The following is a 72089-nucleotide window of genomic DNA, read 5'->3' on the forward strand; positions in this document are numbered from 1 at the left end:
AGATGAATGCCCTTTCAGAAGAATTAAATAAAAAGTCAGATAAAACTAGGGCAGAAATTGCTGCCATGGATACAAAGCTGGACTCAGTACTATAGTTGCATATCTGAACAAGTTGTACAAAACTGCAGGAAGAGCAGAGGGGAGAAAGAAGGAAGTTCTACTGCCAAAAGAAAAGTATTCCAAGGACATAGCAGTAGGCATGACCCTGGTTTAATTTAGCTCTTTCTCAGTCAAAGTCACCCTCACACCATTAGCATGAAGATGCTGGTAATGAAGGAAGCTGTGTTGGGGGAGTAGATCAGAATCATTTTTGAGACAATCGATAGTAATTCTTACAATATTTAAATAAGAACAAAAATCAATACATGGTAGAAATATTATTCAAGCTCCCATGCAGCTAAAAGAATGGGAATGACAAAACTGATAAAAATTAAATTCAAACTGTCAGATTTAAAAGATGAAGATAAAAGAGTAAAGGTTTTGCCAGCAAAAGGAGAGAGATAAATTCAAGTAATATATTGTCCTCCTTTAACGCAAGCCCTTCTCAAACAAGAAAAGAGGACAATCTATGCTTACAAAACAAAATCAAACTAGTAAAAAAAAAATCTTTGAATAAAGTGAAATAAATTGCATAACTTTATTATAAAACTTGATGTGTAAGAACTTTTCAGTATAAAACATAACAGTTTTCAAGTTCTGAATAAATTTTTAAAATGACTGAAATGTAATGTAAAAAGGTAGAATAAATTGAATAAAAATACAGAAATAAAAAGTACTATAACTACTATAATGGAAGTTGCATATTGTTTAAATTCATTATTTCATTTATTGAAGTAGCTATTGCATGTATTTGGTTTAGCTATTATGAGATCATTTTTTATAACATCTGGACTGTCACGTATATTCCCCCCAAAACACTAATTCATCAAGAAAATATGCTTGACAGAACTTTAGGAAACTACAGAATGGAAATAAGAAAGGACTATAAGGTGGGTGATTATAGTTAGATGAAATGCTGCTTTAAGCCATAGGGCCGCAGGGAATTCTAGAGAGAATCTCATATATTTTAAATAATGTTTCAGGGAGGCCTATATTTAAAACCGATGATTGAGCTGTGTTTTGATAGATAAATATGTGTTTACCAGGCAGCCAATGGTGGAATGGCATTCCAGAAGATATGTGTTAGCAAATCTTTGAGGTGTGAACAGCATAATGAGTTCAAGAAACTACAAGCGGTATTTCACACCTGGAATATAAATTGAGGCAGCTTTAGTATTAATATGAAGATTTTAATTCACCTATAATTGTAATCATCTCCACTTTCTGAGCCATACCAAATAAATACAAAATCTAAGGAAACATCCTTACTGTGCAAGATCACAAATCCTTTATCACATCTGTCCAATCCATTTACAGTTCTTCACCCTCTAATTAAATAAAACTTTTAGATCTGTGCTGTTCAACATGACAGCTACTAACCACATGTGGCTATTTTAATTCAAATAGAATTAAATTAAAGATTCAGTACCTAAGTTGCACTAGCCACAAGTGCTCGATAGATCAATAGCTACACATACTAGTGTAGCTGCCGTATTGGATAGTTCAGATATGGAGCATTTCTATCATCTCAGAACTTTGTTGGACAATACATCTCTAGAGCACCACTGTTGGAGAGAACAGAGGTAGATGGAGTGAGAAGTAAAGCTAGAAATCTATTCACAAGGGAGATAATGAACGACCCTTCGTGACACACTCAGGCTTTGAAACATTGTCCTCTGGACCATAAGAACACCAAAAATGTTAAAATAAGGAAGCATAGTGAAAAAGTTTGTCTATGAGAAAACTAAAAATGAAGCTGTAATTTATTGAACTTCTATATGTGTTAGCCATTGTGCTAGCCTTGGGACCTAGTCTTTGGCCAACTTATTCTGTGTGATGCTGGCCTTCAAAAATACGTTCAGGCCCATGATAGGGACATACTCTCCTATACCTGTGACATGAAATTTCTCAATTTCTCATCAACAATTTATTCTGTCATCAGAAAAAGAGTGCTTCTGTTGGAAAGATTATCTAAGCTGCCACTGAATTACCTTAAGTGTGTGCCTTTGTTCTGTTATAGGGCATTCTCCATCTACAGCATTCCTCACACTTCATTGTGTTTCTATCCCCTTGCTTTTCACCCTGAGAATGTATTACACATGAGAGCATGAAACATATTCAGACTGTTTAACAGTTGTATGGCATTCTATAATGACTGATACAAAAGAATTATGTTTCTAAATATGAATTATATTTAGTCCCAGTAAATGGTCACAGGTAGATATTATTTTCTCTCTTTTTGTATATTAGGAATCTAAATCTTAAAGAGGTTCAGTAATTTATTTAGGTTCAGTTAGCTAACAGGTTGGAGACTGAAATTTCAAACTACATAGGTCATATTTAACTCTAGTTACATCGTGAAGACTAGATTAGACTATGAGTAAAAATAGTCTTTGGAAAGCTGGAAACAATCAATGTATAGTGATTAGAATCTGACTAAGGTGGTAATATAGAAATAAAGAAGATGGAAGGGTCATAGGAGCATTAAAAAGATAATTTCAACAGAACTTGCTTCATCATTGAGATAAAGAGCTAATAATAGCAGGAAGGGAGAAGTCAAGTATTCTAGAATTCTAGTTACTCAAAAATATATTTCATGAGTATAGTGATTATAGGACAACAAAATATTTGGAGGAAAATTATTGGTATTTGGTATTTAAGGAATTTTTGATACATTTAGATGGAAAAACTTAGTAACAAGAGAGAAAGAAAGGAAAGAAAAAGAGAGAAGGAGAGTTCAGCACATTTTTTAATGAGAAAATACTTAGAAAGCTTTGCGATATAAGCTCATTTTTGACCAAAATAAGTTAGTGATATCTCCTACAGAGAGAGAATATCAAAAAGGTGAGAAAAAGAATGAGAAAAGTGAACAAATGATAAAAAATACCTAAGTATAAATTCCCTTTTGTAAGAGTACATACTTTTAGCTACATCTAAAAATGTTACATTTTTATTCTTTTAAATTTATATTTAATTTTTATATGCTATATTTAACAAATACTTTGTGCATTATTACCTGACTAATTTAAAACATTTATACAAGTAAGAATTAAGAATAAAATGAAATTAAAAAGAAAAGAGAAGTACGTTTTTAAAAATATAATTTCAACACAATAAATATTTTATTTATTTTTTTGTTTCATTCGATTTTCTTAGAGGAACAAAAAGGCAAATTAGTCCAATAATAATACACAAAAAAATCCAAAATTTTTTTTCTATTTCTCTTATGCTTGGCTTTCTTCACCTCTTTGATGTCACTCTACTTATAATTAGAGAAGAACACAGCTTTTTTCACTATCTTTCATTGCTACCACCCACATTTCTAAAAAAAAAATATATATATATATATACTTTTATTTAGAAGCTCATAAATTCATAATACTTAAGACTTTCCCAAGGCAGCCATCACCTAAAGATCCCTCCATTTCTCCAAGTTTGAGGAGTACCCAAAGGGGAGAGAATACATAGATCCAGATGTAAAATGGACAGGGACATAGACATTGATATCTTCTGTCTGGGAGTGCTCTCTCTGCAAGTTCAAGGATGCTTCTTACCTCTGTCTTAGGCCTCTTTGGTTCTTCAATTTGGAGTTAAAAAAAATGTGTACTAAGCAAGACAGAGAATGTAAATTTGAGGTTGTTTCATGTAATGTAGGTCACATTAGATTTTTAGATCTATTTATTTTTGTCCTCCGAGGAAAAGGACATTAAAAACTATTATAAAAGTTATTTAACTGTCATTTATTACATTACTTTATCATGTTACATTGTTTTTATCTGTTAAAAATATGCTAAATTGATTTTATAGAAAAATTTTATAGAAGCTAAATTGTTTTTTATAGAGAAAATATGATTAAAAACCTTAATAAATCTATACCACAGCTATCTATTTATTATTATTTTGACAATGAAGTTTTTTTTTTTTATCTGATGCAGGAAAGCTTTGACACTAGAAAACCTGCAGAGACCAAATATTTTAAGAACAGCAACTTGTCACTTTGAATTTGATATTATGTGGAACAATATCTCAAGTTCCTACTGATGAACAATAAATTGCTAGCAACATATTTCTTAGATTGCTAAAATAGAAAGATAGGAAGACATTGTTTTTAGCTTTTATATTAATGGTTGAAGGTGAGAGAACTGTGAAAAAATTACTCCTTATATTATTATTTTATTATTACATAGAAACACAATGTTAAAATTTATGATGTAGTTTCTTTTTCTTCTGAACAGAAATCTCATTAAAAAATAATATTTATATAACATTGTCTAACCAAAACTGCTTGTGGTCATTTTGACTCATACCTGCAAAAGAGAACTCATTTATTCATTTAAGTGTTTATTTAATGACTATCTTTTGAGTACCTACTACATCCCAGGACCTGTAATAAAAATGAAAATATAGTGTATTTTGTCACCTATTAAATCTGTGATATCTTGAAGCTCATAAGTTAATGGTAGAGATAAACAGAAAACAAAAAATTATGCAATTACATGTAGCATTGAATACTGAAGTAGACATTATAAAAAACAAGAAGAATGAGTCAAATGTGATTGATTTATTAAATGTCTGTTCATGGAAGCAATAAGTAACTGAAACCTGTAAGAGAGATAGGAATTAGCTAAGAAATGTTGGCAGGGTGCTTATTTTCTGATCGAGTCACAGGACATTATAATCATGCTTAAAAGCAATAGAATATTGTTTGGGGATGAAGAGAGTTCACTAAAGAATATTGAGTATTTGGAGGACTTGATATTGTGTATTTTTAAAAGATTATTCTAAGTACAGTACTCTAGAAGAATGGTTTAGCATGGTATCTAGGGTGGGGAGGAGTAGAGAAAGGAATTATTTCAGAGATCATTGAAATAACCCAAACAATACATACAATTTATCACCCTAAAACCAAATAATCCAATTAATAAATGTGCAGAGGCTTGAATAAACTTTTCTCCAGAGAGGACATACAGATGACCAACAGACATGAAAAGATGCTCAACATCACTAATCATCAGGGAAATGCATATTAAAATCACAATGAGAATCCAACTCACACTTGTTAGAATAGATATCATCAATAGATCAACAAATAAGTTTTGGCAAGGATATGGAGAAGAGAGGAGAACACTTATATACTATTGATAGAATTATAAATTAGTGCAGCCACTATGGAAAACAATATAGTGATATCTCAAAAAAATAAAAATAGAGCTGCCATGCAATCCAGCAATTCCACTTCCAGATATTTATCTGAAGAAAACAAAAATAGTAATTCAAAAAGATATATGCACCCCCATGTTTATTACTAGTAATAACCAAGATATGGAAGCAACCTAAATGTCCATCAATAGATGAATGGATAAAAAATGTGATACACACACATACACATACACAATGAAATATTATTCATCAATAAAAAATAATAAAATCATACCATTTGAAATTACATGGGTGGACCTATTGGCTATTATGCTAAGTGAAATAAGTCAGATAAAGACAGACAAATATCACATTATTTCATTTATATATATAATATAAGCTTTTTAAAAAGTGAATAAACAAAACAACAGAAAAAATAAAAAAAACATAGATGTAGAGAACAAGTTGATGGTTGCCAAAGGGGAGGAGAGTAGGGTAAAACGAGGAGATGAGTCTGAACCCAGGTCTGTTTTCAAAGCTGGGACCATGGCTACACCAGTCCTTCCCATGGTGCTGTAGAGAGGTATGTGTTGGCATCACTGTGTAGAGATATGGTAGTATATGGAGAAGCAGGGTGAGCAGTCAGCTGCCCAAAGCAGTCAGCTGCCCAAAGCAGTCAGCTGCCCAAAGGATGATTTAGATAGGTGTTATTCAAGGGCGGGGCACAGGTATAAGGGGACTCCTGGAAGTAACATCACTTCTTTGACAATAGACCCCAATAAAATTAGGAATCCCTGTAACCAGACACTCACTCACTCAAATTCTAGTGACAAGCCTGTAGCCAGCTCATTTGAAGGGACACACTCAAGAGTAAGAAATATTGTCTTACTATATCCCTATTTATTGGGGCTCTTGCTCCAGAAAAACTCACAGCAAAAGCTCTTCCAGCCACCGCAGACATTGGCTCAATCCTCATCCCGAATATATTTGGACATTTTCCAGGAGATCCTTTAAGAGCTCCACATGAGAGGACAGACAGGAGCTGACTGATGTTCATCTTCTCCATCTTCCTGCAGGACGGGAAAGCATCTCACACCACCAGCAGAGTCCAGTGCTGGCTCAGGGGTGAAAATGCATCAGTTGTGAACAGAAATGAGACCTGCATGGTGTGGACTGCACAGGCAGGTAGGCTAGATAAGCTGGTGGAACATCTGGTGCCCACCTCCTAGACAGCAATCCCATCTTTGTCCCCACATTTCTGTATACTTACACAGCTTTTACCACCACCCAACAGTTCCTGGACCTTCTGTTTCAAAGGTATGAATGGATCCTCCCTTATTCTGATGAAGACAGTGAACCTCTGGACCAGTTTGAAAGACTATCTCATTCATCCAGATGACCTGGCCACACCAGTACTCTGAGGATGTTTTCCAGGCCTGGAATTTTACCTGCCAGAAAATGTTGTTGTTCTACATAGAACTCAACAGTCCAGGGTCAGGCTTGGAGTGCCAGGTCCATCTTTTCCTTTCATAGCTAGAGCACCTTGAGACTGAGGCCCCAGCTCCAGAGCTTGCTTTAGAACCACCTTAAGAGTTAGCACCAGCTCCAGTTCTACTTCTGGCAAAAGCATCAGAGCCATGCAAGCTGTAGACACAACTCTCTTTCAAACGCAAGAGCCAGAACAAACATCATCACCAGCTCCAGAGCCAGAGTTAGAGAAGGCTCAAGCCACAGCTTTTGTTAAAGCTCAAGATGTAGAATGAGGACATATGCCACCTACAATTCCAGACCCAGAGCATGCTCAGCAACTGCTCGCATTCAAGCTTAAGAGCCAGAACAAGCACCTATATTATCTTCAGTTTCAGAGCAGCAGCAGGCTCAAACCACTACTCTCGTTCAAAAACAAGACAGAACAAGCACCTACACTACATCCAGCTTAAGAGCGGCAACAAGCTAAAGCCACAATTCTCATTCAAACTCAAGAGTTAGATCAAGAACCTCCACCATGTGTGGCTTCAATACAAGAAAAGGCACAAGCCATAGCTCTCATTCAAGCTTAAGAGATAGAATAAGCAAGTACACCAACTCCAATTCCAGAGTCAGAGCTATAGCTCTATTCAAGAACTAGAACAAGTAACCTGTGTAGGCTTCAATTCCAGATCCAGAGAAGGTTCAAGCTGTGGCTCTCACCCAATCTTCAGAGCTGAAATCAGTATGGAAACCTGTTCTAGCCCTTGCTGCACAGCTCCAGCCAGTTCCTTCAACAGCCTCAGTTGCAGAGCTTAAGTCAACCCCAGCAAGAGCACTACCACCAGCTCTTGAGCTCCTTAGCACTTTGGCACCAGCTCTACCTTCAGAGTGTAATCCCATTCTGGCTCTAGATCTAGATCTAGAGATAACAACGGACCCAGTTCTCACAGCAACCCTGGAGCTAGAGTCAGTTCCTTCCCCAATACCAAGAGCGGGCACTAGGTCAGCAACTTTTCCAGCTCCTGCAATGCCTTCAGTGCCAGATCATTAATTAGCTGCAACTGGTTTGAGCTGCAGCGCCAGAGACTTCTTTCCACCCCCTATAGTCGCATTTTTTGTTATATGTTCATTTTTTTCTTATATGTTCTCAGTGGTTTATTTTGTCATATAAACTTAAATTAAAATTTAACTCTTTGATCATTAAAAAAGGGAGAGAAATAACCCAAACAATAAAAGATTATGGAAGTAGAGATGGTAACAAATATAGGAATCTAATTTATATACTGTTTTGTTTTCATGGTGAGCAAAATTTGACAATGAGAATGTAGGAAGATTAAATTGTCAACACTGGTTTCCAGTTTTCAGAATTGAGAAATTAACTAGTTGAATAGTAACATTCTTAACTAAGATGAAGTATGTAAGAAATATATTTCTTTCGTTCAGTCAAGTTCAAGGTACTTTTGACCACAATTGAGACATTAGCAAGATACCAAGTGGGAATACTCAGTGAGCATTTAGATGTATAAGTCTAGAGGTCAAAGAAAGTGCCTGAGCTCTTGAGTACATATTTTTAAGGCATGTGGATGGCTTTTGAGGTCATGGAAATTAAATTAATAAGATTAAAAATATAAAATTATAAATGAAGAGAGCACAGAGAAACACATCTCGATAAATTTCAAAATTGAAAACACCCAAAAAGGAAGTAGACTTAACAAAGACATGTAAGATAACAGAGAAATATGAAGAACAGAAAATGGAATCGTAGATAGAAGTTCTCTAAGTTGTTCCCAGAAAGAGAGAGGGTCAAATATGTGAAACATCATTGAGAGATAGGGATGATCATATGAATATCATCCTTTTATTTGAGAATACATATATCATGGTTACAATTAACGAGTTTGTTTAGTTGTAGAGTTGAGGCTTTAAATAAAATTGTGGATACTTTCAAGAACATGCAAGATATATAGTATTATCTCCATTTTGCAGTTGAGAATACTGAAGCAAATGGTTACTTGTTTATTGTCAATAATCAATATTTGGTTAAAATAGCATTTGAAGTCAAGTTATTAGAAAAGTCCAGAGTCATAATCATTTCTCTACCTTGCCAGATTCTGTGTCATTATTTATACTTAATTTAGACCTTCAGTTTAGACCTCTGTCTAGGTGACTAAAAATACCGTTCTGATTCCTTTGAGCCTTTGCACGTTCCGTTTCTTTTTAAGATTGTATCCTCTCTTCTCTTTCTTGAGTATTATTAAATATTCAACAAAAGCACCCTCTCTTGAAATTGCTTACTGTAACTGTGACTTTGTCCTCTTCTGTGATTAAAGTGTACCTCCTTCCTTTTCCCATCACACAGCACCACATAGATCCTTCTGTGATTATAGATTGCCTTCCCTACCAGCATATATATATATCTTCTTGTGGTCAGAAACTGTATTTTATTTATATCATATATTTACTATCCTTAGCCCTACCTGACATAAAGTGGAATCAATAAGTGAATGTGTGAATGATGCCCTCAAAATTTGCTTTTAGAATTTTTAGGGTTCATTCAATTCCTTGTCTGCCTTCTCTATATTCATTTGCATATCCTCATTTCAAGCAGAAACTATTAGAAGTTGATATAACCTGGTTTTCTTCCTGTGATTTAAAGTATTAGGAGAAGGAAAACACTTAGAAGACAAAATTGAACATGAAAAATACATGTGGCATTATATTGACATTATTATTAAATTAATATTCCAAGTGTAATTTTGAGAATATAGTGATTTTTATGGTCCTATTCACCTGTTTTATGGTGAGAAATACGAGAGAAGGAAAATAAGGTGGTTTTCTCTGTTTACCAGAAGATACATTTCTTTATTTTTTCTTTCTTTCTTTCATTTTCTTTCTTTTTTGAAGGGAGGGGAGTTTTACTATTTAAATGAACCAACATTGCAAGCAAGAAAGAAAATGATAAATAAAAGTGTATCACCTTTATGATTTTAAGTTTTCTATATACATAATATTTATTAAAATTTGTTTTTACTACGTGGTTTATACAGACTTATATTGGTAATTTAATAATGTCCTTTTTCATCCCTTCCCCACTGTACCCATCCCTTGGAATGTTATTAGTTCTTTTGGATTCATTTAAAAATATGAATCCCTTCTCAGTGCCTTTACTCTGCTCTCACCGTCTCTCTCACTCTCTGCCTCTGAGAAAAGACTACACTCTGGAGTGTTACCCCTTTTCTAGTAAACTTTCCTTTTGATTCCAAAAATCAAGAACAACAACAAAAAATATTAATCTAAAAAATTGCTAAATTCGGATAAACAAGTGGTTAGTTTAGTTTAACAGTTGGCTTCTCTCATTTATTGTTTTACACAATGTATTTATTTATTTATTGTCACATGGGATCTTTCAGTTTTATGTATGTCCATATTTTGCCTCACTATCAAAAAGAGCTATATCTTTTGGGAAAATATGATTTATTTAGTTTTTAAATATATCAACATATGTAATCTTGAAGTCTATATTAAGGATGACACACAGTTCTGAAAATTTATGTTCAGGAATTTATATGCCATATAAAAAAAATATATCTAATATGTATTGGGTCGGGATATCTGAGTTTTGGTCCCAGTTCTAAAGCCAACATGCTAATGCCTTCAGGATAAATCATATGATTTTCATAAAATTCATTTTCTTTTATAATGATGAAATTTTTTTTAAATAATATCTTCAAAACTCTTGCAGCTCTAAAATAGCACCATTGTATGTAGTAGAGAGGAAGTTGCCTTGAATGTGGCCACTACAATTCTCATATTGCAGAATAAGGAATTTCATTGGGTTGCTATTTTATAGTGGTGTATTTTTTCTTACCTAAATGCATATTTAAGGTTTCCAATTAAAGATAACATAATGTTAATTAATCTGAGCTTGGGCAAGTAAAATCAGGTTTAGTTAATGACTTCTATTTTAATGTTTTTCTTTTCTGTCAAGTGTTAAGCATATGATGAATGACCTCTTTTGCACCCAAGTTACATCCACAAGGCAGTGAGAAAAGTTATTTTCCTTTAGATATATTTTAATGCACCATATATTGTATGTCCGTACCCAGGCATCTATACCTCTTATAGTAAAAATCAAGTGACTTAAATGCCCAGTTCTGTAGACATACTGCCAAAAGCATGAAGGTGAAATTGTAAATGTCAAAGTTACTCAGAAAGAATTCATTTTTGTCTTAGAATGGATAATAAATTTTTAAGTCAATTATAGTCTGACCTCTGTCATAGTACAGAATAGGATGTTGGGGTCCTCTAGGGCTTAGGTCTGCCTGTGGCACTTTGCAGGTAGTCTGTATATTTCTTAATTCTAATAAGGTAAAATCAGATAATTATGAAGCAAAGAAGCATAAATAACCACTAGGAAAAATTTAAAAAGTAGGCATGGAAAAATAGATGGAGTTAAGTCTGACTGGAAGAATTAAGTTTATTTGGATATCGTAGAAGCTGTGTGGTGTGTGTGTGTGTGTGTGTGTGTGTGTGCGTGCGCGCAAAATTTTTGAGGCTCATGCTGGAGGCATGACCATAACCCAGGAACATATTATTATTCTTACATGAGAAGTATGCCTAGAACCTGATATAAATTCTATGAAAAATAAGATTATTCAAGGAAAGAAAATTATACCCCTTTCACTTTACTGCATAATTAGACTTCTTCTAAAGGACATAGAACAGAATTTAAGAAGGAATGAAACTAGCACATCATGACATATATATTTATTTATTTGTCGGTCTATTAATTATTTAATTATTTTAGTAATTTATACTGTGATTCCTATAATACTAATTGTTATAGAAAACAAGTTTGGTCATGTGAACTGCTGATTACCATATGTGTTGCTAGCTAGAAAACAATCATTTCTCTGTAAATAAATGGGCTAAAAGAGGCTAAGAAATTTGAGTGATATAAAACCTTAACTTAATTGAACACACATATGAGACACTCTGTTCTCTTCTAGAAGATGCAGAATTTTTTTACTCTTGATTTATCTGGAGATTCCTTCCCTCCAGCCATGAAAGTAATTTTAAACAACTACATTTAAGCTTAATTTTTCTTTCTGAGTAGAGAAAGATGAAACATATAAAAACAATATTTAACCACTTACAATTACAATTACATAAATGTTATTGTAGTAAAAATGAGAAGAAAAACCTTTTCGATTATTATAATCCCAATAGACATAAACAAAACTGTTAAGTGCTAGTATATGTCTTCAAGATGTAAATAAATACAGGTATAATATCATATACAGGTATATTTATACCATTAGTATGAAGCTGTGATCATGTAATACCTACTATTTACTATTTGCGTTTTTCGCTCACTAATTGTTTTTAAACACCTTGTGTGTAGATTATTTTACTTGTCAATTTGACCTAGAGGAAGAGTGCTGGACTAAAGGTTATTTCTGGGTATGTAGGTGGGACTATTTCCAGATGAGATTAGCATTTAAATAGGTACTCAGTAAAGTGTTTTGCCCTCCCCATTGTTAGTAGAGATCTTCCAAACCATTTAGGGCCTGCATAGAACAAAAAGGCAGAAGAAAGAGAAATTGAGGCCTTTGACTCCTTGCTTCTCTGCTTGAGCTATCTTCTCTTGCCCTTGGGCTGAGATTTACACCTTTGGCTCCTTTGTTTCTCAGGTCTTTGGTTTGGGAAGTATACCACCCATTTTCCCACCTTTCCAGTTACAGATGGGGATCATGGGACTTCTCAGCCTCCATTGTCAAGTGAATCATGTGAGTCAATTCCTCATAGTAAATTTTTTTCTTTCCCTCTCTACCATCCTCCCTCCCTCTCTCTCCTACTGGTTTTGTTCTCTAGAGAACCATAACTAATTACAATGTGAAATATTTGCTTTCATAGAATTATTTTTAAAACTTCACAATTTTATTGTATATGTTCTATTTGTGTGTGAATATCCTCACAGTTAATTTTTTGCAAATGGCAAATGTTTATAATAACTTACTTATTTACGATAAATTCCTAACAGTGGATTTTCTGGTACATATTGTCATATTATCCTCCATGATTGCAATAGCATTGTAAAAGAAAATTTATTGAGTTTTACACAAATCCTGTTTCTAAGTTTCAGTTCTAAGATTCAGTATTATTATAGTGCAATATGATTCTCTTTGTTTGGATTTTTTTATTATCTTTCTGTCGAGATAGAAATTATTCCAGAGCTCACCATGAGGCTTGAAAAAACAATTCCTTGGTTCGACTTTGCCATGAACTTTGAATATCCAAAATGTGGGTTTCTCATGCTCTTCTCTGATGATATTTTGAGTTATTTTTTTATTTCTTACTGCTTATTTGTGTGTTTAGGCTCCCACTCACTCCAGTTTTACCAGTCTAAAGTCTGTGTGTCCGGCATTTTGAAACTCATACTGTTAGAGTGTGGAATAAGTAAAAGTTTATTGATTAAGAAGCTACCAACAGAGAAAATGGGAGACTTAATCCTCAAATTCACTTTAAGAAAGTACAGAGTTCAGATTTCTTTTATGTCCAGGGAAGGGAAAATTATAGGGGCTGTTATTTTTTTTAAACTTAAAACCCCAAACAGAATTCCTCTAGTGATTTAGCATGTTTATGTGAAAGACTAAGCAGAAGCTATTAGCCTGAAGGCCATGGAAACAGAGCAGGCTTGAATAAGATGGAGTCAGAGAGGCTGAACAATTCACTCTGTTACTCCAAGAACTGACCAGAGGCTGGGTATTGAGTGTTCCCTGGATCCTCCATCTGCTGGACTTAAATTATGCGTGTGGAGACATTCAGCAAACATTTTAATTACTGTAGGAATGATAGCCTCTGCCCAGAGAGAACTCTAAGGTTTTAAGAAAAATTAGAATAAGAAATGACTTGTTTATTTAAATTACAAAGTTCAAACCAACATCAGGTGGAATACCAACAGAACACATTGTTACCACTGGGGCGATGTGAAATCCGACATCTCCCTAGAGGTATGGTGGGGGTCCTTAGTTCTTTCCCATTGACACAGTAAAGAATTACAGGTCAACAAGATTTAGAAAGGTTAAGATTTATTGAAAGTACATTTTTAGGAGACAGGCCATACTAAGGAAGGCTCCAGTCCTCTGGAATTGGGGAGGTGAGAAGATAAAAGATAAAAGACAAAGAGCACTCCAAGGAGTGAGTTTTCAGCTATAATCTCGCAGAAGTGAGGAAGTCTGTTTATATTTGGGCCGTGATGCGAAGTCCTTGACAATCCATTTATCAGGTCACTTTGACTGACAGCTGCTATATTACCCTTTGCCCACTGAGCATGTGCTTACCTAGAATTCAGTCTGTTATAATTAGATTTATGAACTTCCAGGCATAGACATGATATTATAAAGATGATATAATGAGGCTGAAGTTCGGGACAGTACTTTCTGTGCACACATTTGTGGCTGGTTTAGCCAGTAGCTTTTACAACCCTTGTGTCTTAGGATTTGAGGTAATTTATAACCCTAAAAGGGAGGTATTCCGGGAAGTCCTTAAAGAAGGTCTTCGAAGGAGATTTCTATGGTTATAGAGCTGGACATTTGCTCCTGTCGCTCTTGCCTGACTTATTATCTAACAATTCCTAACAATATGAGAACAGTAAAGGCGATCAAAGGCAGGTCTGCATCATTATAAAATAAATAAACGTCAGTTTATTCACAATCACACAAACATACATATACACACAGAGAGCTGGTGAAATATGCTTTATGCAACTGATCAAAAATAAAATCAAAAAGTTCAAATGCTTATAAGGCAGAAATATTCAATTTTCCTACAGCGTTGGCTTCCTGCTAATGCAACGCTCCCTGGAAGATAAGGACGTTACGTAAGTTTGGTTGGAGAGTATAGGCTGTGCTGGGTAGAAGCCATTAATTAACTTGCATCATCAAAGTGAGCACTACTGTAGATGGCCAATGTGGACATTTTGTACATCTTAATTTTTCCCCAAAGTATTTGTAATATGAATAAGAGATAAATGTCTGCAGGACTATCTGAGAAGAAACATAATAGCAAAAGGCTTTATTACTTATTTTAAATTTAGGTTGTAAAATTTTAGAAATTAAAAGAAAAAAACATACTTGTAATATGTCTGTGCTTGCACTTGATTGCAAAGTAATTTTTAACTTCATTAAGCTTTTCTTGATTAACAATCCTAGAAAGATACGCTTCTTATACAAATTTGATTCTGCATAACTTCTGGTACATAAAAGACTGTTAAGAATTATTTGAAGATTTTTTTAATAGATGATTTCTTAAAATTATTGGCAGATAGTAGGAGGATTTTTTTTCACTTTTATAAATAAAACAGCTCTAAGTAATTTCAAAGTCCAGAGTATTAAATTTATTTATTGTAAATTCTATATCTATGTATAGGTATACATACATATTGATATTTAAATTTAAATAAGTAAAATGAATGACTCAAGGAAAACAGTTTATATCATTCTTCCTAGGTTTATGGAATGTCCTTAAATGGTCTAGAATTAAATAAACCTTTGATTTTTCTCAGTACTTAAATTAGATTACATATTTATTGTACACTAAATACATGATATTGTAATAAACTTAAATGAATAAGAGTAAGTTAATTTAGTTGTCATACAATTACTTCAATGAGAAAAACATTAAATGTGCTTTATCCCCCTAATTAATACATTAAACTTGCAAAGAATTTGAACATTTAACAAGTGTTTAACAAAATCACTATAGTGAGTAGATTGGGTATATCAATTAATTGCCAAAATTAGAATGTTAATTAGTATTTATTTTACTAAAATGGTTGTTATCTATGAGATTGCTAATTGAAATACTTTAAGCTTTTCTAAGTGTATAATTATATCGATAGTCTTACTTTTGGGGAAATTTATATGGTAACAAAATGCATATACTTTATACAATAAAACTCGAGCACTTAGAAATAAATTAATATTCAACTCCTTTAACTTATTAAACTTACTTAAATATACACCATGTGATAATAGAATATGTCTATATTTATTGTTTTTAAGGTAAGATACTTTTATTGGCTCAGCTCTTATAATGTTAAGCGACACTTAAAAAATGTAGTGAAGTTCAAAAGAGATATTTTCTTTCTATGCTTTGTTTCAACTTGGATAGGTTGTCCTACAGTGCTGATCAGCTATTTCAATTATTCTTAACATCTACATTATCACACAAATTGTTCTTCTCAGTAATTGTTAACTGTTTATCACTGTGGAGATAGATGATAGATGCTAGCTGATAGCTGATCGATAGATGATAGATTAGATAGATAGATGATAGATAGATAGATGATAGATAGATAGATAGAGAGATAGATAGATAGATGATAGATTATAGATAGATGATAGATAAATAGGTAGATAGGCAGAAAGACAGACAGACAGACAAGGAGATAGAAATAATGTGCATATATGGTGGATATATGTAATTACTTATTCAAAATACATGAACCAGTTTTAAAGTTTTTACACATTTTAAGAAATTATTAATCTTGTCCCATTTCGCTTGCCTATTCAAAAGGAACTTTTGAACTTGTGAGTCTTTGTTACTCACAGTTCCCCTCTTTTTTTCCTAATTCTATTTTTCAATAAAACTTCTCCTTCAGAGTTTTTTCAGGACTCTATAGGCCTATTTATCCATGAAGACTTCTTTACTTTGGAAAGAAGTCTTAAGTCCTATATAGAGCCAGAAACAAAACGAAACAGACACATATCCTATAGCTACCACCAACAACGATAATAAAAATCAGGTCTGTAGCTGTGGACCATTTAAAAGGCTCCATATTTCTCAGGTACCTGGACTAGATGGATCTCTAGCAAACTTATGTTACTGCCTTTTTTTTTTTTAATCAAAGAAACTAGAAGGTTGAATTTGTAATTATCACATTAACATATTTCTTTAAAAAGTAGAAAAGAGGTAATTCACATATATCAGAGGTTCTGAAATGTACCACTGTGTTCCAGTATCTTACATATTTTTCTTTAGCCTTATATCAGTTCCAGAAGCTGTCGAGCTCCTAAATCCATATTTGGATCTATCGAATTTACCCTCTTTAAAGCTTTCAAAGTCCTCAATCTTCTATTTTTGCATTTGTCAAGGGATTTTAAATATAATAAGTGGGAAAGAGTGTGTTCAGCTTATGCCGTTTTGATTATCATCAGAAGTCCAGGGATGTGTTTTTGAAATTATCAGTGTCATTGGTGGTTTTTTGATATCCAAGACTTTTAACTGTGGCAAATGTAGCTAGTTCACTGATGGAATACTTTGATGTTTAGAAAAATTCCCCAAAGCTCACTTAACAGCTTTTCTTCCTGCCCTTTTAATAATTATGTAAAAATATGATAGCTTTACTAAATGTTTTTCATTCCCAAATATCCAGATTTTTCCCTGGAAGTCAATTCAGATTTTTATAGCTCCTACCTGCTTAAATAAGTATGAGCTGAATTTCTGTTGCTTACATAAAAGAACCCAGATTTAGAGTATCTTAGTAGAAAATCAAAGGAGCTGTGTAGTCAACCAAATTTTAATTTTCATACTGTACTGAGCACCGATTTTCTTTACCCCCTGATTTAGCTGGTTAACTTCAGTTTTGTCATTAGTAAAATAGTGTGATAATGCATAGGACAGTTATGAAGCCCAGACACTAAAGTCTTTGTTATTGTTATGCGAGCTTTGTATAGATTGACTGCTACCTGATGGATTAATTTATAAACACCATCAAAATAGCCAATCGTAGCATATTTGAGGGTACAATTATTGCTCATCAGAACAACAAAATTAGCACAATATTACTTCAGAAGATAAAGAGTGAGTCTGTAAATACATAATAAGTTATACCATTAAATCTGCTTTGATTGCACATGTCACAACCCATTGTTTATGAACTTAGCATTACATAAATATTCAGAGAAAAGATATGAAAGAAAAGGAACCATCTCTGATTTTCTTTTGATTTTGGTCACATAAGAAAACTATATTGGTAAATGAATTTTAGCATTTATTTTTTTAAGAAATCAAGATTTATAAACTTAAGAAACATCGAATAGTGGTCATTATTTATTATTGTTGTTATTATTTAATCGCTTAGCCTCCTACCTGTCACATTATTAAAGTGATGATGATAATGATGATGTCAATAGTAGTAAATGTTTATTGGGGTAATAAAAGTGATATTCAAAGCTCTCATTACAGTGTCTGGCATGGTAGACACTTAATATCAACTAGGCCTAATTATTTTTAATCATCTTTATGATATTGTAATAGTATTGCTCAAAAATAAGCAATTCTTTTTGCAGAATTAATTTAAGTACTTTGCCTATTACATCATCTTTCTATTATTTCATATAATAAGCATTTAGTTTTTCTATGACTTTTTATATAATTTGATGTTTTTAATACACTTTCATTAATTACATCACTTTCAGTGTCAAAATATTTATGATTGGGATAAAAACACATTTAAAAGTTTTCTGATTAAATGCCTTATCTAGAACAGATTACCTTCTATCAATGGGCAGTTAATTGACTTTTGTCTTTCTATCAGATCAACAACACTGATGACCTTTAGGAAAAAAAGAAAAAAGAAAGAAAACTGTCAAGTGTATCCTTGAAGGTCCTTAAACAACACTTTTTTTAAAAAGGTAATTTGTTTTGGTAAAAAGGCAAAGCCACAGTAAAACTCTATAACTAACAAGATTGATTTACTAGATATTTTCCTAATCCTTGAACAAGGTCATTTATGCACTTGTAAGCAGTCATGTCATATTTTTATCCCTTCCTAAGACCTACAAAATGAACAGGTTAGTGTATTGCAAGACCTAAAATTTGTGTATCACCAGACAATTATTACCTAGTAACTTTTAGTAAAGTGAGTAATTGTTTTGTTTGTTTGTTTGTTTGTTTGTTTGTTTGTTTTTACTGCTTATCCAGTAATTATACTGTTGGCAGGATCTTTAAAATGTTTTTTTTTCAGTTCTTTATCTTCTCAAGAAAAATATACTTTTCAAAAGGAAATGATTCACCGGATCTATTTGTCAAAAGCTATTTAGATAATTTTTCTGTTCATAGTTTATTACCCCAATAAACGAGTCATTAATATAAAAAATAATGTGTCCTTTAAATATGAAGATGAATTATTGACTGACCTTCCATAGTTTGCTGATTTCCATCTCTGCTTCTACGGGCTCATGGCATACTTCTTATACCTAATACCAAGGTTTTCCAGCCTACCCGCTAAATTAAACATTAAATGCTTTGTTATAAAGAAGAGTATTTACCTCCTGGAGTTATTTTATTTGTGACTGTGGCCTGTGCTAAGGATGTATCCACAGTATCATGAAAAGGTATAACAAATATAAAAATGTATGGTGAAGGTCTCTGCATTTTAGTTTTGGATCTCTTAAGAAAAAATACTAAAGTTATGTTTTTACAATGTAATTATTTAACATTGTGCTATTCCATAAAATACTCATTAAGAAAAAAACAAATAGTACGTAGAAAATAGCGAGTTATACTGTGCGATAGACTAGACTTAACTTTAAATGTTATTTACCACAATTGCCCGATGCATAGTTGGTGATAGGAGTGGATAGCGGCTGACAAACTGAAAAATATAAGATCTTTACGTTGCCCTTAAAAATGTATAAAAGTTATCCATACGATGTGATACATATATAGGCATTGGGGAAATGAGAGAAGTAATAGTTCTCATTTTTCTAATTTCACTTTTTTCAAATAAAAGTCATCTCATTTTTTTTTTTCTTTTCTAAAGTGTTTTTGCCTTTATTTAACCATTTTAGAATATCAGTGTTTAAGAACCTCGGTGTTGTCCAATGAGGCTGATTTTGTTGTCGCTGATTTTCATTATGGGTAGATTAATTTTTATATCTTTAATGTACTTCAGACAATTGCATCTTAACTATTTTTGGTGACCAAAATACTCATTTTTTACTGCATTGAGCGGCTTTTGGCTGGTTCCTCAATTCTGTTGATAAAATCCCATTAGAGTTTTTCAAGTCTCTTCTTGGATATTTTCTGTCCCAAAGCTGAAATTTGCTACTCTTTTTAGTGGAAAACTATACTTACAGTCCTTGGGGTCCTAGAGATTCTCATTTCTTTTGAGTTGTTATAGCTTTTAAGATTTCTCGGAGGATAGAGCTAAGAATTACATAATTTGTATTAAGAAAATATAAATCATATGTTTGTATTGCTGTAACAATTCAAATTGGATTGTAGTTTACTTCTTAGATTTTATACATCAATCTTTTTTTTTTTATATACCAAAAACCTTGATTTCTAATGGCTTGAACATCATTACTTATTTGCTTCATTCTGATATCTACAAATATGTAATACTTTCATATAATAATACAATATTACCTCTAACAATAAGATTAATACATTCATTTTAAGATTATTTTTGTTTATTGTCCTTTGGATATGCCCAGGTAGAAAATTATAATCTTCAACTCGAGCACACCCTGTCAACCTGGCCATCTTATTCAAAATGTTAGAATGCGCCTTGCTTCCTAATACCCTTTTTATAGAATATATGCATTTCACTGTGTATTCTTTCAATTCATTTTTTCTCTCTTTTTTTTTTTTTATTATGGTGACATTGATTAACAAAATACAATAAGTTTCAAGTGTACAATTCAACAGTAGGTCATATATGTATTGCATTATGTGTTCGCTGCTCAAAGTTAGATTTCTTTCTGTCACCACATATTTGACCCCTTTTACCCCATCTCCCTCCCTCCTCACTCCCACCCTCTGGTAACCACTAGTCCATTGTCTATGACCACAAGTCTCTGTTTGTTTGTCATGTTTGTTTGTTGCTTTTAGATTTATATCCCGCATATCATGTGGAATATAAGTGATATCATGTGGTTTTCAATTATTCTCTCGCTTCTTTCACTTAGCATGATTATCTCAAGATCCATCCATGTTGTCGCAAATGGCAGTATTCGATCTCTTCTTGTAGCTCAGTAATATTCCACTGTGTATATGTACCATGCCTTATTTATCCATTCATCTATTATGGGACACTTCAGTTGCTTCCATGTCCTGGCCACCATGAATAATGCTGCTATGAATATCGGTGTGCATATATCTTTACAAAAAAAATATTTTCAAGTTTTTTGGGTAAATACCCAGTCAAGGGATTGGCCAGGTCATAAGGTATATTAATTATTAGTTTTTTGAGAAACCTCCATACTATTTTCCATAGTGGTTGTACCAGTTTTCAGTGCAGTTCCTTTTTCTCTGCATCTTCTCCAACACTTGTTATTAGTTATCCTGTTGATAACAGCCACTCTAACAGGTGTGAAATGGCATCTTATTGTGGTTTTGATTTGCATTTCCCTAATAGCTAGTGAAATTAAGCATCCTTTCATATGTTTGTTGGCCATTTGTATGTCTTCTTGGAAGAGGTATCTGTTCAGGTCCTCTGCCCACTTTTCAATTGGATAATGTTTTTTTTTTTGTTATTGTTGCTGTTACTGAGTTGTATGAGTTCTTTGTATATTTTGAATATTAGGCTCTAATCAAAGGCGTTGCTTGCAAATATATTTTCCCATTCAGATGATTGTCTCTTTGCCTTGTTGACGTGCAGAAGGTTTTTAGTTTGATATAGTTTCATTCATTTATTTTTGCTTTTACTTCCCTTGTCTTTGAGGTCAAATTCATAAAATTCTCTTTAAGTCTAAGGTCCATGAGTTTAGTTACTGGATTTTCTTCTGTGCAATTTATCATTTCAGGTCTTATATTCAGGTCCTTAATCCTTTTTTGAGTATTTTGGCTGAATATTCAGGAATCTTTTTTTTTTTTTTAAGACCTCTGAACAGAAAAAAAAAAAAAGACAATACACAGAAATATCCATGAATTACATTGACAGTAAAATGGTAGAACTTTAGAACTATGTATCCTCTGAAGAGCATGCAGAATGTCAAGAAGATGATATCTGAGATGTTGCTAGCATTGAGAGGGACAACTCAGAGTCACACTCAGTAAGACTTATTGTCTGAACCATATTTGAACTCAAGAATATTGAGAAAATGTGTTGAATAAATGCAAGTGAGAATATCATAGACCTTTGATAAAAGAGCACATTGAAATATTATGCTGCACATGCTGAATATATCAGTTACTGCAGTGTATTCTATCATAATAAGAGTGAACAGGAAATTATGTAGATACTATTCGGTAGTAAAATGAATAATACTAAAAGAACACTTAATTATTTGATAGAAAAACTTTGAAAATAACTAGTAAAATGGACAAAGAATATGAATGATAGTAACATCTCTTTCCTTACTTGTTGATCCAGCCTAAGGTAATGAACTTGCTTATGAACTTGATGATGGAGGTTATGAGGAATATTATGAGTCAGCAAAGAAGTTGATATTGATATTAAAAGCAAACTTGACATGGTTCAACAGATGCAAGTTGTGTCATTCTCCTTTACTCAAAATGGCAACATAGTTGACATTGAGGCAATTGTATGTATTCTTTTATTTATGAAACCTTATTGAGACCATATCAATAAATATTTTCTATGTAAATGATATAGGTTTATTTTGGAAATACTCTCCATTCTGTGTATTTATCTCATAGGAGAAGCAATGCCTGGTCTCAAAGAATTCAAAGACAAGCAGACTTTTATGTTCAGGGTTAATTGTAAGAGATCGAGTTAAAAATTTATCAGCACAATATTACAAAACCCTCTAGGCAGTCAAGTAAATGATCAAAGAAAAATTGCCAATTATCTAGAGGTTGAATTCCAAAGCCCAGGTGAGGAAAGAGGTTTTTCTAGTCTATGTAAAATATTTTCCCCTTCATAATGTATTGTACAGCAGAACAGATATCACAAAGGAGGTCCTGTGTGACAATGACAGGTCTCTTAAACACATGGCCAATATTAGTTAGCATAGTTACAAATTCCAAAATTTTTTCTATTCTTAATCTGTTATTACAGTGCATGGAACATAGAGTTATGATAGCTTTCAAGGCATGTCTGCTTATTGCTTATGCACTCTTTCAACCAAGAAGCTTCACTGGAGGTCTTTAGAAGAGTCTTGGCTTGCAACAAATCCCTAGATTTCATTGTGAAAGCTCAGCAAAGAGCTTTTACATAGAATAAATTTTGTATGGACGAAACTATCCCTGTACACTGTCCACATTTCTACAACTTTAAAAAGACTTTAAACGTAGGGGAAAAACATTGTTGGTCTTGAAAAGAAACCAGGTTTGAAGAAGTTGATGAACAAGATGTAGACAAGCTTGAAAGTTCATCTCTAAGAAACCAACAAGTACTGAATTTGTGCACTAAGAATATGATGAAAATAAAGCCAATAAGGAGCTGACATTAAAAACATCAATAATTATTTAAAAAATTTTATGAATCTTAATCTATGATTGTGATGCACTGGGTATGGCTGTGAGGCATAAATTCAGTGCCAATAATGACTTGTATTGCTGGCTTGAGTAATAAGACTGGTGATAAGGCAGTCACTGAGTTAAAAATGAAGGATATAACCTTTGCTATGAATATGATTAATTGAGTTTTAGCCATGTTGAATTATATTTCTTCAGATTATCTACATACTATATTTGGTTATATAGTGTTAAAGTTCCAGAAGAGATCAGATATAGAAATACAGTAATATAAACAAAACATTTTACTGATTAACATCTAAAAAATAAAATGTTAGAAAAGACTGAAGTTGTCTTGGGACCTCATAGAAAGAGAAAAAAAGGTCTATTGGACAATATCCACATCAAAATTTAAGGCTCTAAAAGAAAAACAAACCCTCCAAAATAACTTAGAGGGTTGAGATAAAATTTAGGAAAAAATCAAATAAAACAAGACTGGAGATTTTATGTCATGGAAGCTGCTATAGATGAAGTGTGTCCCTATATAGTTTATATGTCGAAATCCTAACTCATGGTGTTTTGATATCAGAAGGTAGAGCTTTTGGTAGGTGATTAGAACATGTGAGTGAAGTCCACACTAGTAGATTACTGCCTTTTACTAAAAGGAGACCCCAAAGGGCTCTCTCTGCTCTCTGACATGTAAGCAAAGAAGGAGGCGGCTATCTGCAAAACAGAAATTGGAACCCATTAACACACCCAATCTGCTGACATCTTTATCTTGGACTTCTCAACTTTCAGAAGTGTGAAAAATAAATTCCTGTCATTTATAAGCCCCCCAGTCTATGATATTCTATTATAGAAGTCCAACAGACTAAGACAAAAGCCAAAAAAGAATGTGGACCAGTGAACCATCTCAGGTGACACCAGGAAGGTAGATAAAAGGACCGAAAAGAAGCATCCGATTGATCAAAGTGTGACTTCAGTAAAGGCATTTTAAATAGAATAAAAGAAACATGATTTTTGTGTTTACAGTCTAGTTCCAGTCCTACTTTTCAGGTTTATCACCCATTATTTTCTTACAAAAATTGTTCATTCTAAGGGAATTGATAGAACAAGTTACCGAGATGAAAATACAAATCAGTATGTATTGAACATACTTTACCATTTTTCATTCCAGAGTCATACATGAGTGTTGAGTGTCATGCTCTTTTTTCCCCTTTGCCTGTTCTTCAAAATATAGCTTAAATGTTGCTTTTCATATGGTATGTTCATTTAATTCGCAACTGAAAGTGATTTAATATTTTTCTGAGCCGTGATCTTTAATTCTCTGAAGTTCAAGATGTAAAATACATTTGCTATATAGTACTTTTTCCCCTAAAAAATTTAAGAAGAGAAACTTTTTTATATCTATTAATCTATAATCTTTGATTGCAGTGCTTTTCAATGTTTAGAATTAAAAACAAGATATTCGTTGATTGCAGAGGACTATATCTTTTATACTACTCTCATTCAACACACAAAATTAAGGAAAAAGCATTCAATATGATATTGTGATATCTTGATTGTAATTTTACTTTTTTTATAACTTAAAAATATTAGATGTCTGTTTTATTTTAATCAATAAAATAGTTGATAGAAGATATGCAGCTCTGAGGTTGTAATCTTATTTAAAAAAAGATAGTTCTGTGAAATTGTAAATAAAATATAACCAAAAAAAAATCCTAATATACTAGGTGATTTACATTATACAAACAAAACCAATCTATGGTTTAAATATTCCAACTCTACAGGGAAAAGAGAAGTGAGAAATGAGACAATACATACCTCCTCCAGTGACACAAGTTCCAAATGCCACAATTAGCTTCCCATTTCCTGGAGAAAATTAAATATTCATTCTATTTTTAAAAAACATTTTAAATAATAAAATAATATTTATAAAACAATATTTTTTCTTTTTATATCAAAGTTATATAATAGCAAACATATTATATGTCAATTTATCTCAGATATAATACTGAATATACTATGCATACATGTGTATGTGTCTATGCATATATACTAAGCCAGTAAAAACTGAAACTGAATATGAAATATATTTTTTCTTCCACATTCTCACATAGTACATGTGAGTAATTATGCTGAATTACAATCTGCACTAGGACATACATCATGTTTAATTTTTTTAAAAGGCAAAGTGCATTCAATGGTTGAATAAAATCAAATACTTCGAATTTTTGTTTTCAACTCGACGTGTTCAAATTATTTTAAAAACTGAGTCCTTCTATTTTGTCTTAATAATTATGATATTTCGGTGCGTTAAAGTCTGATCTAAGTTTTGAGCATCAATTTTCAATACTGAGCAAACACCAACATGCTTAAACTGAATATTGTAACCCTAAAAGGTACAAATATGATTTTTTTTGACTAATATAAAACCTTAAAAATTGGCCAAACTAACTCCCTCCTTTTCCAGATGAGTTAATTTACAAATAGAAAGGATTTATTTAATTCCTAAACACCAAAAGAACTTATAATGGCAAAGCTTAGTATAAATCGAAGTCTCTTAACTCTGAGTCCAAGGTTCTTCTAATGAAATTGTTTTGTTGGGAGTAGTTTAAAGTAAATATATCCAGCAATAAAATCATAAATATGGAATTTTCTTGCTTAAAATAAGAATTTTAGCAACACTGTAATGATAGCTTGTGATTCATTATATATAGTGATATATATATATATAGTATATTTATACATTACATATAGCATATTTGATCAATTTTGTATACCCAGTATATTAAAGTTCTATCTTAATGTATATCCAAAAAATAATAGTAGTTATTTTCACCTAACTTTAAGTAGTAATATTATACAATTTAAATGGTCCAAACTCTGTGCATTATTTTAGATTCTTTCACAAGTTCAAGTAAATGAATAAAAATAGAAAAATAAAATTTATTTTAGGAACAAATGAATCTTCAGCAGATTTAGTCAGTGTTTCTTGAGGTTTGATTATAGATTTTGTTGTTGTTTTATTAAGTAATTATTCCTTACAAACTCTACAACTTGACAAATTAGGATTGCTATTCTATGAACAAATGTGGTAGATTACAAGCCATATTATTTCTACTTTGTGAAATAAGAAGGACAATGTGTGTATATATGTTCGTAATATGTTATCAGCAGTTTCATTTTCTCTTTAAAGAATACTTCTGCACTTCATGCTGTTGTCAGCATAGTCTCCAAGTGATGTGCAATGACAAAATACATTTATCATCTGTCAGTAAATTTTTTACAATAGAATCTTTGGAGAAATCTTCTTGCAATTACCATGTATAAAATACCCAACAAAAATATAAAACTAATGCTACTTCTATATATGCTAGATGAATATGTAAGTATAATACCTCATTCATTTCATTTTAAATTATTAAGTTAAAAAATGATATAGATTAATAGCTGAAGAAAAAAACGGCATTTACAAATGGGCCATAGAAAAAAAGTAAAAATAAAAATAAAGTAACAATATAAATCAAGAATAATGCTTAGGAAGGTGAACTCTGATAATTTTCTAAAATTAAACATTTAATCATAAGAGAGTTCCAACATTTTCCTTTCTCTTGTTCAAGGTGGAACTGAATATTGTTATTGCCAGTCTGAAGGGTAAGTATTGTCACTTCTCCTTGAACTCCATTCTGTGTTTAAGTTGATTCTGCACTGAGCAGGGTACAAATTCACCACCAGCTGATTTGAAGTAAGAGATGCTATGTCATCTTCACTTTTTTCTACCTGTCTTTTCTCAAATCCTGGCTGCCTTTGCAACATACAACTTCCATTTTTACCTCTTTAGCTCTGTGATGATGCCAGAAGCTTTGCTGGCTTCTCCTCACTTTTCTACCACCTTCTGCCTGGCTTCTCAGTTGCCTCCTGAGCCTCACCACATGCCTGACGTAGGCAAAGGTGCAGAAAAGAAAAGCATCCTGTGAAAGCGAGGCTCACGTGATGAACTCTTCTCTCAGGAATCTTGGCTGCTCCAGCTCTGACTGCCTTGGCAACACTCTGATGCCTTCAAAAATATTTCTTATCTGGAAATTTTATCCATCCTTTCTGAGAGAACTTTGTTATAAGCTTACCAAAGATAAAAATTCTTCGATTGTATTTTAAAGTCAACCCTTCACAGTGTATAGATATTCATCACAAGCCAGATCATCCAGTCCCATACATGACACTCCAGTACTTTTGGATATATTTTGAAGATGGAGTCAGTAGGATTTACTCAAGGAAGGGATGCAAGGTGAGCAAGAGAGTAGTCAAGGATGACACCAAAGTTTTTGAGCATAATAACTGCAATGTTGGTGTCGCATTTACTTACATGGATGAGGCTGCAGAAAAAGCTCTTCTAAGGAGGAAATTATATAGATCGATGGACATACAAGTCTGAGGTTCAGGATTAAATTGATTCAATTTTAACGAATGTGTTATATAAATAAAATTTCCTATTAATTTCAAAATAATTTTATCCCAGGTATATTAAATCAAAATAGAAACTAGGATTGTGAGACTGCTTTCCCTGACACTCTCTCAAAGGATGACTTTTTTAATCTCACAACCTCTAAGCCTGACGTGGAGTCAGATGTTTCTTTTGTCTTATTGTTGTGTTTCAGTCTTTTTTTTTTCTTTTAAAATAACACAGTCTTAGGAAGTGACTCATTTCACTTTTATTTCATAACCTTACAACACAATGAGCTTCTATTTTATTACATTTCTCAAATAAATCGCTTATCTATTATATATTTCACAATTTCTATTCTCTCAATACTTCACCAGCTCACTTCTTATCTTGATTTTCAGCTTTTTCAGTTTGTTTTTAAGGGAAATAAAAACATACGAAAGTGAATCAATCATACCTTATCCACCCACCTGAGAGTATATGCTTTACCACTTGTTATTATATGTGAACTCCTAAGAAAGTCCTACCTAAATCCAATGTTTTTCATTATGAACTAGATCACGTCTCTTCTTACCTTCGAGTCCACAGATCCCACAATTATTTCATTCTGTTCTTTCCTCCTCATTGTATATATTCCATCTGCTAAAATATGTTCTTATTGCTTAATTGATACAATACATTTTCTTGACTGCACTTCTTAACCCCAAGAAATATGAAAATTCTTCGTTGCTATTTTGCAGCAAAACTCAATATGTTTGATGTCTATTATTTTATTTCCATTTTTCTCTAAATTTGTTCATAACAGGCATTTTTCTGGTAAAACTCCTCTTGTCAAGGTCATCAATGACCACTACGTTGTTAAATCCATAGTTAAATCTCAATTCACATTTTAAATGCGCTACCAATAGGATTTATATAGTTGATTACTTTCTCTTCCTTGCCAGACGTTTTTTACCAGACATCACATCCACTTGGTTTCCCCCCAGCTTCAGTGACCACTTCTTCTCAATCGTGTTAGCTGATTCTTACTCTTCATTTTGATGCTCTTCATATAATAGTGATCAGTAGATCAATGCTGGGACTCTTCTCTTACTTTACTGAGCTAGATATTTCCTATGTGCTCGTCCAGATCCAGTATTCATCCTTTTATACAATGTTCTGTCAGAAAGTTAATATCTATAAACTGCCATGGGCCCTTTGCCCTTTAGTTTCTAGTTGAGTTTGGCTAATGGAGAATGCTGGCAAGAAGGCTTCAAGATAATGAGGTTGGAATATCTACTCCACCGGCTTTCTCCATCCTGGATTTCTTGGGTTGGCTGCCACCTTTCACCAGAAGACAAAGCTCCTGTGGGAAATTAGTATCACACACATACTTTATTCATGTTTGGATAATCATTCTTCTTCCTTGCCAATTTGTATCTAGGTGTGGATGAAAACCTCCCAGTCTTGCTAGCTTTTCACGTAATGTGCTATCTCTTGCTATTTCTGTATACATTGCACACACGTTTGTATATTTCCCTTTTTAATTTGTTTCTCCTTTAAGTGAGCTATCTTTTTTCTGCTGATATGCCAGCTGCTACACAGTAACCACACACACACACACACACACACACACGCGCGCGCGCGCACACACTATAGGTCAAAAAGATAAGCTAACAATTGAGTGAATAAATAATAAATTTCCAGTTGATCAAGGATGAAAATTCAGCAGGGCCTCAAGAACAGTAGATTCAGAAATTAGGATCTCGAGTCATTACAATGTCTCAAGATATCTCTCAGTTCTAGTGTGTTTCAAGCTTTTCCATTGCTTCAGTCCAACTTTGTGGTAGAAAATATCTGTTGAAATATCTATTTCGTGAACTTATAAGCAGCTGGGTCTTGATATTGCTAGTCCTGAATCAAAATTTCTATAGACTTTTCTTGTCCCTGTTGATTTGAAGGAAGTTAGAGTGCTATGCGGATATTGAAAATCTATATAAAGTAGCTTGGGTCTGAAAGTTGAAGTAGCAACTAAAATATTGAGATATTAATTCTCAACAAAAAAAAATAACTTTGGGAATCAGATATATTAATTTCCCCAACAATTAAAAAAGAGATTGCAAATTATATACAGTAGAAATATGGAAGCTCTCATTTCAATATTTATAAATTTATAAAGATAATATATTAACTGTAATGCCTATAAGTGGCTCAGTAGCATCACTTTATAATTAATTCCTTCCAGTTTTTCTTTTTCTGTTGCTAAAATGAAGTTTAGAGATGAAATAAATCACTATGAGCACAAAAGGCATGTTGAATAAATATTTAATTTTGGAAAAATATCCATTTTTTAAATCATTGTACACTATATTTTCAGGAATAGGCATTAAACTCAGAAAATTTGGCCAAACAATATATTAAAAAATAAAATGGATTTAGAATATGATAATCAATATCTGATATGCCTCATGTATAGGCCCTTATTAAAAATATTGTCAGAGTTCTATGTCTAGTAAACACAATTTACCACACAGCCAGCAATAAATAGAATAATGAATATTGAAGTTAAGTTAAATACAAATTGAAATGACATCAGTAAAAGTTGAGTAACTATTTTGAAAGAAGAAAATTGAATTAAAAATGTAATTATATATCTAAAACTCTTCATAAATGGTATATCCCTATTGCATATAAGTATTTTGGAACCTTTAATAGGAAAATATAGCTAAATTAGGAACATGTTGTACATATGATAAGACTAAATTGAGGCTATATCTTCCCATGTGGAGGGGAAGATAATGCTAAAATACACACGTTCTGATATGGTTGTAGGAAAAATTAATATCAATATAATCATGAGTTGATAGTAATCTGTATGAATAACAGGCAACATAAGTACCAAATCATAACTTTCCCATGTAAATAACTTTTATGTGCTTTAGAATATCAAAGGAAATAAAATTCACTAAAATCCACTTTAACCCATTGTTCAATTATTGCACAGAAACACTGAAGACAATATTACAGGTTTCTAGAGTCTATAGTTAGAGCGTGTGCACATACTTGAAAAAGGCGACAATGCTTATTCAAAATGTAACTGGGCACTGACCTAGTTTTAGAGATCCATGGAATGCGGGCCCGGAAGGAGAAAGCTGATGTTTATTGAGTACGTACAGTGCTACATTCGCTTGTTATGTTGAGGTAGAGATGTGCAAGTGAGTTGGATGTAGATGTGTGTGTGTGTGTGTGTGTGTGTGCGCGCGCGTGTGTGTGAGAGGGGTGGAGAAAGGAGTCAGGCTTCTGATTTTAAGAATCTTGACATTGTTGTATGTCATCAAAGAGTATTTCTAAAAATTTGTATGCATACATATTAAAAATTGTTGTCAGTTAAAACCTAAGTGTTGGGAAGACATATAATAAGTAAAGTGATAGTGAGCTGTCGAAGAATTTTGAACTACGATTTTATTTACTATGTACCCTGTACAGGATCTTTCACAGTTTATTTTAAATATTGATAAAAGTGTTTATTTTTCATCAGTGTTATGAAATTTTGATGGAAATATTCAAATTAATGTTCCAATAGAGTATATTTTCAAGGTATATTAAGGGAAAGAATATATTTTCTTTCTTTAATTATTCTTTTCAATCTAAGGGCATTAGATGGGAGATTTTAAGGAATAATTGGAATATATGTAAAACTACACATTATATTTCTTACCAGAGGATTTAACTTCACACTGAGCTGGCTTTATAGATGAGTGACTTTGAAATTACAGAGTCATACACTAAAAAGAATCCTATGTTTGGTTTAATACTCTGTTTTCACCTCCTTGAAATTCTTAATTATGTTTTTTAACAAAAGGTCATACATTTTCGATTTTCACTGAACCCTACATACTATGTAACCTGTTCTAACTTCATCAGTTCAAAAACATTTTTCTTTATTCACTGATGTATCGTGGCCCCTAAAACAGTGACTGGATTATAGTAAACACGCAGTAAGTCTTTGTTAAACTGTATAATCCAGGCTAGATAAGCATCTCCAACTACTTGATGGTGTGCTAAAGTAGTCCACACTCCATTCATTCCTAGGCTTATTTTAAGAATATGACAATATTTTCCTCAGGTATAGGTGACTGTATAATCTTTGAAACAGTTGATCTTGCCTAGTCCTTAAAAGAAGAAATGAGAAATATGCTGTTTTGAATAATAGAGTAGAAAAATACAAGCTGTCTTATTTATAGAAAAGTATTTTTTTTATTAAGTCAACAATGTAATACAGGTTTATAAATATTATTTCATTCAGTCTTTCTATGTGATTCAGGATTTTAACTGGCCCCTGTGTATTCGAATTTTCCAGGATTGCATTACATCATCAGATTTAAACTTTATTCTTTTTTTTTTTTAAACTCTGTTGGCAATTTTATTATACTTAAAAACTTAATTAGCTATTTATTAGTGCTACCAAAAAGTTGTAACCTAAGCCAAAAATAGAACTGCCCAAAAAGGGTAGAAACAAAAATATTTACACGATACCAAGAATAGTTTATATTCACTTTAGCCTGAGTAGGAAAACTTATAATTCATAAAGCATCACGTAGTAAGCTCAGAAGTGTATTGTCACAGTAACAAGAAGAAAAGTAGCCCTAGAAAAAGATTATTCTACTTCCACCTAAAAAAATGTAAAGGCAAGACTTGAAATAAATACACAGAGAAAAAAATTTTTTTAATTGAAAATAAAAGAAATGCATCTGTAAACTTGGGAAAAGATTAAAGTCTAGTATACATTAAACTAGTGGTCTCAAAAGAGTAGAAAAAGAGGGAAAAGCAAAAAAAAAGATTATAATTTCCTTTTAAAGTTTAATTGAAAACTAAAAATTCACACATTCCAGAAACTTAAGTGTAATCAAGAAAAAATGGAAAACTATAACAAAATACATTATAATGCAATTGTTAAAATTAGTAATAAAAGAAAAATTTGAAAGCAAGAGGAGGAGATAAAATAGAATTAATATAAAAATGACAACAGATTCTCTATTAGAAAAACACAACCCAGCAAGCAGTAGAAGAAAATTTTTAATGAATTAAAAGGAATAAAAATAAAAAACTGAATTAAAATTTTATCCAGCAAAAACATGTTTCAAAAACAAAGAGTAAATTAATATATTTTAAAAAATACAAATGCTGTAATCATTTATTATAAGCATACCTGCACTAGAAATGTTAACTTCTTACATTTTGTAAAAGACAAATTAAACTAGATGGACATCTGGATCTACAGAAAGTAATGAATCAAAAGTGGAATTCTGTGTATAAATACAAAACACTATTTTAAAAAATCGCTTTAAAAGATAATTGCTAACAACAACAACAAGCTATAATTTAATTTGGAACTAATAAAAAAACCTGTTCTCAAAGAATATTTTTCACCATCATATACTATATATACATACACGTGACATCTCACTAATTTCATATATGAGAATGAGATCATTAAAATTCTTATCTTAAATTGTTTCTTAGGAACATAATCCACTTCTGTTTTTTGGGGAAATTTCCCACCCTGAGATGTAATCCCTGAAAACCATGACCCTTTATCCTTAACCAAACTTGAAGGGAGGAGAGTGAGTACATTATCCAAATTGGGCCAGTGGGAATCTTCGTTTTCTGAATTTGTTTTTGGGATTGTGAAATACTTGTGGTTCTCAATGCTTTATATTCGGCTGTGCACACAGAGACTAGGACAAAGCTAACCTGAAGAAAAAGATAAGATGGAGTATATACTCAGTGAAGAGCTGCATTAGGGTGTCATTCAGGACTAGAGAGGACCTGAGCAATCACATCTGCCTTAAGATCCAACAGTTTCTAATTTCTAATCTAGTCTCAGGATGTTCTCAATTTAAACTATATCTCAGTGATCTTTAATTTACTTCTATATTTTACTAATGTATTCCACTTTTACTTCTTTCTCTCTGTCCTTTTTCGCTTCTTCTTTTCCTCCCTCCTTCCTCTGTTCTTTCTTCTGTTCATTCTCTTTCTATTTTTTTTTTCTCTAAATAAGAATTAATAGAATTTCTGTTATTTGGAAATAAGAGACTCCAAAACAGATTTTTTTTTTTTTAATTTCATGGGGCTCCTATTTTTAAGAGGCAATTTCCTTTTTTAGTGAAAATAATCAATTATATCTATGTGTATGTATATTCATATATACATACTTCATGAAACACATAATTTCAAGTTTCAACCATTTTCTTTCTCAGATGTCCAAAATTAAAATAAGAAATTCCACCATGTTTTCAGAACACTTTTTAAGGTAATCACTAAATAAAACTTAGTAAAATTAACCCAGGAAATAGAGTTTAAAAAAAATACTCATCATGCAGAAATATATGTGTTTTGCCTTTTCTCACTGAGCTGTGATGGAAGAAAGGCAGCAATTTCTTTGGGAAAAAGCCTAAGAGATAAATTATGTTCATTCTAGGCCAGTGTGGTAAAGTCGGTCCTTAACATTCAAAGACCAGGCTTCCGTCGATAACATCCCTGCTGACACAATTTGAGATGTCAAATAGGCCCATGTCCAACACTTTCATATAGAGCACTGACTTAACCTTTGCTTTTCTTAACAGGTTGTCGACACTATCATTTTTATTAAGAATTTGATGAAAACATATTAGATGCCCTTTCATATGTGCTGCTGTATGGCCTTGTTTCTCAGCCTTTTTCCCTTTCTCACTTAAACAGGATTTGAGAAGCTATAAGCTACTGCCTATTTCAGCTTTCTCTTTTATGGATCCGTCCCTGAGGCTGCATGACAGTTTTGCTGAAATTGAGCCAATGCATCTCAGATGATCACACACAGGGTGGTCTGTCTGCAGCTTTCACTTTCCAAACATCCGTGACTATGCGAAATGGCTTTGTGTTGTGCTAGAAGCACCTTCTGCCCAAATGCCTGTGGCTTCCCTATTTCACCTCATCCTTCAACAGCTGTTTGGGATTCTCTCCTACTGTCATTGCCACCTTTACTTATAAGAAAAATCCCCACTATATTGAAGATTATTTCTTCTAATCCTGCTTGCAAAGTGACTCAGTTGAAGGGTATGAACCTTATTTTTTTAATCTTTGTATTCCCTGCATCTTGTAGAAATGTGATTTTTTTTTTTTGGTACAAAAAAGGCACAAAATAAATGCTGTGTGTAGGTAAATAAATTCTTGATTTTGGATATGAAAGAGGAAAAAATCACTTTTCCTTCCAACTTATGTTCTATCTCATAAAACTTCCTGGTGAGGAGCAAAGATGATTCGGAATTCATTGAAATTTAAGAGGACAAGTCCTTCTGAGGACAGTCACCTGGGTAATGTCTGAACAAGTTGGTAGATAGTAACATAAACTAGACTATATTAGAAAACACACTAATTCTTTGAGACATTGTGATCAACCTAGCAAAAATTTAAAAGTTAGAAAAACCAGATAATAAGCCAGGCCTTGACAACAATTTATATACATCAAAAACAACAAGTTTTGATGTATCCCATAAACATAGCATTGATATACCCATAAAATGTAGAATCTTGCCACAAAAACTTTACTAAAATTTCCTGGGTTCACTCCTCATAGAATAGTTTTCCTTATTCTAGTGTGTGTGTGTGTGTGTGTGTGTGTGTGTGTGTGTGTGTGTGTGTAAAATAAATAGTACTTCTACAGCCTCCTTTTAGCCCCATAGTAAAACTCTACTTCTTGGTTTCAACTTCTTTACCACCTGCTTGGAGAGCTTGACTGTACTAACCTCTTAAGTGAAAATCAATGTTTAGGTATATTCTTAAAATTTCCCTGACTTCTGCTACTTTAGATTGAAATAACAAAAAATTTCTCTCTATATATTGTCTCTCACTTCTGTTCCCAGAGTCACTCACCACTCTCTTCTAAAAAATAAAAATAAAAAAAAGAAAAAAGAAAAAAGAAAGAAAAAGAAAGAAGAAAAAAAAAAAAGAATCCATTAGTAAAGGAATGGCTGATCATATATGAGCTATAGAAAATTTAGTCATGATGTTACTTCCATTTACAGATGAAATTTTACCTCTCGATTTCTCAATTTTCTTAGGAGCAGGGCTCAAATAGACCAACATTCTTATCATAGCTCGATCTGCTTGTTAGAGTACACTGTGTTGGAGAATGGGAACGAAACTGTCACAGTAGGATTTCTTCCTGGTCTTAAATGATAGATAGTCCCCAGTGATTCCACTTGTCTCTAATCAGGTGTCCATGTGATGAGGGTCTCCAACAAAGAAAGCATTTAAAAAAAATCCATTGTAGTGTCCAGACTCTTCCACTAACTGACCCTCAGGAAGTTACTCAACTTCTCTCTTATTTCTCTGTAAAATAATAGTGCTTATAATTGTATTATAAAAATTAAGTTAAATAATGCATAAATACTCCTCAAAAAGTTCTTGGTATGTCATAAATATTCAGTCAAGGCTGCCTATGTATTTAGTTTATAAATCAAAATGTCTATTATCTAAAGTAAGAAATCAGATGTGTTACTCTCTAGGTAATATTTGAATAACTTTCCTGATCCAGAACAATCACATCTCTTGGTTGGTCTTCTGGAGCTCACTCACTTTGAAGTGTGCTCAGTTGGTTTTAGGGATTGTTTACTTACTACCGTCAGGGAGTAAAGACAGTGCATATATATGGGCACAAGAAAAGGAGAAGGACAGGACAGAAAAATAAATTGCAATTCACCTGATTTCTGATGGTGTGTCTATATTTGTAAAATGAAGCAGTCACTGTGTGAAACTAGAATAACAACAACAACAAAAAAATAGTCAAGGAGAGATATTTTTATGTTCATCCTGGAACAGGCTAATATACATGAAAGTATGCACAAGATTATTAAAATGAATTTTGACAACGTTATGACATAGGGAAAGTATATGACATGCGGAGCAAGCATATGAGAGAAACAATCTTCAAAATTTGGGGAAATGCTTCAAATAAGGGATGTCATGAAAGTTTCCCCAAGGAAGTGAGGTCTTTGTTCTGAAGAATAAGTTAGAACTGGCCAGGAAGGAAGATGGAATGGCGAGCTAGGAGGATGAATTGGCAAGTACAAAGGATCTGTGGCTAATTGAAACAAAAGATGTTTTACTTAAAGATTGTACCTCTGAGGTTCAGAAAAGGGGGAGTGTGGATTGTGATGAGGTTAAAAATATAAGTGGAAGCCAAAACCTTGATAGGCTTTAGGTCTTCTCACAGGCAATGGGAAAGATTGATGGGTTTTAAGCAACAAAATGACATAATCATGTTGGGTTAAAAGTCGAGAATAAATTGGAAAAGGGAAAGAAAAAATTGCAGAGAGATTACTTGGGAGATATGTAAGGTAACCATGTGAAAAGTGTTGGTGGTTTATACAAGAGCAAGAATGGTATAGAGCTAGATTATTTCTATTTCCTCAATTATCTATTGAATGTTACCTATTGAATGGGTTTTAACTAATAGCATTTGAGCAGAAGTGTTGTGAGTCAGCCACTTTCAAGAACAGCTCATTAACAAATTCACTGTGCCCTCCATGCTCTCACCCTTTTACCAGTTTGATGCGAACATAGTAAAGTCATAGAGAAAAGCAAAGCTATGTGACAAAAGAAGATTGCATTTGAGAATGACTTTATGAGAGAAAGCCATCCACCAACCAGGTATATTCCATCTTGGAATATTTTTTCAAACCAAATGTTTTTGCAGTTGGTTTGAACTATTACACATTAGGGAGCTATTCATTACAGCTATCTAAGTACTCTCAGTAATACAGATATTTAGTGAATAAAACAGGCAGGACTCAGTGATTGCTCAGTTGAACTTGGCGGGACTTGGTTATGTGTACTGAGGGATACATAACTGAAAGATTATGGTGAGGGCTCTGGAGTCAGATTCCTTGGGTTCATTGCTCATCTCAGCAACTTCCTAATTATGTGACCTTGAGGAAGTTACAAAATCTGTCTCTGAATCACTTTATGTCTTTAAATTCTTGCTGCAATTAATTACCTAGGTTATGGAGTGTTGAAAAAGAATACATAAAACTATATAAATAAATTGCTAGAAGTGTCATTAAGTACATAAAAGTATACTGTACAAGATGCTATTATCGTTTACATCAGTATATTAATGTTGCATTAATATAACATATTGTTATATTAGACACTGTTATTAGCCTATTAGAGGGGAATGTGTTTAAGGGATAAAGATCATATGGATAATCTTTGGAACCTTGAGTCTGATCTGCTTACAAAAATGTCAAATTCACAATTGAATGTAAGGGTTTGGCTCTCAAAAGAGAGGTGTATGATAGAGGAACAAATTGAGAAGTATTGTGTAAGCATCTGATCATTAAAGGCAGGTTATGGAGAGTATGTCTAAGAATATAGACGAGAGAAAGAGAATAGGATGTAGGGCTGCTCTTGAGAATTCAGAACATTTAATAAGAGGGCTAAGTTTAGTTTGCAGGGAACCCAAGGAAATAGGCCAGAAACACAGGTAGAGCTATTGTCACAGAAGCCAGAGAAAGTTATGTGTGAAGAAAAAGGAAATACTTAGTGATAGTAAATTCTGCTCAAAGTCAAATAAAGTGAATTGCTTGATATCAATTCACAGACTTGATTCGACACTCAGTTTTTAGGTCTAAATATTTGCTTTCTGATTTTTCCCTTGAACCCAAGAATCATTCAATTGTATTTTATTTTACTTTTTATAGATATATAGTTTTACGATTATTAGTTTTCTTATAACATCTAGGGGTCATAAAATACCATATGATATTGTTTTTTAGGACTATTTAAGGTTACTTTGGGGTATTGCTGTGACTTGATATTTACATAATTCTGTCAAGTTTCAAGTGTGCTCAATGAGAATAAGTATATTCATGTAGTTGCTAGAAATACATATAAATGTATTAATCCTAACTAATTATTGAATTATTCAAAATCCAATAACATTGCTAATATTTTGCCTGCCAGACCTATCATCTTTTGAGAAACAAAGTTTTGCTAAAACTTCCAAATATATTTGATAAACTACATTGCTCTTCTCAATATTGTATTTTATTGTGCCAGTTTTTCTTTTACCAGTATTTAAAATCTCTCTTTTCACTGATGATTTTTTTTAATCCTGTTTTTCTTGCATCTTAATTTGTTAACCCCAGGTAACGTTCTGCAGGGGTGAGGGGATGAGGCAGGATACAGCTCAGTTCTGAGAGCTTCTCTCTATGCTCACATCCAGAAATGCTTCACACCCAGTTACCCGTATGAGGGGATTCTGCCGGCAGGATGCTATCAGTAGTTCTGGTCCAGCTTTTTCCTTTGGCTGTGTTGTCCCACAGTGATGCGCTCAGAAAAGACCGTGAGGGCAGGCTCAGTGCTGTCCTTTTCGTTACAAGATCCTCATAGAGTAGCATTAGAGCCCTCCGCAGGATCCATCCTTCAGAGAGCTTTCAGTTCTCCTGTCCTGACGCCCCTGAGTGACAGGGCCAGAAGAAAAGAACTTAGGATAACATGAGAGGTCTAAACCAGTACAACAAAAAGGCTTTTCCCTGCTCAATCTCAGTATATAACACTGAGGCCTCCACTGCTCTGGGCTGATAATTTCTGTCTCTGTGTGACTTCCATTTGCTTATTAATTTTTCAAAAATCGTATGAGTATCTCAAATCTGCCCATCTCCCTCCTAGGACATCAGGAGGGTTACATTTGAGAGAGGGAGTCAGCAGCCCACATTAGTTTGTCATCTTATTAAGAACCAGAAGTCAATTTTGATATACCGTAGGAATCTAATTCTTCAAACTGACAAAATTGATATTTAAATTAAGCTATTGTAATAATCTTCAAGCAGATTGCATTGCAGGTATTTTCAAAATATCCACGTGAAATATACACAAATACTAGGCTTAAATTTGGATAATGGCAGAGGCTTGGGTTACTATTAAACATCAGGGTACTGGGACTTTATTGTCATTGTATCCTATTCATTCAATCTAACTACCTTGACAAACAAGCACACAGAAAAAAGCAAAACAAGAACAAAAGAACTCATGTCACTGCAAAGATTATTAAGCCCAGATTTAAAGAGATGTATATAAGAAAACAGTTGTGATGTATCACCAAGGACAAATCAAACAATAACATGTACTGTAAGAATGGAGTCAGAAAAATCTGATCCTAGAATGACAAGAGTACAGTAAATGTTAAAATCTTTTAAAAAGGCCCTTTTGTGAAGCATGTTTATGGATAAAAGAAAAATCGAAACAAGAACCCTAAAGTCTAGGCCCACTTCTAGGACAAATGCTATCTTACATAAAGATGATATAGAAAGAGCGAAACCATTCATCTTAAAATTTGCTGTGATAGTGTCTGCCAATGACATTGTTTCAGCCTGGAAAGACTAGAATATACATCAACAAAAGAATTAAAATCCCCCGGTGTGTGAGGAGACTATTACAGTAAATAGTCATTTCTTTGGGCCTAGGTGAACCTCAATTCAAAGGACACACACAAAAAAATAACCAACAAAGAGTGCCTCCACCGACTCTATGTGATCAAGTACACTCTAGAGTCCTTGCACATCAGGAAAAGCTTTGGCGACAGGGAAGACTGATCACATGGGTAAATCACAATTGCTCATAATTTGAGGGGCCAGAAACAATGATCATAAGGTGGTGGTGGTGCTGATGGTGGGGAAGCAACAGGCCTTTCAAACATCTATCAGTAAAAGATTTAATCTTTAAGTCACATTATAAGTCAGTAAACATTTGTTGAATGTCAGTCACAGTTTCATAATTTTTTTCAGGGCTTCGAATAAAAGTATCACTACAAATAAAGTCAATGACTTTTCCCACGTGCTACACTTAGGAATGAAACTGTCTCTCTTCTCTCAAATATTACACAATTAGTGAAGGCCAAAAAAATAAGTATTTATAATACAAGAGATAAATACTATATGAGTGACATCTGCATAGGATTTTTGAGCACATGTACATTGTGTACAGAGTGGGAAGATAATTGGATTATTTTAAGAAAGGTAATGTTTGGAAGGCTAACTAGAGCTATTATGGGAAGTTTGGCTGAATATCACTTTCTGCTCACCCTATAAGGCAGTGGTCCCCAACCTTTTTGGTACCAGGGACCAGTGCTTCTATGAAATCTAATGCCTGATGAGCTGAGGCGGTGATGCTAGTGCTGGGGAGCAGCTGCAAATACATATGAAGCTTTGTTTGCTTGCAATTCACCTCTTGCTATGCCACCCAGTGCCTAACGGGCCATGGCCAGGATTTTGGGGGCCTCTGCTATATGAGAAGTTTAATTCAAGCCAGTTTCCAGATGCTTTACAGGAGTTTTGCAAATCTTTGAGTTCATTTGTTCTTTTAAAATGTATAGTCAATTCTTAGTTATTCTTGGATCATTTGACTAGATTATCTGTGATTAAGAACTAGGCTCAGTCCACAAACAACAGGACTTTCTGTTCTCACTACTGAGGTTTTTCCTTTATATACTGATGACTTCCAAATCAATATCTCTCCTAAATCTGGATCCATATGTACACTTTAGCTGAACATTTCTACTTGGACAACTCACAGGTCTCCAAACCCCAAGATTTTCCAAACTGATGTTATCATCCTCTTTAAAAACTAGTATCTTCTTCTAAGTTTTTTATTCTTACAAATTGAATGGTACCACTATCCACCAATTAAAAAGATATCTGTGTCTTTTGTTTTTTATAGATAAATATCCTTTCCACAAATCTTTATTAACTATTCACTACTTTTTTTAGGCACAGGTGACATTTCCAAAATCATTTATTTGCAAATATCATAATATACCTGTTTTCTGTAAAGACTTCACCAATAGGAAGGAAATAATTTCACTCTTTTCTATAAAAGAAAATGTACTGTTATAATGTATGCGACCTGAACTCAGGTAAAAGTTTGAGAACGCCTGCTCTAGCTGTGCACACAACAGGAGGTAAAAGTCATAGGAAAAAGTGAATTCATAGCATGTTATTTCACGATGCTTTAAAATAATTTTAGTGACTCATTGTTCTAATTAATTGTTTAGAAATATTATAAAATAGGCAAATAAAGTAATATTTAAATAATCATTACCATTAGCTTTGCATAATGAGTTTCTCTATAGGTATCATTTACAAAGAAGTTGCTTTGCTTTAAAATGTAAAAAAAAATGTTATTAATTGCTTAAATAATTTTTTTTTAAAAACACATTGAAGTAATTATGACATTCTCTATTCTATTAAGGAAATTCTGTCATATTCTACTACATTGATGTAACTTGACAATGTTAAGTGAAGTAAGCCCATCACTAAAAGAAAGTACTGCATAATTCCACTAATATGAAGTATCTGAAGTAGGAACAGTAATAGAAAGTAGAATAGTGATTTCCAAGGGCTAGGGAGAAAGGTAAAGGGGAGTTGTTCAATGGATTTTGAGTTTGTTTTGCAAAGTGAAAAAGTTCTAAAGATCTGTTACATAACAAAGTACATATAGTTATACCACTGTAATATACACTTAAAATGGTTAAGATGATAAATTTTATAAAATGTCTATTTTACCACACACTAAAAAGCACTTAATAGCTTCGGAAGAAGTTTTGATATACTACTCATGTGCTTGTTAGAGTTATTGAAGACAAATAACAAGGTTAGGAAAGATATGTTTACAGTTTGGTTTGATTGTGTGTTATGCTTCCGAAAAGTACAAAAAGTATCTTTGCCATAAGAAGATATGGGATAGTTTAGAATCCTTAGTTATATCTATAGTTCTTAATTCATTTTTTATATGAGCAAACTATTACCAAAATAAAGGGCTCTTTCAGTTTGTGGAAAACTACTTAGTTGTTTTGAAACCATGTGTTTAATATGAAGTTATTTTTAATATCAATATTGATTTGAGAATATTAGCTTGATATATTCTTTTAAATAGTATTATGTGGTTTTTGCTCTTTGGCTATATGTCATCCAGTTAAAAATTATTTCAGAAAATAGCCTAAATGGTAGCTTCTCAAGTTTAAAAATCCTTTTATAAAAGATTACCATCTGCATATTATTGAATAAAATCTTATGAGTCCTGGGATAATATCACTCATAATACAATTTCGCCCAAAATTATCTTTTTAGTAATATGCCCTAAATTTCTTAATGTTTCTGCATTCTCAACATGATTGTTCTATTGATTCAAATTAGTCTCAAATGATGCTGATGCTGAATCAAAATTATCTTCAGTGTAATCACAATACCCAAATAAATGTAAAGATGTTCTCCATCCATAAAGATATTTTTCTTTACTTGATACTCAGCTTCGAATATTTATTTGACATACTAACTATTTAACTGGGAAGGGGAAATATAAAAAGGACTGCCAATATGTAGTGGGGTCCATGACATTATCCATCACTTTCTAAAAGGAACAAGGACTTTCCTAGTTTTATTAAAACTACTGTATGAAAAACTATGTAATGACTATAAAGTGACATTTTATTTCAGTAAGACATACACACAAGGTCTAATTCAGATGAGAGAAAATGAGAGAAGAAAAGAGAGAAAGGTGAGAGAAATCTGGGATTATATTAATGAATAAGTGAAAGAAAAAATAAAATACTTTTGAACCTATGTTCTTGAAAACTATGTTTGGTGATTGATGCCTGTGACAACTACATTAGTCTCCTACAAAGAGTAATTTTAAGGAAAGTGTCATATTTCATGCACTTAATTTATTCATAAGCAAAATAATAATATTACTTTCTTTAACCACCGAATGAGTTAAAACCATGAAGGATTATATACAGTATGGAACTTTAAAAGTACATTATATTACCAAGAATGTAAGAGTTTATCAGACATTCTAGAAGTTTAACATCCTAATGAAGTTCTTATCCCAATCCTTTTCTCCCTACATTTTTCCGAACGATTCTGCAGAAATGTACCCATTCTCTTCCAACTAATGTTTATCGCACTCTACCAGTAAAAATGCAGAAAAAAAGCAAACAAAACAAAATCCTTGTTGCCTACAAAGCAAGGAACTTGTATCTCATCAAATCAGAAAAGAAAGAAAATAATCATTTATTTTCATCACCGAAGACAATAGGTGCTTATTTACTTTACATTTATGTAATTAAGAGTTCACTCAAATGAATCTTCCCTCAACGATGGTGGTCTGCTTTGAGAGACTTGGCATTGACATATAGCAATACACATATAAATGGTCATGGCTCAAAATTTTTACACAAATCTGCTCATCTTTGGAAAATAAAAAACTTTAAACTGATAAAAAAAAAATAGCAATTGACAAATGTTTCCAGCACAGTAGTATATCAATTTTACATGAGCTGAATCAATGAGATAGGTAGGCAGGTAGTGAATTGTAGGCTCAGAGTAACAGGTAAAACTGCTTATTGCCAACACAGTATTTTTTATACTAGAGTGTCTACGAGTTATTTATATAGGCGAGAAGGTTAATATATCAAATTCGTTTCATTAATCAATACTTTTGATCAAATCTTGGGTATAAGGTACTGTGCTAAGCACTCAGAATATAAGAGTTACTAAAACAGCAATTTTCTGAGATTCCAATAGGAAGACATCAAACAACAAATCATACAGTAAATATTAAATCACATCTGGGATAAATGCCTGCTAGAAATTAGCAATGCAATAATATCCTATAAAAAGAATATCAGTGCTAATGTATATGAGGACTTAAAGTTTTCCTGAGAGAATAATTTGCATCTAAAATTTGAAGTTTAAAAATAAATATTTAATGAATTAGCCTATGAGTGAAATTCATTCAAGTGAGATTAAGGAAATTAATTCTAGTTCTACTGATACATTCTGGTTAACAATAGTACTGTCCAATTAACTTCCTGGTTCTCCATTCAACATGTATAAAACCATGAATAATACCTAACACTTGTTATTGCCCAGCAATATTATTAAACATTTGTCAGAAAAGATCTGACAAAGGAATTTGAAAACTTTAAAGTTGTATGAAATTAATTTATGGTATTTCATGTGTCAATACTTTTTGCCCAATTATACATGTCTGTGATCTCTACATATAATTGTTGTTGATGGCATCAAGAAGAATTTGACAGGCTGGATGACCTTACAGTAACTTTCCAGTCCTGTGAGTTTATAAATCATTTATCTTATCTAACCATCTTTGAACCAGACTGCAGTGGATTCAGTCAGATTAAGTCAACCCTTCAAACAATCAATAATGATTCTGAAGCTCAGGACTATGGTCTACTCATTATCAACTGAAGCCAGACAGTCCTTTAAAATTAAATTTTATGGATTTGGTCATATTTATGAAAAGTAAAAGGTTATGGCTGCCCATTTCCTTGTTCTTTAACTCAGTTGCTATATCTAAAGATTTACAAAATGCTTCATGCTTAAATCTCTATTATTATCATTATGTTTACTTTCATTTTGTGTAAAACTTGAAGGAAATTGTGTAGAGTGGGAAAAATATATGAAATTTAAAGCTCTAGATGACATTTGACATTCCTTCTTTATAAACTCACTGAAGTTAACTTGCATGGCTGTATCAAAATAATAGCAGGTGTTTCTCTTTGTAACAGTTGATAGTTGAAATGTACATTGTATATTCTCTTGAAAATAGTTATTTTTTTTTTACCCCTGTTGATTTGGAGTCTCTGGAGTTCTACTTGAAGAAAATAAATGTGTTTAGCTTGCCTGAATGACAAATAAGCAGTAGCATGATATCCATCTGCAGGAATTTGTAAGAGGTATGCGAAAAGAAAGGAAGGACATTTAGGAAGGCCAAAAATTATTTCTTTAATATTAAAGATAAAACTGATAAGAATGTTTCAGATAAAAATCATATTAAGAATTTAATTTTACTCTGAATAACATATACTCTTATTGCAAAATCATAATGACTTTATTGATTTAAATCATTCACAAATGTACATGAGACCATTTCTCCTAATCTCTGCAAATATACACTGTGGAATGTCAAACTATGTTTTTAAAGTAATTCCTGAATCAGTGTTTTGCTTTTATATTGTAATACTTTGGAGTACTTCCGTGGCCTATTTTTTGATTATTCAAAGTAGAATAATGGGACAAAATATGATTTTGAATTACACGTTTTGAAATTAATGCATAACATTATAAAAAAAATTGTGGTCTGTTAGTTTTCAAAACTTTATATTTATTGAAAGTATGGTTTTCACCTCACTTCTTCTAAAACTCATTCTTAATTTCTAAGCAGTGTTTTCTCATGGATTGGAAGAATAAAGAGAGATAGATTCATCTTATAAGCTGTGGCAAAGCCAAGTCTAGTCTAGCCCCAGCACCAGAGATATGTAATATGCTTTCTCCTGTTCTTCTTCTGAAATTGTATAAACTATACACTAGTCTTAATACATTTTTTCCATTGCACATGCTAAGTATTGTGTTTTGGGATAATGCCAGTAATTTAGAACCCTAATGATTTAATGGGATTAGATTTAGTAATGAAACACAAAGAAATAGTAAAGGAAATAATCTGAAATCTTTTAATAAAACATGAAGCCAAATCACAAAGTATGGAGGAAAATTTCTAACAGAAGTTGGAAATGAAAATATTGAAATAAACAGAATCAATCAAGAGTAATTGTTTAATAACCAAATGTGTTCGCAGAAGGACTCAGGCAGGGAGTCTAGAAAAGAAATAAATTTAAAACTTTCCAGATACAGACCAAAGAGCAGCCAGCTCAAATTTGGCAGATGTCTACGGGGGAAATAGTTGGGACTAAAACTGGCGTGGGATATGAGGAAAGTTTCCAGAAGGAAAATGGTCTACAGAGAAGTTAGTTTCTCCTCCTTTGTGGTGTATACAAATAGCTGGAGAACAAATTAAGTACTAAAACTACTTTGCATATCAGTCACTTTCTAGTCGGTTTCCTGAGATCTCTTCCATGACATAAAATGGATCTTACAAAACAGCTGAAATGTCTTGCTGAGTGTGTGATGTTTTGAAGGAGTCTCTGTAGGGAGCAATCAATAAATGAGAAGTCAGTGTCAAAAGTCCCAATCTCCATACAGAGTCCTTTCTAATCTTTGCAGTGGTGTCAGTAGAAGTTACCAGTGCGAAATATCTAAGAGATGTTAGTTAAGTGGTGCTTGTGGCACTTTGACAAGGAAATTTATAAAAGCTTAAAAGGGTAGCAGCACCAAAGAGAAACAATTAACATACTTATATACTATTCTGTTATTTCCTGTATTTGGTCTACCCTCATTTGCTGCTGCTGCTGCTGCTGCTACTGCTGCTAGTGTGTGTGTGTGTGTGTGTGTGTGTGTGTTTTGTAAGGGCAAATACAAATTTGAAATAAGAGCCCTGTTGAGGGGGACAAACTCTTCCATCTCTCTTTTTCTTACAACATTTATATTAGAAGTATTTTAATTGTACACTTTGTCTCTAGAAATTGTAAAATCTGAAGGACTTTTGAAATATAATCATCAAAGAAGACAGTGCTTCTAACTTCCAGTTTCTGTGGGAGGGGAGGAGCCCAACTTTGGTGAAGACCCCTCTCTAAGCTGCAGAAATACCAACTGTTATAGACATGATGAATTTATTTTCTTTTGAATAAAGCCAATCGACTAACTCAATGGTCACCCCAATTACAGGTGGAACCTAGGATGAACCTGTAATTGAGGTGACACAGCATTGTCAAGTCCTCTTATTTAAGGTCTAGTTATTGTGTATCTTGAGAACTTGTGTGTAATGCGTGATATCTGCTTGGCTATAAAAAAAAGGTGAGATTTTTCTCTGTCTGTGATCTCTTAGCAGATCCCGTGTATCACATTCTGGTTGAATGCTTATTCGATAATGTAACTGTTTTCTTTCTCTTCTACTTTGGAGAGGTTTTCTGGTTGGGCAGGATATTTTGTTTATAATTATATTTCCCAAAATGCGTGTGTATAAAATTATAGTTGTGGTATATATTTTTTAATTTTATTAAATTTTTTTTCACCTCCTCAAGCACTTTTCTCTTCCTCCAATTATTCCAAAGAGTCACTTATCTCATGATTTTATTAGAAATCATGAACAGAAAAACACAACTTCAGGCAGTTTCTTGTTTCTCTATCACAAACCTTAACCTAGAGGAAGATTCAATATAACATGAATGCATGAGCACAGGAAGATAAATTTTCCTTCTATTTCTCTATTTTCCCAGCCTTAACTTTTCATTCCTTCTCCAAAATAATAAAAGGACTAGAGTTTAACTTGAATTAATAATACAGATACCAAAACTATAAATGCGTGCAGAAGCAGGAGCTAAATATTAATGAAAGAGTTCATGTTTAGACTTCAGCTGCTTTGGAATATAAGAAAGTAATATGTTTCCTAAAGATGCACCCCCAGAATGTCTACATAGTAGTAGTTTATGATATGAATCTACTTGTAGTGTACAGTTGAGTGGATGCCCTGAGGTGAACTTGCAGAGCAGGCATACCCTAATTCAGTTTCTGTGCAAATAGATAATTAAGGGGAAATACTAAAGAAGATGAACCTAAAGGAGATGAAGTCATTTATACTCCCAAACCACTTCGTAGCTAGCTTTATGTGCAATATAAGAATAATCTGGAGAAATTGTTTTTAAATATTCACACTTCAACATAGAGGTAGAGAGCCAGAGAGAGTTCTACCCTCCCCAGACTCAGGAGGAGAGTCAGGATAAACAAGATCAGCTTCACCAAGTTAATGCCATAAACTACAAAATCAAATACAAAGCATTATTTTTCAAATGTTGAAAGTGTGCCACATTTAAAGACTGAAGATTCAGAAAGCAATGACTTCATGAGGAGGATATAAAGAATTCCACAGGTATGGTGGGAAGATGAAAAGTATTGAAGGATCCACATGATTGGCAAAATAAAAACACAGCTGAACATGTGGTGTGGAACCAGAAACACTGCAACTATAAAGTAGTCAATACTAGATGTGATGTTTACCTTGGAAAAAAAAAATATATATATATGTATGTGTATATATATATATATATATGTCACTACTGGCAGTCATATAATTGTGCATGACTTAGTTTAGAGTCTAGAAGGATAAGAAGGATAACTATAGTAACATAATATTTTAAAAGACTGAAACTATAAAATTAATACTTTGTAACAGTATTATTCAGAAAATGATTAAACGTTAAAATTTAAACTATACATGCATACACAGTGTTAGGCTCTTGTAAGATGAAGATCAAAAACAAATGGAAACCTACTTATCTCCCTTCATCATAACCTGATTTTCTAGACTCAGGATAGTGTTTTCAAGAAAAGAGCCATAGGACAGCGCAATGCTGCTCATCAGATCGCAAAGGGCTGGAAATATGACCATGAACTGTAAAGGTCCCACTCTGCATGGTTGACAATGACGATAGAAAGAGAATGAATAAAGGGATGGGACAAAGTGCAGGACTACGACTGTGATGGAGGACAACGAAACCAAATTAGGGGTGAAGGTGAGAAAATCTTGAGAGATTTCAGCTGTTTGAGGACAGTAAAGGAGATGTTAAGATTTTAAATAATGTTTTGATACATTTAAAAATATCACATAGTTCAGAGACTATAGGGCTGAAACTGAGCATCAGTTCTATTAGCATTGCATATCCGTATGCTTGTACATACATCTGTTTATATAGACATTTCTTAAAAAAAAAAAAAAACTTAAATGTGAATTTTTTAAACGATGGTTTAAGATTAAAAGTGTCACACTTAAAATGAAAATAATAGCATATTTAGAACAATTAAAAAAAAACCTTGTTAACTAAGAGATTACTAAACTAGTTAAATAGTCACATATTTTACCAGTGTATTTGTAGGTGTTTCTGTACTGATTGGCTATTTCAGATCTGATTGTTAGAAAAAGAAAAAAAAAAATGATCAAATCTATGCATCACTTATCTTTTAATAGGTTCTGCTTAGATGAATAAAGTCCCTTATCTAATGACTCGTTTTGTTGATTTTCCTCAACATGAACGTGCCATTCTTATCTCCTTTTCTAAGATCCATCTGCAGAAGCACCAGAGACATCAAAGGCAGTGAGGAGCTGCAGCGGCTGGGTGAAGTGCAATACTCAAGTCACGAAGAATGCAGGAGAAATTTGCCTTTTATCTGCATATAGATCACACCTAACGATTCTGGGATTCCAGAACCATGCGCAAATGATTTAGCTGAGTATAAAGAGCCCACCATCTCTCTGGACAATTTCAGAATTGTCAATTCTTAGTGTTCATTTGAGCCTTTGAAATAAGTGAAAGGGTGTCAATGGATGGAAAAATCTCTATTTTCCAGTTTCACTAATAGGCTGCTTCCCAAGTTGAAATCCACACATCCGTTAATTTTTGTGAAGGGTCTTCCTTCCACAGCTGTCTGTAAACCTCAACAGGAGTCAATGAAGGATCATGCAGAGAAACTGATAGAAAACTGGTAGAAATTATAGTTAGTCATCATAACAATCATGGGCTATACTGCTTTGTGCATGTTGATTTGAATTAAAAGTAATACAGGCAACATTAGAGACAAAGCCTACCAATAATGAAATAAAAAAGAGCCTGTATGATGATAAATATTTCAATTACTTTGAGATAAAATATTTTATTAAATCACATGAGCAGTTTATAAATTAACAAGTGTGCAGTAAATCCTGTGGTCTTCACCCCGGATCTCATTGATGGGTCGATAGATCCACATACGGTTCCTCAGGAGGAGCCATACTCCTCAGGGCACCACAGCAACTGGCTGATATGAGTACCCAAGGCCTTGAAGTTGAGTCTCAGCTGGCACAACTCTGAATAATCAGCTCAATAAGCAGAGGAGGGGCTGTGGCCTCCACTGCAAACACATTGTTGGTTGTGTCCAGTTCAATCCTACTTTCCTGTCATGTATCAACTTGGCTAAGCCGTGTTCATCAGTTGCTCAATCAAATATTAATCTAGTTGCTTCTGTGAAAGTATTTTTTTAGATATCATTGAAGTCCATAAGCAGTTGAGTTTAAGTGAGGGACAACCAGATAATCTGCTTAGGTCTGATTCAGTTAGTTAAAGTGTGTTTGGAGGCTTCTCAATAAAGGAAAATTCTGTCTATGGACAGCAGCTTCAGCTGTACTGAGAGGTCCAGCTTGACCTTCCCATTGGCCTGCTCTGTGGATTTCTTATTTCGCTAGCCAGGCAGCCCCATCATTGCTTAAGTTGATTCTTTGCAATAATTCCCTTAATATTAACCTCTTACTCTGTCTTTTTTCCTAGTGAAATCCTGATGGATTCACTTCCGTTTGCATGCATGTCCACAGAATACTGTTTAAGACACTATGCTTTAATTATTCAATTCTCTTCATCAAATCTGTCCAATTCAATGAAGTTGTTGCTTGAACCAGCAAGTTCTATCAGTAAGTTCTATTGAGCGAGTTGATTTTAAACTAAAGTAAAATTTTGGTTGGCTAAGTTTGTTTTAGGCACATCTGTTTTTTTTTTGTTGTTTTTTTTGGTTTTTTTTTTTTTTTTTTTTACAACTTTTACCCTTTTAGTATTTCCTAACCAGTTACTTGTTTGATTTTATCTCTTTAAAATGAATGCCCAAGTTTTCTTCATCCTAACAGTCACTTGTGACACTTGGCCCACAAATTACAGTAATTTTGTGTGATCTGCTTCAAGGAAATCCTCAATGTTCCTAAAAAAACTGTTTATAACCCAAATTAACTCCCTTTTAAAGTTCTTCACAATGATTATTTCAAAATGTTTCAATTATCCTTAACTTTCCATTCCTCTCACTCTGAGAAGAGGACCTCCTTCTCTACTACTTCTTAAACAGAAAGAGAAACCATCCAACTGGTATTCTTTCGGACTTATACCAACACAGCCCTAATAATCTTGTGATATTCTTTTCCTTCTGTGATGACAAAAACACAAAATTTTTCTCTCCTATTTTCTAGATTCTTAGGCTCTGGATCCTGTTTCTTCTGGTTTGCTTGGGGCCTTTGATCCATCTATTTTTCTCTCTCTGCATAGTATAAATTCCTATAGCTTAAAAACAGTCTTCTTTGTATTTCATAGTCATCTCTATGATACTACTTAAGACTTTTTGAAAGAGTTGTCTGCATTAGTCACTTGGCTCTTGCTTAATGGTTCCGTAATGCTCTCCAGCCACTAGATTGAGTGGTTTATTTTTGAAATCATTAGTGACCTTAGTGTCAAACAGAATAAACAATTTTTAGTCCTTAGATGCAATGCTTTATCCTCATAAGCATCTTTTTCATGAAACAATTTATTCTATAGACTTCTTTTCATATTTATAGTTTGCCTTTTAAAGTGTCTCCTATGTGGAATTTTCCTCTCATTCATTTGAAAACTTTTTCCAGAGTTTTATTTTGGATTCTATTCTTGCCTTATTCTGTACACTTTTCCTGGATAATTTTAATATTCAAGTACAATCTGTTTATTGTTTTAAAAAAAAGCTCCATCTAAGATATCTCTCTAAATTTGATATCAACATAACCCACTGGATATAGTCATAATGTACATAATTGCCTTTTCTCCAGGAAACACGCTTTTAATGCTGTGTCTCTTATCTCAGTACATACAACATCTTATTCATTCATTCACCCTGGCTGAACATTTAGGTTTATCTTCCGATATGTCTAATTTTCTCACCTCCCACATGTAATTTATCAAAATAGCTCTAACAAGAAAATTCATGTGTCCCTAGTAGAAATTTCTTTATTTTTAATAACTAGTATGATCTTGATTTGTGGCAGCCACTGGTGTTGGGAAAAAAATGCCTTCAACTTGCTTGTTGAGATAGCTCCACTTTTTCTGACTTTATTTTTTCATTTTATTTTAATGTCTGTATGGATTCTTCTCTCTCTGTTGGTCTTCCCTAACCTTATTTTATTTTTCTAGGATGACATCTGGGAACAAAGGGAAACATGGTAATGGGGGAAGATCCTTGTGTTTAACTGCTGCCCACTGGTTATCTGAGGATCCAAAGGTGGGATGTTGGACTAGTCCTGTCCATAAGTATCCTGTCTTGGTGTACACCAGAGACTTAAGAAGTGTGGTTGATTGATGCTGCTGAAATTCATGAACTCTGACAGAACATCTTGATAGAGCATCTATTCATGTAGAATAGAAGTTCCTGTACTTCTCACCCTTTTGACTCAAAGCCTATTTTCGTCTGTTGGTTCTCTTGCAACCTTTGTATGTATCCCCCTACACACATTCCAATCACCAGAAAATTCTTGAGAGTTCTTTGCATTTCTTGCTGTATTTGAATGGGACTTTGTGAGGCTATATCAGTTCCTCTCTCGGCCATCCTTAACTTAGTGCCCTGGTTCTCAGCCAAAGATGATTTTGCCCACCAGGATAATGGTCAGGAGACATTTATGATGTTTGCATAACTACTGGTACATAGTTGATAGATGCCAAGGATACTGGTAAACATACTACAATATACAGGACTGTATCCTATAAGAAAGAGTTATGTGGTAAAAAATGTCAGTAGTGCCGCATTTGCTACATTCTGCTTCAGAGTCATTCCATAAACTAGGACTTGCCATTACAAATGAAGAGTTACCATACAGTTCTTTCCCTCACTCTTCATTCTTTCTCATTAAAGTCTGGCCTCGGGTCCATCGTCTAGCTATCAATTTTAAAACCTGAGCTTGATCCTTCAAGTTGAGCAACTGTTTCTTTGACAGAGGCATTCTTTCTCACTCTGCAAACCACCTACTGCCAAAGCAATGTGTGGCACTGTCCCTGTTACAGTTCTCCAAGTGCTTACAAGTCTCCAGCGCTTTTATGTCAGTAACTTTGTTTTATTTACCTTTGCATCTCTACGCTTCACCTGGTACAGTGGAGGCACTCCATATGTAATGAAAAAATGACAAATGGATGACCAAAGAATAAGTGGTGTTATTTCCTGTCAACCTTTTCATGTTTCTCTGATCTCTATTTTTTTCTTTGTGAATACCACCTAATTACTTAATATGGAGCAAGATATCCTTTACCATTGTCTACAACTCTGGTTCCCTGACTTTTCCAAGTATTCTGGCTCCTTAGCCAAGTCCCTGTTCTTTAGAGTACTTGTATCTTAACTTACTGAAGAGCAAATGCAAAATTTTATTTTAATTGTACATAGAAAAATGGTAGGAGTCAAACTGGCTTTTCCTGCCTCTCATCTTCCTTGTCTTCCTTACTTCTTCTTGTTCTTGCTTTCTCAGGCCACACATATTTTTACTTTATTTCACCTATATACTTCTTTCATATGATTTGCCTCAAATATCTGCTCCCAGACCTCTCACTCATCTCTCTCTTTTCACTGGCATCCTTCTATTCCCTCTCTCCTTTCTTCGTCTTACATCACATCACCTTATCTTTTAAGCAGTCAGAATAGTTAAGAGAATGGACTGTATCTAGACTACCTCAACTCAAGTCTCAGCTCTGAATTAAGCAGCTTGTGATTCGAGGCAAGTTATTTAACCTCAGTTTCCTCATCTACAAAATAAAGATTAAAACTGTATTTAAGAATTTAGAAAGAGTCAATGAGGTATGGATTAAAGTTATATTTTAATAAGTTATGAAGAGTAAAGGAGTTAATGGAGATAAAATGCTTACAAGAGATTCAGGCACATAATAATTAAACATGTATGTTATAGTCTGAATATAAATCTTAAGTCTGTTTGTCTATCCTCTATTCTGTCTCTTATTTATTTCTTCTCTCTATTTTATCCTTGTAATTTATATTCATCCTTTCTTCTCTCAAATTCTTTCAATTCTTACGCTTGTATTTTAAGAGTAATAGTAATAGAAAACAATATATGAATAAGTAAACTTAATTGTTTCCACCATCAGACAGCGTAGAAACTATAGATTTGATTGGGTTGTATGATTTCATTTTCTCTCTCTACTCATAGAACAAAGTGTTATATTTAGTCTTCTGATTTTTGCTTTTGGGAGTAAGGGTATTAACTTTTCGAACCCTAGATGTCTGTTCTCTCTTTCATGACCTGCAGAATTATTTATCATCTCTATGATTTAAATTGTAGTTGGCCTTTGAACAATTAGGGGTTTGGGTGCCAGCACCCCTGCACAGTCCGAAATCCACGTGTAACTTTCAATCCCTCCAAAACATAACTACTAATAGCCTCAGTTGACCGAAAGCCTTACTGGTAACATGAATAGTCAACTAACACATATTTTGTATGTTATACATATTATATACTGTATTCTTATACTGAAGTAAACTAGAGAAGAAAAATATTTTTAAAATCATAAGGAAGAGAAAATATATTTACAGTATTTATTGAAAAAAAATCCACGTATAAGTAGAACCAAGAGTTGTTCAAGAATCAACTGCAATTGCCTTGGTTCATCTTTATTTTCTTTCATTATACATTAAAAGTGTTTCTCCCCCATGCTGTAGATTTTCTTCTTCAATTTCATTTCTAGAGTTTCTTTTTAAAACAAGTTTTCTTAACAATTTGTAAATTACATACAAATCTTGTCATGTTATAACTGAACCTTCTTACTATCCCATTATAGTCATTATCTAAGCTAATTAGTTATTTAAAAAGTCACATCCTGAGGCAGGTGATGGGCTTAGAAACCTACATTATAAACAACATTGTATCTTAGGAAGAAATGGATCATGAAGATATCCCAAACTAAATTCTCAAGAGTTGATCCTCTCCCTTATTTTTAATCTAGCAAACACTTGGGGCTACTTCTCTTCTTAAGGAAGGATATTTGTCATCCTAAAGTGTTATGTTAACTTAGCATTATTCTTCTCATTGTGAACATTAGTTCTATTCTAGACATTAGGGTTTTATTATATTTTTACCTATACAGGTGATATCTTTAGACAATATCTATAGTCTGCTTTTGAGCCTATCCCATGATTATTTTTGCTGAGAAATGGTTATTCCCAAGCATGCTTTTGTACTACTGCCAAAATTTCTATTGTGTAAAGATAGCATCAGATTCCTCTTTAGGTAGGTAGACCACACAATTCTCAACAGTCCATACGGGTTGTATTTCAGTATTCTAGCAATCTAAATTCTTTAGTTGTTCAAAATTACTTTTAATGGTTTCAAAATCAGCTACAATCTATTTCTTTTATGGTTAAGAGAAATAAATTCATCAGTAAATTAATTTCCAGGCTCGTAGAATTGTAATGATCATTCAAAAGGATTAAAATTAAAAGTATATGGTTCTATTTTAACAAAGCAATTTCCATTTTTCAAACAGAATTTTGCGAGGAACTCTATTTCGGGGAGGACTGGGACACTTCAGTTGTGCCGCTGAGGCCAAGGTACTTGGACCTCCCATCATCATCGAACAATTCACCTTCCACTGGTGTCTGCTTTGGTTCCTCTCTCCTTCCCATAGGTTAACAGCAATCCATAATGATAAATCTCTCTCCAAACACTGAGCTTCAATAGTAATTTTAATAAAATAGTTTCTGAATCCCTGCAAAAGCTCCTACGAACTATTATTCTAATTTAAATCTCAATTTTATTTTTAAAAAAGAATGAGTACTATATATGATAAAATTACTTATTTAAGATTACAAAAATTATAGCAGGATTCTTTCTCCCATGTTATCAGTGCATCCTTTGACAATTACTTTGCCAAATTAATTTGTTTTAATTAAAAACTTTATATTGAAAGAAAAGGAGCTAAATCTTTTCTAACTAGAGATTTAATTGAAAACGAAGTTTATATGCAAATAAGGAATATATTTTTTAAAGAGTTACATTTAGTGTTTTTTTTTTTGCTATATGTCTGTGTTTTTAAATTTACAATGTTATGTATATTGAAAATGTTTTACTTTTTGTGTAAATTGAAGGACAAAATATGGGAAATACTTAAAAGCAACTATAGCAGAAGCTTAACATTAGCTGCAAGCTATTCTTTCTTCCTTCCAGATAGTATAGCTATAGCATTTTCATACCAAACTTCTTACATATTCTGTGCTGTGCTTGGCTTCTCACGCTTTGCAATTTACTTTTAGATAGTCACCCTTGATGTATTTATCGGTAGCTACTAAACATCTTATGATTCTTCATATCATAAATTCTCAAGTATATTTGTGAGTTCAAGAGAAAATGGCAAGCCTTAGGAAAAAGGATCTAGTTTATGATATATAATTTTTTTTACAACTTCAAAAACCAGCATAATACAATTTCTCCTAACTTTATATTGTTTTCCTTGGACAACCTTGCCAGTAACCTTTAAAACCCAGTTACAAAGTAGTAGTATGTGGCATTTTATTATATCATCAGTGAGCATACTGTGCATAACCCATCTCTAGAATTTTACGTGAAAGATTTTTAACGACTCTCCAAAGAAGAAGTTGGTTGATTTAAAACAAACTAAAATAAAAGCCTCAGGCAAATGTTGATGTGTTGATCACAGTTCATGTGAGACATAAGCACGAGTCATTTATGACAGTTGAACAAATGACAGGAACCTAAGTTAAAGGACTTTGACAGAAGTACCATATTTTCAAAGTTTGCTTGTCCATGCCTAAACTCGTCGTATGTAACTGAAATAATATTTGTTGAGCAGGATAAGAAAATATAAATATAATACTGCTTTGGTACCTGACGTTAATACATTCAGTTAGCACACTACTATTAAAATAAGACCCTTCAATTTGCCTTTACAACTAGAATCAAATATTGAGCATTTCCCGTTAAGTTGTGTTGCCCTTGTCTTCATATTATTTTTCTTTCCTTTTTCTTCTTTTTAAATTTACTTATACTTCCAGCTTTGCTCTCTTTTATTCTTCTGCATAGAAGCCATAAATAGCATTTTACTGAATTTATAGTCAATATCATAATAATAAATATTTTTTTCAAATAATATTTAGTATTTTGAGTACTATGGATGGATAAATGATATATGCAGAAGTTTCTTTCACTCCAACTTATTACAGCTGTTATTGCTTTCCTTTTGTCAGAAATAGCCTTTAATTTGGCTATTTGTTAAATTTTCCTTTTTACTACATTAACTTTTACATAGATTTCTGAAATGTACTCCTTAAATTTGCTTAAAACCTGTCATCGTATCTCATGTTATTTTAAAACAATTTCTGTTTTGCATTTATTTCCACTATATAATACTTGGGATGATAAACCAGCAATATGTATGTGTGTGCGTGTATGCGTGTGTGTGTGTATGTGTGTATATATATATATATATACATATATATATATATTTTTAGTGTCTGTATAATATAACAAACCAAGAAGAATGGATATCCTTATGATAATAATTGATAAGTAGCTATATGTGCACAAATTATTTAATGGATAAACTATGTCATCCATTTTAACAAAATCAATTCATCTTCTTTCCAAGTTTGAATACTTTAATAAGTGTAGCATATTTTTCCACATATGATTTCATATAGAATTTAGTTTCATTTATGCAGTTGAATGTATAGATTGGTTTGGCACTTTCTCTTTGTGTCGTGTGATGTGATATTGCCATAAAAATACAGAAATGTCAGTCTGGGTGACAGAGCTAAAAGGATATGTAAGAAATTGCCAAAACACAGATCACATGTTTGTATTGTAGTTTAACAGCATCATTTAGAAGCATAAAACTAAAAAGGTTGCTTTTTGTAGGTCATCTCTACACATTCCAGATCCTCCTCTCTCTGCTTTAAACTGTCAGACGCCCCACTGAGTCTGCTTGTGAATGCCTCATTGAAAGCCTCCCCATGTGTTTCTGAGTGATGTGAAATTGTGAGGGGAAGAAACATAAATTACTCCTTTTTACTGGAGGAATTTAATGTCTCACAAGGTTCAGAGGTAAATGCATTTCCCAATAATAAAAAAAAAATAGATGATAATAAAAGGCATATTTTAATTCAGTTTAATTTAATTCAATAAAAATTAATTCATCGCTGGTATGTGCAAAGTATCACTTTAAGTGTCTGCTTCATCTCTGAAGGAGAGTTTTCCTAATCAGTGAAAAAAAAATCAAAAAAATAATTTTTTTTATACACCAATAGGAGGCAGGTCTTCTCATGATAGCTGTTAACTGAATTTTTAAAAAATGAGAGGAAGGTTTATAAGAGTACCAAAAAGATGTACAATTGCATAATTTCAAAGTGAAATAATAAAACAGAAGCAAATGAGTATTGAGATAGAATATTTGACATCTTTTTAAAAACATCAAGCAAAAACACAATAAAACAATCATAAATAACATGATAATGTTTACATACAATATATTTATAATATATTTAAAATATATTGTAAATGATGACTGAATATATTCATATCCATGACATATCTTGAAAAACTTAACTTCAATCTGAAATCTAAATTTTTGTCATAACATTGAATACTTTAAAAGAAAACATCAATTTATCTTTATAAGATTCCTTTGTGAAAGTGTGAAAAAAATATTATCGTTATTTTTGTTTATTAAACTGAATGTTATTAAATTTTTGAAGTCTTAAATGAAAAAATACAACTTCTGATGTTTCAAATGGATTTCCCCCTACATTCAACATGTGAAAAAATAGATTATTATTATTTTTGTTTTGTTATTGTTTAGACTAACATAAAAAAATAACTTAAAGCTTCATTTTGTGTTATTGCTGAGAGACACTGAGGAATTGGATAGGATACAAGCTTTGGTGTCTGGCAAATATATGTTAGATACCAAATTTAAGTAATTTGTCAAGTCTGAGACCTTCTCTTTGCTTTTGTAGGGTTACTCTTCTATAAGGCATATAATGATGTTCCTGGTGTTTAATGGATTAATAACAACATATCTCCCTTGTTCTCATAAATGGAACCAGCTAAGGCAAAAGAATCAGGTAGGTGGAGATGAAAATATATTAATCAATATAATAACAATAAGTATATTAATGATAGTGATTAGTATTTGCATATTACATATATTTTATCTGGTATTCTCCTAATTGCTTTGCATATATTAATTCAATATGCACCCAATATTATCAATATTAATCTTGTCAAGTTTATTTGCGGAACAAGCACGTGGCCAAATAGACTTAAAAACACTGAACATTTCCATTACCCTCACTTAACTCCCCAGCCTCGCAAACACACACACACACACACACTCCACTCAGGATATTCATTCAATCACAGGCAGAACTGGACAACCTTAGATCTCTCCATTGTTAATAGGACACTCATGTATAGTTGGGAACAAATATAAGCATTTCCTTGAGGGTTGTCACTCTGTAAGAAATAGACTATTTCTTCTGTTTTGACAGGTAAGTGATACTTTCTCATGTGGAAATATGTGATATGGGGAGAGGACATAGAGATACCCAAATTATTCATCTCAAGTAATTTTCCCTTCTATGTGAACATAAGTAAAGGAACATAAAGTTTCTCTCTGGAGAATAGATACGCAATAAAATGAATTTATTAATAATATGAACGAATCCAAAAACATTTCAGGACACTTTAATTTGTAGGTATTTTTAAGTTCTTGATAACACTTCCCCTTGGATATCATTATAAAAGATTATAAAAGTAGTTACTAAAAACTCTGAAAATATCACAAATTTATATGTTCAAGTACCTTTTATGATATGCTGTTCATAACTATATATAAGAGAGGTGGGAATTCATAGACATTTTATTTATCTCGCAAGTATTTAATATGTCCTATGGAGATAAAGATAAATTAAAAACATTGGAAATGTGAAATTTTTATTATTTTCCTTTTTGATGTATCTTTACAAACCAAATAGAGTTAGAAATGGCTATCAACTTTGTGTTCACACCTAATTTATATTATTCTTATAAGAGTTAAGTCTTTACCTAAATTTTTTTCTACGTATTCAGTCACTCTAAATTACTCATTCTACTTAGGAGTTAAAAACATTCTTATTACTATCCCAGTCAGAAAGTTTTGATTATGTTTTTAAACACCATTTTTTTTATTTATCAACTTTTTATTATTGTATTTTTTAAATCTGAAATGGAAACTGAAGTCATGATGTTTGTTTACTCCTAAATACTTCAATGTTAAAGACCATTTTTTTGTTTGTTTTACAATCACTTTATGAGTAGGATATCCAAATATTTAGCTAATTTAAAAATATAGGACTTAAAATTACAGGAATTTTTTATAATTTGATTGTTTTTAATAAAACTGGTGACAATCATAGAACTATTAAGTTATAAATGCTATTGTACAGTTATAAAACCAGAAGAAAATATTTATTTGTACATGTATTTGCACAATTTAAATAATTGGTTGTTTTTTCCCTATATGAAATTGATTTTAACTTTCCACTGAGTAAATTACTGTAACTCAAAACTGTATATCATCAAAATAATTTCATTATGCTTATTGTCACAATTTCGAAAATAATGTGGTATTTAACTAGTAATCATAATAACAGTAAATAACTTCATTGGTTAGTTTGTATTTTTTTAACATTTTATTACATTTTCATTCTAACACTATCTAGTCAATTAACATGATGATTTTAATAATAATAGTATTATCTGATAATCTTCAGAAAAACATGAAAAGGAGCAAAATGTGGGGTTCCCAGAACTATTCTACCGAAACACTCATAAAATAACCTAGACAGACACACATTTCCTCAGAAAATAACTCAATTTCTGGGAGACAGTAATACTAAAATATGCTTAATTTATACCGCTCTCCACTATTGCAAAAGATTGTTTTCAAGAAGAAATCATCTGATATAAAGAGCCTCTTCATGTTTATACTACTTGATAAATTCTAATATAAGGATAACATCTTACCCTCAATTTACAAAATATCTACCTTGGTGTTAATTACAGCAGAATATTTTATTTGTGTAGTAAGCTCTAGAGAGGAAAATTAATCAACATATATGTAGTTGAAATGAACTCAACACATATTAAATTGTTATTAAAGTTATTTAAATGGGAAACATTCTATTCATATGATAATTTCTATAATTCATACCAAAACCAGCTTTTAAAATATAATATAAATGATAAAATCATGTGTGTGATCATGCAAATATTTCAATAAAAAACTAAGATGACACTTGCTAGAGTTGGAGAAAATGTTATGATACTCAAAATTTCATTTAACTTATCGCTCAAAATATTTTCATCATAGAGTTGGAATATTGATTGTTGGAAATCTTTAAAGTCTTACCACTAAAAGTGTGGTCAGGCAAGGAATGTTTACTTCATCTTGGAGCTTGCCATGAATACAAAATTTCAAGTCCTACTTCATATCTATTGATCAGAAATTATATTTTAATAAGATCTGGAGTTGTTTCATATGTATATTAAAGCCTTGGAAATGTTGTATTAAGGAATGCTGAAAATATTTTGTTCTACTTTCTCATCTGATACACTTCACATATAAAATGAAATAAACTATACTACACGTAGTGTAAAAGAATATATATATATATGAATGTGTGTATGAATATATATATGCATATTAATAGATGTAAGAGAATATGCATTACTATAAAATATATTTAAAATATGTTTATATGTTTTAAATGATTAATAGGTGACTCTGGTGGCATAGTTATAAAAGAGATAGACACTGTCTTTGTTATTGAAGAGTTTACTGGTTAATAGGGAAAATACAGTAAAGTCTAAGGTTGCTGAAATGATTCCTGACCTGGGATCAGGGGAAACTCTGGATGCGGCACTCAAGGAATTGCGAATATACTATAAATTCCAGTTCTGAAAAATATAGCAATCAAAAAATATTTCTAAGGTTTTGGATTGAGAAACCGTTGGGTGGTACCATTTATGAGGATGTATAAATTTGAGGAAGAAATGATTAAGGGAGATGAATAAATATATTTAACAGACTCTTAGTAGACAATTACGTACATGAGTTTGGAATTCAGTAGAGAGCCAGATTTACAATTCCATGGTCATTAGCACATACATAGCATTTAAATTAGTGAGAAAGAATGAGATTCTCTGGTGACGTTGTGTAGAAAGTAAAAATGGGATTTTGAACTAATCTGTATCCCACCAGAAAGAAAAAAGAAGGTACAGCAAAAGAGGAAAACTAAGAATAAACAGCCAGTGAAATCATAGGGAAACAAGAAGAATGTGGTTATGAAAGAAAAAAAAAGTTATTTTTTAAGAGAGAGTAGGTATATCCCTTAAAAGAGAGAGGAAATAATAAATCAATAAGAAAATAAAAGTGACAGTTAGCTTTGTTTCTGAGGCACCGAAGCTTAACACAAATAATTTTAGGTGTGGTGGAGTTGAATATGGATTGCAATGGGTTTATAAGACAAGTGAGAAAATAAAGAGAATGCATGAAAACTCCTGAAAGTTGTGTTGTTAAAAAGAGCAAAGAACTGGGTAGAAGTCAAGAGTTTTTTTGGGTTGAAACATTTATCCACTCGCCCCAATTAAAAACAAAACAAAACAAAAAAAAAACAGAACATGACATTCAGAAAATGACATGTTCAATTTTCTGAAATTGGAATAGAGAGAAGTGACAGAGGATGTCTATTATGGAATTAAGCAAAGCCTAATTATGAAGGGAATTTTAGGTTGATAAGCAGTTTAGAGTTTGTCTAGTGTAATCAATGAGAAACCACTAACACGTTTTCAGTAAGGCAATGACATGGACAGAATTTTGTATAGGTATGTCATTCCTGTTGCAATTGAATGAATTAGAAAGGTTAAGAGGATATGTGGTAATCTAGGCGAGAGAAAGTAGTGCCTTCAACTAGGGTTTGGGAAGTAGAGGTGGAAATGACAGAAGACTCAGAGAGCAATTTCGGAAATGGAATTAAAATAACTTGTTGGTAGGATGTGGAGGTGAAGAAAGAAAAGAATAAGGGTAATGCTTTGATTTATAACTTGACCTATTAAGCTAAAGTTATTACATTCACTCGGATTAGGAACGTTTTAGTAAGAAAAGATAATTTCTTCTGCTTCGTTACCTCTGTGTCTTACTTGTTAATGGACACCCCAATAGCATTATCCAGCAGGCAATTAACAGTGTTCTGGCATTGAGAAATAAGTATAAGAAATAATAGTATTAGTTCAAGAGTTTATGAGATTCCAAGGATAAAAATATAGAATGAGAAATGATCCTAGGAGAGAATCTTGAGAATGTATCCATATTTCAAAAAAGAAAGAAAATGTTAGATACAAATACAAAACAGTTCATACAAGGCTATATATGATGGTGACATTGTAAGGCATAAAAATGTCAAATCACTATAAAAATGTTAAATTACTGAAACTAACATAACAATATAAGATTATACACCAATCATACTTAAATAAAAAATAAATTTAAAAATTATTATAGCACCACTGTATCTATAGAAGCAGAAAGACTAACCCAATTGTAATTAATATGTTAATTATAAAAATTATACATTCCTATTCTCACTTAACTAAGAAAACAATTGTTTACTTATGGGGTTTTCATATTTTTTTACTTGCCAAATTTAAAAAGAGCTCACATTTCTCTACTTAATGGAAATTACTCATATGTAAATACAGATGACCCTTACTCAGATCTTCCTTATGGCCATAAGTAAATGTTTTTCAAATTTTCATAATCCTTTAAAACAAATTATCTCAGAATATTCTAATGTCAAAAAAGAGTTTGGATATCTGTTATAATGAGTTTATATTGTGAAAGCTGTACTTTGAGTGGCAAGTAAAATTTAACTGAATTTAAACCTCATAATGGAGACAAAATCTGCACTAATAAGGGAATGTCATAAAATAGATAAAGCTATATGTTTATACTACAGTTACGATTTTATTGTAAATTTTACAAATATAATTAAAATGCTTAAATGTAATGTTAAAATGATTTAAGTTTGGCATCATTTCTTTCACTAATCTTGCAGTTTTATGAAAAAGTTAACCACCACCACAACAGCATTTATTAACAAAGTTCTATTATTTCATTTTTAAAAAATGAGGCCACTCACCACATACTAGTTAATTAACTTGAGAAAATGAAGAATTAATGAGAGCAGTGACTCCAGCGTTAGTGAAGGTTAGCAAGGCAAACTGACAACGTACCCACTGCTGTAATTTATACACTCCACTCATTTAGCCTAGTTGGTGTAATTCTAAAAAGGTTATGATCAGTACACCTTAGAGAAGCAACCTAGTTTCTCCTAGTTCTAAGAGTCAAAAAGGTGATTCATTGCTATAAACAGCTCTCTACAGGATTTAGCAACTTATTGCCCAAAATTATGCTCCCTGCTTTCCAATACCATATATTGAGAAACAAGAAAAATTAGTTGTCAGAGAAAGGGAAATTAATGTATGCTCTATGGATTACTAATTCTATTAATTTAACTTAGTCTAGCAAATTAGTATAAGGCCATGGAGTCTTGGGACCTTGAGAAATATATGTCGTGGCAGGTGCATAATTAGTTATCAAAATGTATTTTTGATAAATATTGTCAGATCCACCTCTGCACCACCTCCTCTTCTCCACAGGTAGAGACACTTTATCCCTCCTGGAAAATTAGTTCCTTCTCAGACGTAGAGCATGTTCCTTTCTAACTTTGGTCTAGTTGCCCACAATATAATTATATGGGTTGTCAGTTGGCATGCAAATGCCTGGGGTACACATAGGACTTACTTAATCAAAATATTTTATGATGAGTCCAGAAATCTGCATTTTTAATTAATAATTCGGGTGATTTTTAAGGACATTAAAAACATTGTCCTAAGAGTAATCTTAACCTGATCCAGTTTTATTGCATCCCTACCAGCATTTGATATTGTCAAATGTTTTTTGATCTGATAATTTACCTGATTGATAGGTGTGCAATGATAGCTCATTGTGGTTTTAGTTTGAATTTTTCTATTGGCTAATGATGTTGAATATGTTTTCATGTGCTTGTTACCTGTATATCTTCTTCAGTGACACATTTGTTTATGACTTTTGCCATTTTTTAAAAGGATCGATTTTCTTTTTAAACAGGTGAGTTTTTAGAGAATTTTATATATTATAGACCTTTGTCTGATATGTAATTTGCAAATATTTCTCCCAGCCAATAGCTAGTATTTTCATTTTCCTAAAAGAGTTTTTCAGAGAACATTATTTGTTAAATTCTAACAAGGTCTAGTTGATTATTATTTTAATTTTATAACTTGTGCCTTCAGAATCAAGCATAAGAACTCTTTAAGAACGCTTTACCTAGCTGTAGGCCCCAAATATTTTTTTCTGTAAGTTTTTTTTTTTAAGATTTCTTTTTTTCGCTTGTTTATATAAGGTATGAGACTTAGATCAAGGTTCATGGTGTTGACGTCTTTTTTTTTTGATAACTCTATGAAGTTGGCAAAAGTCTTCTCTATTCCTAAAATTGTGTGAGTTTTTGTTATGAATGGCTGTTAAAAGCTACAAGATTTTTTTTTTCATATTGAAGGATCTGATCATGTGATTTTTTGGTCTCATATTATACTGAGTTTCACTGCTCATTTTTCAAATATTGAAGAGTTTTAACATCTCTGAAATAATCCATATATATGTATACATTACTGAATTCTCTTTGTCAGTATTTTATTAATGATTTTTGTGTCTCTCTTTATGGCAGATGACAGTGTGTAGTTTTCTTTTTATATACTGTCTTTATCTAGCTTTGATATTGGGTAATACTAGCTTCATAAAATGCATTGGAAAGTAGTTTTCTATTTTCTGGAAAAGATTGTGTAGAATCCACGCTTCTACATCTTTAAACATCTGGAAGTATTCCATCTGGGATTTGGGGTTACTTTTTGGGATGTTTTTAAACGATAGATTCAATTTCCTTTATAGTAGGGCTATTCAAACAATCTATTTCATTTGAAGTGAGTTTTGGAGGTGTGTTTTGAATAATTGGTTAATTTTATTTTACTTTAAAAATTTTCATATACAGAGTTGTTCATAGTAGTCCTTATTATCTTTTTATCTGTAGGATATGTAGTAATGGCTCCTGTTTTATTCATGATATTGGTAATTTGTACTTTCTCTCAATTTTTCTCTTGTTGAGTCTTAATGGAAGTTTGCCAATTTTATGACCTTTAGAAAAAAAAATCGCTCTTTTATCATAAATTTTCTTTTGTTTGCTTTCAGTCTCATTGATTTATGCTTTTATATTTTTATTTACTTTCTTCTATTTGCTTTTAATTTATTTTTTCTCTTTTTTAGACCCCTAAAATAGTAGCCTAGAGTATTGATTTGAGAATTCCTTTTTTCTAAAATACACATTTATTGCTGTAGATTACCCTCTCAGTATTGTTTTAACTGCATCCTACAACTTTTGATGTTTCATTTTTCTTTACATTAAGCTCAATGTATAGTTTTTTTATTTTCCATTATGAGCTTTCCTTTGTTGCATAAATTATCTATAAATGTGTTGTTTTATATCCAGTTGTTGAAGAATTGATTTTTCTATTGTGGTTGAAGAATATATCTGTATTGTTTAAATTCTTTTAAATGTGTTAAGCTTGATTTTATACCCCCAAATATAGTCTATCTTGGAATATGTTATATAACACTTGAAAATAATCTGTATTTTGAAGTTGTTGGATCAAGTGTTGTATAAACATCAATTAGATCCTACCGGTTGATATTGTTGAGTTCTATATTCTTGCTGATTGACTCTCTAGTTGTTCTATGAAATATTGAAAGAGGGATGTTGAAGTCTTCAACTATAATTATTGCTTTATTTATTTCTCCTTTCATTTTGGTAGTTTTTTCCTTCACATATACTACCATTTTGTTTTTTGGTACATCCACATGTAGGAACACATATCCTTTTATTGATTGAGCACTTTTATTACAAAATGGTGTCTATCTCTGGTAATTATTAATGTTTTCTCTGAAGTTAGTTCATCTAACTTCTTTTGTTTAGTGTCTCTCCTCTCTGCTTTGTTTTTCTCTCTCACTATATATATATACACACACATACACACATATATATGTGCATATATATGTATGTATATATACATATATACACACACATATATACATATAATATAATCTCTCTATATATATATACGTGTGTGTATATATGTATATATAATATATGTATAATATTTCATATACACACACATATATATACATATATAGAAAGAGATTATATTATATATTAAATTTTATATATATATATATTTGCCCATCTCTTTAAAAACTTTCAACTTACCTATATTATTATTTTATATAGAGATAAATTATGTGACAGGTGGGAAAGGAAAATATGTGTATGATGTAAGGTTACTCAGTCTAGATTATAAGTTATAATATCAATTGAATTTAAGCTTTGATAATTTAAAGATGTTTATTAATAATCCTAAAACAATCAGCAAAATAAAACATCAAAGAGATATAGGTAATAAAATGGAAATAAAAAAAACTCAGTTAACTCAAAAGTATGCAGAAAAAGAAAACAAAGGAGAGATATCACAAATAGTAGGATGGTAAATTTGAACTCAACAATATAAATACTCACACTGAGTGTAAATGTTGTAAACACCCAATTTAAAAACAAGCATCATAAGATTGAACTGAAAAAAAGCAAGACCCTACTCTCCAGTGCTTAAAAAACCCTCAAATATGAAGATATAAATAAGTTAAATATAAGAGAGTAGAGAATGGTATACCATACTAATATCTGAAGACAGCAGGATTGGCTCTGCTAATATCACAAGAATAGAATTCAGGGCAACCAATTCTCTCAGTGATAAAGAGTCATTTTGTAATGAAACTAAAACTGGCTCTTTTAAAATATAAATAAAACCGATGAACCTCTAGCCAAAATGATCAAGGAAAAAAATGGAGAAAAGTTGCCAATTGACAATACAGGAAAAATATGTAAATTTCATATGTATGAAAAAGGAAGCTTTCATAATTCCAGAAAATAGAAAAGATACTATTGTTATATATGACATTTATATTCACATCACAAGAAATACAGAACACTAGTTACTTTTACTAATCAGTAAGTGTGTTTAAGTTTAATTGCAATTCTAGATGTTTTCAGATATTTTACTAAAGAAAAAAGTATGGGTACATTAGATATTTATTGAAAATCCGTCAAACATGTGAGACTCATTTAGGTTTGAATTTGCAGTAATAAATAGAATGGCTCTGGTAGTTTAACCTCTCAGAATAAATTAGATTTTCTATACATTTAAAAATCATTTTCCCGATTTCAAGGTAGAGATATTCACTTTTGTGGCTGCTAGATGGCATGAATTTCATGGTATTTCTATATACGTGGAAGTATTAATTGTTTCTCCATTTAAAGATATATAATTTATTATTCTTTACCGGCATATGTGTGCTACTGATTTTAGCAGTAATTATTATATATAATAACTTGAATTAATTCATTTTAAAGATATGTCAGATATTCTAAACTCAGTAATGATGGTAATAGTAGATTATGATAAAGCATCTAACAAGAAAAAAATGTCTCAAAATAATGGGCTCTGTTTAAAAAACTTGTCCTCTATTAGATTTATTAAATTGACTAAAGCACTTTTCCAGGAAACTCATTTAGCAACTAAAAACTACATTCCTTTGTGATTGAATTTATACGTAAAAACAAAATAATTTGATTGTGCACATTGAAATTTTTTAGGTTTCATCTTGTAGATTATCACTAGTGTAATTTGTTCACCATAGAAAATTAATTATTAATGTAACATTGCTTTAAGGAATGAGATGGGTCTCTGTTGTACACACTTTATTAAAGTGGTGCTGAACATACATTAAATAGGAGGAATATTGACATTTTTTAAGCTAGCCCACAAGTAAAAGACACATTTACTTGTTTCCGAAAAAATATCAAAAGAATTTAAAACAATAACTATTACACATGTAATATTTATTATATCACGTGCAAAAATAGACAGCTTTTACCACAATATTGAGATTGTAAGGGCACATTAAACTTTAAAGTCTATCCACAAAAGTTGTGTATAAGACATCATACTTTTTATTAAGGCATTACAAATCTTATATTGACGACAGGATCCCTATTACTTTTACAGTAAATTAAAGTGTTTTGAAACCAAAAGATATAAGCTTGTAAAGAATTTACTAAGTGTACAATAGACAATTCAATTCATTCCAAATGTTTTAATGGGTACTGCTTGTTTGATTTTTTGCTTTTCTTTCCAAGAGACAATCATTTCACAAAGTCAATTTCAAGGTTTGAAGACATTTTGCTTTCCAAGTGTATTGAATGAATTTTTTCTTTGTTTAGTGTGTGTGTGTGTGTGTGTGTGTGTGTGTGTGTGTGTGTGTGTATGTGTGTGTGTATTATGATAAAGTAGCTATACTTGCTTACTTATTGTTCACACATCATCATCACACCACTGGGGAAACTAGTCCCATTCAAAAATAAACTTTTAGAATGCATCTGCCAACAAAAGAATAATTTTTTTGTTTTGCTTTGGTTGACACTTTTGCTTAAAAACCTTGATTGTGCCAGGATTCTAATTTCATTGGTTTGTTTCAATACTTTCAATTGCAAGTGTGAGTGACCAGTTTTATCAAAGTTGCTTTCTTTATATTCAATCAGAGACAAAGAGTAAAAATGATACTTAAGTATCATAGAAAATTTCTTTCCCCAATGAGTAAGAAAACAGAATGTAAAATTATTATTTTACAAAGCTTCTCTCTTGTTAGCCAATTTTAGGACATTCGCTGCTGAATTCTTTTACAAATCTGTGAATATTTTGTGACGTCTCATTTAAAGTGGGTTTTGAATCACTAGGCTTACCTCAGAAATAGTCATCAAAACTTCTCATACAAATAATTATGAAGTACGGAAAAAAGTATATTTAGAGAGACACAATATAATCATTTAAAGGAAAGAACATCTTTTAGTTGACTTTATGAACTCATTACAACTAGGAAATCTCCAAGGTATCAGGATGTTGTGTGACAAAAATGCACTATTCACTACATTGCCTAAGGCTAAATTTTGGTCAAGTAACTTAGAAGTCATCATTCAGTACAAACTAAAATTACTTACTTAAACCAAATTACAAAGGAATGATTTAGAAATTCCTCATTAACTATATTTTTTTATTATATTATTTCAACACTCGAGAGGACTTTACTTTCCTACATATAATTATTACCTATTAGAAAAATGACCACAATTTTAAAAATATATTTATATGAATATTTGAATTATGTAAGTGTAGGCTTTTAAAATATATTTTCTTAACACAAACACTCACAAATACACATACTATCAGAGGAATATAGTTTTTAAAATGTAAAAACCATGCTCCACACTGTTTCAACCAGGTCATCAAAAAGATATTTTTAAAAAATGAAACCAGGTCTGACCTCTGGGGAATATTACTCATTCAGGCTAATTCCAGATCTGTCATCACCATCTGTTTAACATTATCCTCCAATCAGTTGGGGGTTACTAAGACAGAAATTTGCCTAATCTTATCTTCCTAATTCTTCAGAATTTTCTGGTGATGTAATCAAAACTCTTCTTGAAGTCCATACAATTTTGAATAATTTCTACCTGTAATTTTATCTTTGAATTAAAATTTTAGTCTAATTTCTTTTTCACAAAGCTTATTTATTTTTACACAAAAAGTCTTGCCATTGAATTTGATTGCAAATGAATAAAATGAAGTAATGTTTTATTATTCAAAAGCTGTTAGTTGCACATCTTATTTTCTAGTTTTCTTTTGTTAAGACTGTTTTGTTCTTCAATATATGGTTTACAAAATATCTCACAAGTGTCTTCAATATTTTAAGGTGCACATTATAGTTATTTTTGTTTAAAGAACTATTCAAAATCTTACGTCTTGGATATTTATCTGTCTAAATATTGGTTGTCATTAAAGTCCTAACTTCAAGTTTACTCTCCTTGCCACCTTTACAAAGCTACATTCCTTTCAATTTTTCTGACATTAACCTCTATACAATTCGCTGATTTTTATCTGGCACTCCTTTTAGTCTAGTCTGTGTTAAATGTTTTGTTCATTCGTTATAAATGAAAATCTTCTCATAAAGAATTAAACACAGAAAAAGATTTTAATATTTTGTTGTCAGTTTTTATGATAAAAGGTAGAAATTATTCTCTTAGCCAGCATTTTAGACTTCATTTTAAGAACAACATGGCAAACATAAATTTATTTTGTTAGTGACTTTAACAGTGATAGTGAAATTGCAACAGAATCTCACTTAATTATATAAAATTGTTTTCAATTCTATATTTCCTTTTCATGTATTATGCCATTTAGACTTAATGCATCGGTGAAGCAAATTCTGGTTATCCTAAAATGGTAGTTATAGTAGATATCTTTTATTTGAATTGAGCATAATGACTTTTTTCCTTGAGATATTTTCCTTCCCCACTTCCAATTATGTGGTGGTAATTGGGAAATTTGCGTTATTCTTCTCTTTTTTTTTTTTTGTCTAGTCAGAGAGATTGGTTTAGTGGTTGTCATTAGTTTCTAAATA

This window comes from Rousettus aegyptiacus, unplaced genomic scaffold (genome assembly GCF_014176215.1).
Source record: "Rousettus aegyptiacus isolate mRouAeg1 unplaced genomic scaffold, mRouAeg1.p scaffold_m13_p_11, whole genome shotgun sequence".
NCBI lineage: Eukaryota > Metazoa > Chordata > Mammalia > Chiroptera > Pteropodidae > Rousettus > Rousettus aegyptiacus.